This window comes from Phalacrocorax aristotelis, chromosome 18 (genome assembly GCF_949628215.1).
Source record: "Phalacrocorax aristotelis chromosome 18, bGulAri2.1, whole genome shotgun sequence".
Lineage (NCBI taxonomy): Eukaryota > Metazoa > Chordata > Aves > Suliformes > Phalacrocoracidae > Phalacrocorax > Phalacrocorax aristotelis.
In genome coordinates this window covers 6,583,680-6,655,029 of record NC_134293.1, presented here as the reverse complement: position 1 = coordinate 6,655,029, position 71,350 = coordinate 6,583,680, and the positions used below count along the sequence as shown (strand labels likewise).

Below are 71,350 nucleotides of genomic sequence, written 5' to 3'. Positions count from 1 at the left end.
CCCTCCACTGCTCTTCTCTCTCTTACTGCCTGACTGGGGCTGGGAGTGAAACTCTTGCTGAGCACTTCTGCCTCAAAGGTTGCCTGTCTCTGACAATTATGGTGACCTTCCCGCTTGTCACCAGTGATTTGGCATGAGTTTCCTGAAGGAGCCCTGCAGATGGTGACGGTGGGTGTGTGCAGCGTGGGGTGCACCCTGCCAGCTGCTGCGGTGGCCCTGTGCCCTGGCCCCCTGCTTTGGGAGCAGCACTCAGTCCTCTGCTCTGTGCAGGGATGAGAGGGCCTGGTGTCCTTGCAGGCAACGCGGGGGAGCAGACACCCTCTGTTACCCCTTGCCATCTATCCTGTGTGGTGCCCTTTGTGGGTGCTCATCTGGTGGGAACTGAGCTCCTGGGAGCACTGCTGGGAAGAGGGCAGAAATGGGCAAGAAGGGAGCAACAACGGCCCCCTCAGGCCTAGGGACTGCACAGGGGGCATCCAGTGTCCACAGAGCAGTCAGGACTGTTTGTAAATCCTTATATTGTAGGTGAAAAGACTGCCCTTATTTCATTGATTGCAAAGTTAAGGGGCTGGCTTTCTAAACCACTGCCAGCTTGGTGGATCCCAGAGCCTCTGATTGCTCCTGGTCTTGTCCTGCAGCATCTTGCTGCCAGGCAGGTGTTCATAAGCTGGGGGCAGGGGGGTTGGAGCCAGTGACCCCAGTGATCCCAGCCTGTGTGGCATCCTTTGAAAGTGTAGCATCCTGAGGAAGGTTTTGTCCCTCTTGCCCATAGACTTGCAGGGCAACACTCCATGCCAGGGAGCTTTTTGTTTAAAATCAAATTCAGAGGAAACCAGAAAGACCATTTTCAGTCCCAGGAAGGTCAGGCTGTGTCATTGCTTCTTTGATGTTGCTTCCTAATGGCTGTTAGGTTAGTTTAGTTCCATTAATGTCTCAGTGCAGCTCTCCAGCTGGAGACATTTTTTCTCAGGAGCATTCCTCAAATGTTTTTCCAAATGCCCCATTTACCCTCTAACTATCATTGGCTGCACCCTTTCACATAAGTAGGTGAATATCGAGTATACAGTTACCTTCAGACTAATGGAGTCATCCTTTTGTAAGCTTTCTGGCTTCTTCCCAAAGTCTATTTGCAGACCACAGGATGCTCAAAGTGCACGTACCTGACTCTTAGGGAATCCAGCCTGATCGACTCCTGTGTTTGGAGTCTTTCCATGGTTATAACAAGCTTGTTTTATCAATTGCTGGAGACATGCTCATGACTTTTAAAAACAGTTTATGGCTTTTATTAAAAGTTATTTGATTCAGGGGTTGACAGGATGGATCCTGGCAGTATTACCCCCAGTCTAAGCACTGTACAGAGAGGGAATAACAGACACTTTGGTAAAGACAAGCATCCTCCAAAGGTTTCCATGTGTAACTCGTGCACTGTGACCAGTCTATGCGCTTCCGTGTGGATATTTAGTGGGAAAGTGAAGGAAAGAGAAATCTCCCAACTTTTAGCAGGAGAGACACTGCCACCCTATGAGAAGAAACCCTGCCAGCACTACCAGGTACAGCACGTCCTGGCAGCCATCTGTGGCAGCAGCTTGTGGTGGTGACAGCCCTTCCTGCAGCAAGTGCCTGCACGGGTTTGGTCCCAGTTCTTACCAAAAGAAAATGCCAAATAGTCCTAAAACTGGTAACTGATGGGGAGAAAAGTCATCCTCTTTTTCAAATTGACATTAAAAAATAAGAGGTATAAAAATAAAGATTTCACAATGGAAGAATATAATTTCTTTAAAGTGGGTTTCTCGACTATGTCGTTAATTATGGTTTCAAGATAAAAAGAAACACTATTATTTTTGAAGCTGAAGAGGATGTTCATGGCCTTTTTTGTACAGTTTTGTTTTCTTTATTTCAGTCAATAAACAGACACTTGGAAGATACAAAGCACTACTTTATGTGGAAAACAGCAGGGAAGAAATCTGAATGGGGTGCAGATATAGGGGATGAATGAATTAGTCACACAAAGGAGAAATGCAAAGCATGTACCAATTCTGGAAAGGGCCTGAACAGTCCCTTATCTCTACGCTTGTCAGATAGCAATGCAGTTATTTCTAGACTGACTTCTTAGAAAGAAAAGACTGTTCAGTGACAAAAAAATCAAAAGGCTGTTTTTAAGTTGGGAGAAAATGAGGCCATAGTAGAAAGCTCTGCTTGGCCTAATTAACTAAAAAGATATGTTTCTTTTCCTGAGGTTGGGGCTCTATTTTGTTTACGTTGCTGTTAAAAACAGGCTGAAACTGAAAGTTGTAATTCAGGGTCAGTCCCTAGGTCAGCATGGTTGTGGTGATTTTCATCTGTGCCTGAGCTCCTACGCCAGCATGGAGCCACTCGTCCCTCTCTTCCCTGGGCAGACCCTTGCCACAGAACCCTGTGGCTCTGGCTCCCCCCATGGTTCCCTGCCCTGCCAGCATTATGGATGTGCCCCATCCCTTGGGCATCAAGGCATCATCTCCATGCCCCTTGGAAGGGCACATCATGGCTATGGAGATAGAATGAGAAAACAAAGTGGAGTGATAAAAGTGCTTGAGCTACAAACACCATGAGAGGCTGCGGAATCACCCTTGCACTGACATTACCAGGGTTTGGTTTCCTGCTGAAACACTAACAGACTGGGTTGCGGTGCTTTATTCAGGGGAGCTTCCTCTAGCCACAGGTTTACCTTCAGCCCCGGGGCTCACAGTCCTCAGGACTAAGCTTGGTGTTAGATCCTTCCAAAAAGGGCCACACAGCCTTAACAAAGCACAGTATTAGCAAGAGTTACTCTTAGCAACACCATGCCAAAAAGTTCCCACTCCTGCCTCCAATCAGTCGTCATGGGGAAGAGAAAGGGAAGTGCTCCCTCCCTATCAGGATTAAGTGACTTACTCACTTTAGAAATGCTTCACCTGTCTTCTGGGGCACCAGCTGTTTTTCAGAGGTCAGAATAAGGCCAGAGGTCTTCACAGCTGAGGCAGTTTCTCTTCCTCTAAAGAAGGTGCTAACTCTGCCCTGCTGCTTAGGGGCTGGGCTGGTGCCCAGGTTCCAGGAGGGTGGCAGTGCTGATGGGGTGGAAGCAGATCATGGTGGGACCATGGGTGGCTCAGACCGCCCCAGCTCCTGTGCCCAGGGTGAGCAGGGACTCTGCTTGCAGCCGAATGGGTCATTTCACTGCTGTTGGTGGACTTTGCCGTGGTGTGGGGATGCTGCTGTGGCAGCTGCTGGTGTCTGCCTTTCTGCGGGCAGGGGCTCCTATCTGTGGTTTTGCTGTGTCCCGAGGCTTGGCTTGCCTGGGCTGAGACAGAGAGTGGGCGCTTTGGTGAAGGAAACTCCTGATGAACTGGGAAATGCTGAAGAACTGCAGGACTGCTGGCTCTTGAGGGTTCGTCAAGCCTCTGCTTGGTTCCGTAAGTAAAACATTGCCTTTTTTTTCATGTTCAGATCTAGGAAAGCTTTCAGCCAGGCCAAAGGCTCAGATTCACTAGAGCAGCATAACAAACCTTTCAATGACTTTGTCAAAAAATAATTAGTGCTTAGAAATTCAGCTGTCTTTAGGGCCAGCTGTTACTGTTGTGTTGGACGATTTCTTGGCTGTTGACTCTAGGTTGGTAGGACACTGGTCCTTGCTAATGGCATTGATGAGCTCAGTGTCGCTGGTTTTGGGGAAGCAGAGGGGTCCCTCGGAGCTGGGTCCCAGTGGCCCCTCCTGCACACCCATTCCTTGGGAGCTGCTCTGGCGTTATTGACTCATCCTGTCTTGATGTAGGAACACATGTAGCGGCTCTGCTTAAACATATAACAGCTGTCGCTTTTGCAGAAAGATATGTGCTTTCCATGTGTGCTTTGGTGTTCGTTCTGTTAATGATGCTGTGGTGAAAGAACATGAAGTGTATTTGGTTAATATGGTATGTTCTCCTTTAAAATGATGAACCAAACAAGAACAAGACACTGTGCAGCTGGGGCGTTATATAAATCTGTTTGGAAACCTCATGCTAATATTTAAATTGCTTCTCATTTTAATTGAAATATTTACTTCTGGGAAGGTGGAAGGTAGAGGCGTTGCTTGCAAACCTTCATGGCATTGACATAGCCATGGTGGGTGATAAATACGAACTTGCAGGAAAAAATAAATATGTAGAAGCATTTTCTCTAGAGGCTCAGCAATAAGAAAATAGTGAGTTAAAATGTTTTAGTTATGTGTTGGAAAAATTAGCCTGCATTAATTGAAATTCAGTTCTTTATGTATATCAGTTCCTTATCCTTCTGGGATTCTTAGCAATAAGAAAGACAGAGCAACAGATTAAGCTAAATGTTGTCAATGACAGAGATAAATTAAGGGTTTAAAGCCTGTGTTGAGACAAATTACTACTAAAAACCTGCTTGCTCTTTTCTTCTTGACTTCTTGTAAGACCAAATACTGAGTAATACAACAGAACTGCTGTTTGTAAACTGGGAGTTTAAGCTTTGTGGATGCAATTGCGTTAATGCTTTCTTCCATGACTGGAAAGTAGAAGCTGTGGCACCCTTCTGCTGTCTCTTTTCAATGCCTTTCCTCAAATTTGCTGTTATCTTCTACAAACCAAGACCTGATAGTGTGGAGGGAACCAGCAGGCAGAGACTGCTGCAGGTGCTGAGCCGCTGCCTGTCCCAGCCAGCCCTTCCAGCCTCGGTGGTGGCTGCCGGTGCAGAGCCCATCCTCTCATTGCCCGTGCGGCAGAGCGGGGCTCCGGTGCCGCTCTCGTGTCCAGATTTAGCAGCTAGGTTGAAGTCAGGAGAAAGCTTTTTCTCTACTACTTTTGTCTACTGGTCAAAAAGAAGCCAGTCTTAAGTCTTTGTGTTTAAAACAAAATGTGTCTTTTATGTGTAGCTCATGTAGAATAAGCCAGTTTGGTGTTTTGTGGTATTGTTCTCTTAATTACCATCACCTTCTACTTTGCAAGTACTTTTTAAATTTAAAAGTATGCAATTAAGCTTGGTAATATTAGTAAATTTTAAATCAGCATAAATATTGCAGAAATTAAAACCTAAGAAAGCAGGAATGATTTGAACATGGGCATTATCAGAGGTTTTAGCTGCCTCCTAAGACTTCTGCCTATTGCTGACACATTGAAGATTATTTATAGAGCGTTTATGTGCTATTGTTTCGAATTTAAATATGTGCACTGCCTGTTTTATGACCTGGGGCCAGCCCCACTGGAAGCAGGAAGGCTGTTCTGTGCTGCTAGTAATACTGATCAAAGCAGACGTGTAGACCAAATCATGCTGTTGTGACAAAGGACACTTCTCCAGGGTCAAGACAGAAATGTTTCGTGTCGCACACTGAGAAGCAAGGCGAACTTTTTGTCTTGCTGTGTTATTTCTGATTTTTTTTAAAAAAATAATTTCAGCAAGCTGGTTGAAAAGTGTTTTATTGAATTAGGATAATTAAACGTTTGTAGCCTTGAGACCTCAGCGCTGATTATGTTGTAGCTGTGGAATCCAGAAATTTTAGTCCAAGGTGCAGTGGATTCAATAGGCACAAATGGAGGGTAACTAATCTCTGGACGTTGTAATTATTTCTGTATGTATGTTTGTTACTGGCTCGGCATCATCGCAGTTCTTGGTAGATCAGCATTTGTGCCTAGCAAGCTGTTAGTGAATCTCTTGTTAAATACATGACAAAGCAAAGGGCAAGGTCTGGGACTGCTTTGGTCTCTGTGCTCAGCTGCCTGGGTGCTGAGGAGGAGAAGGACCCTGGCAGAGACCCCCCAAGAGATGCTGGCAAGCAGCACGGTGGGGCCAGGTACCCCGGAGGGGGTGATGCCGTGCCCTGGATGCCAGCCCTGCTTTTCAGCACGCTTGACTCCACGGGGCTGACTAATCGACTAAAATACTACCCAGTAGAACGTGGGTTCAGATGGTGTGTTTTGGGAAAGGCTGGACTAAGTCATGATTTTGCACATGGAAAAAACTGCCTGGGATTAATTGATCACAGGTCTTACCACTTAGACCTGTGTTGTACTGGGGCCTCTTTTCCAGCACCTAGAACTTGCCTATAGACTCATTTCAAATTAAACAATAAGCATCTGTTTTTGTAAGCAAACAGTTGTTAAATTTGCTCAAATATTCAATTTGTTCCATCCCAAGGACTTCCAATCAATATTGCATTCTAGCAGAAAAATAACCTAATAAGCCATTATTAGAATAATGTTGTGTTCATTTGTTGATGCTTGCAACTAACATCAAATCTTTATTTTAATTAATTCTTAGATTATTTAAATAAAAGCCATTCTCATATTTCCTTCTGCTACTTTTTAAGTTTTACTATGTTCCTAGCACAGGTAAATTGGCAGGATCGACCAGAATTTTATGTTCTGATACTATGTAATTTTTATTTCTCAACGCTGTGTATGCAGGCCTATTTTTATTTTTGGAAGTTAGTTGAGTACAAATAGCAATATCAGTTTTCATAAAATGCTGTGGAAACAAGTTGTTTTGGAAGTTCCACTCTGCATGGTTCTGATTAAAAGTACTTTGCATATATGCTAATGCTTCAGCAATTTCCAACTTGGCTATATTTACGCTTAGTATATATCTTGCTGGGTGTGATAAAATTAAGCATTTTAGCTTTTCTAACTGAAAGAAATGCACCAGGTTATGATTATCCTATAAACTAAGAGTCTTTCTCGCACAACTCCAGAGAACATTGGTGCGTGGTTTGCGCCTTCTGTTCCAGTTATGACTGGCCATATATTTACAGCAATAGCAAATAAAACATCGTTAATAATCCTTGGTCAAATAATGCAAAAAGTACACTGAAAATAATTTTGTTGTGCCTACTGTACCTGGAGAGTAGATCGAGGTTGTATAAGCTTTTGTAATAAACCTCTATGTTTAAAAAAAGCTCAGAACTTCATTTTAATGCTGCTGGAGGTATGAGCAGAAGATTTTGTTTCCTGTCCCAGAAGAAATGTGAGATTTCAATTTATTTACCTCCTTTACTCTCTCACATTGCTGCTGCTTTAAATGAGAGAAGAAAGGACAATTTATGTGTGCACAAACGTAATTAGTCTGCGGAAGAAAACAGGCCTGGAAAGGATGCTGCTTCACCTTCGATAGCTTAAAAACCAAACCATCATAAACTGAAATTGTAAAGCTAGTGTACTTTGAACTAAACCAAATCTCTTTCAATGGAAGTTGCAATTTTTTCCCCCAAGTCTATTTCCTTAATTTGGGCACTTTGAACAGCTTTTTCCGCAAGAAGTTTTTGACAGAACAGGAAAAGGGTGTAGGATGTTCTTGTCAGCATCTAGTATTTGGTACCTTACCCCTCCCCTAGTGCGCCTAAGTGACCTGAATTGGAGAACCGAAGAGTCCATGAAATTTATTGGTCTTTCTTAACAATTACCTTGAGTTTTGCGTTGATGCCCATAACCAGTACCCAAGCAGGTCTCAAAGACAGACTAAACAAAGCACTAGATAATAACCTAGAAGCCCGGGGGAATATCCTGTGCTATCAAGTTTCTGGGCTCGATAGCCTAACAGGATTTCTGTCCCTGGTAATTAGGATTAATCCTGTTCACAGCTGGTAAAGAGTTGTCAGAGACAGAAGTTCTTGTCTCTCTCCTTTCTGAATGAACATTAGAAGAAATGAATGCATGCTTAAAGCTTAGGCCTGTTTCACCCGTCAATAAGGAAATTTAATCATGACAGCGGTGGGTGAAATGATATCTTTGACATTGCCTAAAGAGCACAGAATTTGCAGAGGTATTTTGGGTTTAGAATAGTTTTTATCTGGTATCTCAAGGCATGAAATGGACTGATTTACCCTGAGGAGTTTTTCTTTTTCTGGTTGGTTTGTTACAATCACACTTGAGAGTGCAATTTATTTTAGTTTCCATGAAATTTTAATGACTTTTTCCCCACTGTATATGTATTTAGCATGGGGAATTGCTCCATCCGCATCCACACCAGGGTCTTCAGGGACTCAGCAAGTTGTGAAGCCTGTCATTATCAGTTTGTTCTTCTCTCTATCTCCTGGCTTGCTTGGGTATAGCAGAAAACATGGACTCTCACATTCATCACTTCTATACGCATTCGCCCTTGCAGACCACAAAGGTTTTAAAAGCAAGCTGCTACTGTCTCTTTTGCATGCTTTGCATGCTTTTCTTGTACATGTGTTGGAGACAGCCAGATGAGAACCAACTTGCTATAGACAAAATAAGTTAGAATATGCCCATTAAATTTCATCCTGGAACTTGAAAATTAGTCATGCTTAATTTTAATCCCACAGTAAGCTCTCCTAGCTGAGGCGATTACAAGTGAGTACCTTCACAGAAACCCCCTCCTCCTCCTGTGCCTGTCACACTACTAATGCTCCAAGACTTTTTCTGCTGCATGAGTTACTGCAGGGTCCTCTGGCTTAACTGTGAGGGGCTGAATGGAGATGAGCTGACACTGGGTTAAGTAAATCCGGGGTTAAGTAAATCCAGGTAGGGTTAGGTGGGCTGTCCTGATGATTGTATGAGTGCATGCAGCAAACCTGCCCGGTCTGTACACATTAGTGCTGATCTGCTCTGATGGGCTGGGTGATACAGGAGGGTGCTGTGAGCGGCGCTGTGCAGCTCAAATGCTGCAGAACAGGAGAATCTTGCTCTTGCAGCCTCCAGGTGAAAGCAAGAGACTGAGGCTACTCTGAAAAGTACAGGATTTGCCTTGCTACCTTACCATCTCACTCCCTTGAATACTGAGGCTGGGGTGGGAAAGTAGGCGTGCAGTTACGTCAGACCTCTCCTGCCCCTTCCTTTCAGGAGCTGTTTTACTTGCAAATTTGAAGTGTTGTGCAGACTAAACTCCACTAGTGATGGTTGTTCCTCCTCCTCTTCCCTAAAGCAGTAGGCATGGACAGTTTGAGCTGTTGTTGAAATATCTCTTGCAGCTGAGATTCTGTGAAAGAAGATCTCTTGTGCTGAGGGTCCTGACGTCATGGGAGAAACTGTCTTGCAAATGGAACTTTATTTGCCTTCTGAACTAATACAGCTCAATTTAAACATTCAAAATTGACCTTAGCAGACTGGAAAAATGAAAGGGCTGGTCCTACCATTTGGTCTGAAAGTGAATTTCATCCTTTAAAGTTAACTTTTGCAGTACTTTGAATAGGAAAGACATTTTCTTCTTATTTATAGGAGGTTGACCTTCTCGATAGCAAATGTGCTGTAAGAAAAGTAATGGTCTGTCTACAATCCATACATCTTTTTCAGGAATAATATACCTGACTATAGTATAAATGCCCTGGGTGGATTCAAAATACGATGCAAGTATCACTAACAGTTATTGTCCCCTGATGTAGAACCTGTTAAGCTTTGTACAGAGTGGGTCTCCTGCGGTTTCGCTGAGGTCTTTGGTGTTCTGCTGAGAGTGCTTCCTCACTCTTCTCCAGTCTCAGAAAGGATGATTAAATGACATGCTCGTTTGAGAGGGCCTGTCGAAAGGTGAGACCTCTCACTTTCTTTATGCGGGTTACTCAGCTGACTTCTGCAGTTTTTCTGGTTTATGCAAGCGTGAGCAGACAGAATCAGGTCCTAGCTTTTATGATGCCTCACAAACCAGAGAAGTCGGCATGATCCAACAGCTGTTAAAGCGGATAATTAAGACCATGCCTTTTTTAGAGAGGTCCTTCATACACAGGAAATTTTTGTGCTTGCCACATCTCTCTGTGCTTGTAGCATAATGCATTTCCAATAAATAATGTACGCTGCTGCTCTATCAGTTTCTGTGCTTGCCGCAAAGAGCGGGGATGCTAACCCAGCACCTGTGCCTCCAGCCACCGCTGCTGGAGCACGATTTTCAACGCTATATCCAGCAAGACATAGCATTTCAAGGGATAAAGACTCTGACCTCAGCCGCGTTCTTTGCCATGCAGAAGCCGTTCACCAGCGTGGTATCAGGATACCCACGCAGCATCGTGACTGCTCTCACGTGCTCTCATGCTCTGCGTGACTGCTCACAGTGGCCCTGGAAAACAGATAGGTGTGCAGGGGCAGCAGGCCATGGCTTTGGGCTGCTGTGCTGGTGGTCTGTGAGCCCCCGTGGGTGTGTGGGCAGGCTGGCGTCCCACCAGCCCTGCCCGTCCTCACTGCTCCCACCCTCCAGTCTGGCACCAGGGGACGCATGGACCAGGGAGCATCCCCCTGGTCCTCCTACTCCTCCTCGCACTTTGCTGGGGTCATGGGCTGAGCTGGACTGGAGTAGAAGAAAAATATAAAACCACCAAAATGTGTGGGTCTTATTATAAAAGACCCAATAAAAATTAAAAGATTCCTCCATCAGCTGATCTGCTCCTTGAGGCAAGTATTTTGTCTAAACTTCACAGCATCTCCATACATAGTTGAATGCAAGTTCTGCAGTATAGGAGGGGACAGGCTTAAATTAGTCCAGACTTGTGTGTACTAGGTACACTCCAGGTGCATCCTATTTATTGTTGTAGTAATCAAATACAAACCCTTAATTTAGCTTCTAACTGGGATTAAATTGACATTATTATTCCTCAAAACTGAAATAATACTATGACTTGATCTCCTAAGACTATTACTATGCCAGGAAAATCCTTGCAAATAGACATTTTGACAGACTACGTACTTAGTCAACAGCAAACTGGCAGCTGCACAGTTTTATGCAAAACTAAAATGCTCAATTCTTCCCTCCTTTTTGGAAAACCTTATGCACATTTGTAGTCTGCCAGTTTTCTGAGCAATGTGTAGATGTTCCGTACCGAGGAGAAAAGTACGTGCTTGTTTTAGGTCACTTTTTTCCCCATCTGCTGTTTAATATTAATAATGTAAGTTGCTGTGTCAAAATATTAAATAATTGTAACCTGTATAGGAAAGGACTCTTATTTTAACCTTTGAAAACTATATTTACATTTTTTAGTATATATGAATAATGCATAAACTTAGGCGCTAAGGTTATTTTCAAAGTCAGTCATTTCAGGATCAAGCTGTAGAAAACAATAAAAGAGTGGTTTCTTTTCTCTTGCTCTCCCTCTTTCTTTAATTTCCCAAGATTCAGGAAATAGCATTGAAGTCTTATGCCTTTGGGATTTCTCACTAAACTTCAAAGCTTAATTTAGTCTCTGCTGGAATGAAGAGAGGCATAAAACAGGCAGTGGATTCCATTTAAATGAGTGACTGTAAAAGAAATAGTTTCTAAGAAAACAAATGTTTTGCAGAGTCTTTAAAAAAAAAAAAACTCCATTGGAGCACGGTGGCTGAAATGCAGCCGTTCCCCATCCTCTGTGGCGGTGGGTGCTCCGCATGGCACTGCCTGAGCTGCGCCCTCCCCCGCACAGGGATGGCAGAGCCCGGTGGGGGACATGGGGTGGGGGTCCTGGCTTTGCGCACCCCAAGGCAGCGCGGCAGCTCCAGGGGACTCGAGGCAGGGACAAGCCTCCTGGTCCCTTTGCAAAGGACGTGGGACCGACTGCTCGTGTGGTCACATGTGCACGTACTCACATGCATTTGACAATTTCCAGAACATCATTTTAATAGGGTAAGGCAGTATGGAAGATTTGGTTTATTTTCCAGCATATTTGATGCTTCATGAAGGATGCAGTTTTACTTCAGACCGCTCCTTTATAACCCTACTCGTCAAAGAAATGTTCTTGTCATTAACAAGGTGTTTCCTTTAAATCATTTCCCTATCTGTATTTTTTATCCATCGTGACATGCATTTTCTTCTACGAAATGAGCTGTATAATTTTGCAAAGACAGTAGTAAGTGCTTTATTTTAGAAGCATTATAGGCTAATGCAGACTTTCGACATATCTTGAAAAACCAAAGGCTATGATCATTTGTTCTGCCTCTGCAGTGGTTTTATGATAATTGCTTGTAATCCAGTCAATGCGTATCTGCAGGAACTGCTCCAGCTACACAGTATTTCTTCTGACCCGCCCCACTGATGCAGAACTGACCTTGAAAGATCTCTCCACTAAGGTCCACACAAGAAAGTTATTCTCCTTTTCAATAATTGTAAGAGCTTGCAATTACATAGCATCTCCTGTCTGCAAACCTCAGTGCTTTATGTTTGGTGCTGCTGAAAGGCAACAGCAGTAACCAGGTGGGCAACCAGATGTTCATTGCACTGGGGAAGGACCTGAAGAAGCTCTAGCTAAGGCTTTGGTGAGCCTTGAACCTCAGAAAAATCCTGCCTGGTGTCCCCAGGATGGGCAGGAGCCAAACTGGTGGCTGCAGACTACCCTCCCCTGGGCAGGGAGGGAGGAGTAGGCTCCAAAAATAGGGGAGAGACACAGCTCTGCGGTAAGGGGTGGGGTGGGGAGAGACCAGCTGGATGTGATGAGATTGCATTAATTAAAATTGATATAACTTTAAAATCTTTGGGCCTATCACACCACCTTAACTATTGCATAAAACTTTCCATTTTAATAATGCACTTTAGTCATGTCTCTCTTCATTTATGGGAGTGCTTGACACAGTTACACATGACCGAAGGCAGTCATTCTTCTCTTTGCTCTCACAGATAGCTTGGTCAAAAATACGCATCCATTAATGATGACATGCTCCACGTGGAGAAATTATATCCCTTCTGATATGTTACTTGCATTTTCTTGGACAGATACGTGAGTTGCTGTATTTGTAAGAAAAACAGCATCACGGTTCCACTTGAGAGGCCTGCAGGTTGAAACTGGCCCATGGTGTTTGGATGGTAGGCTGAGTACTGCGATAGGAAAAACTTCTGACCTGAGCACCATTAATTGAAGATAAATAGATGCTGTAAGGAACAAGAACAAATGCTGCGAGAGAGATATGTTTGCTTGTCTGAGTATGATGAAAGCTAAAAAAGTCTTCCTATGAAACACTGTGGTTCAAAGGGCAAGAACTGATTTACAGTCCATTATAATTTGTACATTTGGAAATTTGTTAGAGTAATTAAATGCTAATACAAAAAGGACATTCAAAGGGATAGCTTCCTTAAAGATTACTCTCAACTACCCAGGGTCAAAAGTAGATTATAAGTAATGCAGTTGAGAAGTTGGGTCTTTCTGGCTGAATAAATGTCACAACTGCGAAAAGTGGTAACTCAACTTTCTATATTTGAACATCTCATTATATTCTAGGCCATTGAAAGACACATTAGGTTCCAGAGAGGTGGCACGTAAGGTCTCATGCTGATAATCCATCCTTTAATTATTTTATGGAGGTTAATGTTGCTGTAGTAGATAGTAGCTTGGTCTTAGAAGTGAATAATAGGTTTTAGTAGAAATGAGTTTAATGGAAAATTAATAAAGCAGTGCAGAAGGGCTGAATTGCAAAGGAAGGCTGGTGATGACGTCCACGCTTTTTTTTAGTATTGCTTTAAAGGCTTTATTTTGCATTTGGCTTCCAGGAAGCAAAACCTTTTCCTCTCCTATTATGTTCTCTGTTTCTAGTAAGGTTTGCCTCCTTTCTTCCCCCACCCCCAGAAGAGTGCAAATGCACTTGAGGTGTAAGTAGATATCTGAGATACTGACCCAGTCTCTCTCTAGACATAGGTTGTCTCCCACCTACACGTAAAAGTTTTCCAGGACCTCAGCTTTGACAGGGAACAGCTTTGTTCCTGTCTTCAAACCAAGTCTGGTGAAACTTGGTTTTGGCTTTGTGCCGTTGCAGGGTGTGTCTGTAGTAAGCTTGTGTGCATGCAGCAGCTTCATATCTGGCTTGGTTTGTAGGGAATGTGTACACCTGCATTGTTCCTGCCTGTCATCTGTGGGGATGGTAGCTTGAGCGACCAGGGGAACGTGCTTATTGACAAGACGGACGTTGCAGGGTGGTGGGGAGGGCGTCTGCAGATGTTTTGTCCTGTACGTCCCGGCAGTGGCTATTGTGGAAGGAGAGGAGAAAGGCAAAGTGTGAGCAACTTCTTTCTTTAAGAGAAAAGCTGGTTGAACTTGGTGGTGTGGCTGGAGGTTGGCTTTGAGATCTTGAGCCAACAGGAGGGAGGCTGGGATCAGACAGGAGCGGTCAGTGTAACACGAATCCAGATGTGCAGCAAGACAAAATGTAGATGCAATGTAATGGAGAATCTCGATTCCAACTTGTTTATTGTGACAGTTGTTCACTTTGAAAAATTCAAATGTTTAAACTTTTCTTCTTTTCAAATGTAGCATCTCTGCTTTGTTCTAGCTGCCTGCTTATGACTCATCATAGCCTTAACTTCCTGAAGAAAACTGAAAGCTTGAGGGAATTGCGTGCATGTTTCCGTTTCTAATATGCTACTATTGAATATGAAATAAGAAGGAAAATGTGCATGGAGTGAACATCAACATGGCTTTTAATGGCATGATAGCTTTTTTCTTTTCTTGGCTAAAACATCCTGGTTAATTAAACCTCAGCGTGATAAGTGTAGAGCTTAGTGAGTGTAGGAAAACCTGCCTTGCAGGGAAATTGCTTGGGTTTTTTTAGTAGTTTTCTTCATCTACCCCTATGTTCCATTAAAATGGATGCAGGGGGAGAAATAATTCAATGAAACCTAATATTCACCAATCGGCTTCTACAGCGTGACAGTCCCAAATGCAACTTAATTTGACTGATTTTAGTAGATTTAATGCTAGTGTCACTCCCTGACCTGGCACGAAGCAGGGGAGTCTCAGTAAAATTTGGTCCAAAATCTGTACTGGATATAGCAATCTGCTTCAGAGTCTTCTGTCCTCTTGATCCTGGTGATGGGTTTTGGACTCTGACCATGGCTTCACCTGCTCAGATACAGGGAGAGGTTTACCTGGGCAGGTTGCAATGTATGAGGATCTAAAATGTTATCTTACTTTGGGATAGTGTCTATTTAGAGATAACCCGATAGAGTGTCAAGGATGTGCAGTCTCTAAACCAAGTTCTGGGGAAAATGGGACAAATATAGCTACTTGAGTCAAGTTCTATGGGACTTAATCTGCCAGACGTCCTCTATGGTCAGAGGGAGGTGGCCTTCCAGGAGACGAGTGCAGACACAAGCTTTCCTCTCTGACCTGGACAGCAGTAGCTGCACGCGGTGGTTCATTTTTCCTTCTCTGGCATGTCTGACAAGACTGTGTGCACCCAGCGGTGACATAAGTGCAACTTACCTGCTGTTTTTTGTAAGAAATGCATATTTTCATATTCCACGAATGGGTATAATGTCTGTGCAAAATTCGTGCAGTGCAGCATGCCAGCATCAGCATCAGCTGTGCAAACCTACTGCAGTGCTTAGGTCAGCTGTGGTTGAGAGCTTTGTCTTTCCAAATGCTGTTGAATTGCTGACTTACAATACAAGGCTAAAGCAAGACAGATTATTTGCCCTTGAGAGAAGAAACAATTAAGGTCTGTGAGCGCATCTGGAGGCAAATAAGATGGGCTACTTAACCTAAAAGACAATGCTGCCCCCAATCCTCCAAAAAAAAAAATACCCCAAAACAAAAAAAAAACCCCAAAGGGCAGTGTGAACTACATGTATGTTCAGGCTGTTGGTTTGGAGATGGTTCCTAACCATTACAGGAAAAAGATTCTGCAACCCTCTTCCTAGGAGAGTGAGGGGTAAAAATATTGCAAATATTTTAAAGATAGAAGTCAATGTATTTATGTGAATAACTTGCATGCGGCAATGCAGGTGGTAGCAGGGATTGTGTGCAATGGCCCAAGAAGTCCTTGCCTATTCCTACAGTGTTAAATGAACACTTGCAGAATATATAGCAAGCTGATACGTATGTATGTGTGCGTATACGTAGATATGTATAATATACATGAAGTGTGTATATATTTTATATTAGATATAAAGAGGCAGTCCCTGTACCTCATCTATTAAGAACTGGTTATCTACAATTTTTTTTAAATGCGCTGACTTTTGGCATTCACAGAGCTGACGAATACTCACAATTTTTGCCAGTTCTAATTTTAGCCACCTAGAGCCTTCATTACAGGACATGCACGCAATTAAATAGCCTTCTTGAGAGTTTGCAAACTGTCCTTTCTCTCCACACTTACAGGCTTGAAATGATCAAAATAATTTTTTAATGATCCTGTAAAGCTATACCAGGCTAGAAAAGCAATATAATAAAATGTCATTCTCCTAATCTTAAGGTTTTGTGGTGGGCCCAGATTCTGGCCTGTGGTCTATGCGTGTGATTCGGTGAGGCTGAGAGCAACTTCTTTCTGTGAAATAGTTGTGCACCTTGTACAGGCTGGGCTCAAACTCCATGGGGCATGACCCATATCTGTCAACAGCAACTGGTGCCCAAATGGACCTTTGAAGCATTTCAATGCCTTGTTTCAAAAAATCTGCTCTTTACTAAGTCACAGTAAAGATGATGATAGTCCTGTTTTGTGGCATCCTAATTTATCGACTTCATGCATATGTTTTTTATCTGTGTGTTTATATACTCTCTGTGGTGTTTGCTACATCTGTCTAGCAAAATATGGTTTGTTTTTGAGGCTAGTAGGGGACCTGTGGAGACAATATTAAAAACAGACTAATGTGCACAGCAAGGTAGCGGTCCCAGGCAGAGCAAGCCCGGGTGTCTGGCATCTCCTCCCCAGCAGGCGCTCTAATGGCTGTATTTGCACCCTGATTCCCTGGATCCCCAGCCCAGGCTGCCGGGAAGCCCTGCTCCCGCAGGATGCATGCCTGTGTGTGAGCCACGCTCCTGCATAGGAGCCGCACGGTGCCCTGGGAAGGGGTGCACCCTGTGCCGGTGCCGCAGTGTCTGTTGCACACAGCCTTGTGCACGCTGTGCCCTGATGCCTGCCCACCACCCTGCAAGCACGCACAAACGGGCCTACGGCAAGGGCAGGGAAGGCTCCAGCTCACTGAAATCAGGATTTGCGGATTTGAAGGCAATGTACAGTGTACTGCATCTATAGTTTTAGAAATATGACCAGCTTTGCTATTTAAAGCAAGTACTTTTTAAAAATTCCCCCCACTTGCCTTTATCTGGACTTGCAGCATCCTAACTTAGTGGCTTTTCTTCAAGCTGTGCTGCTTGGGTGAACAAAAGGAGACTTTGGCTTTCCTTGTGAACCAACTCAGTTGACCGCAATCCCGCTCTGCTTCCCTGCAGCCCCTGGGGCCTTTGCTTCCAGGGAGGAACTGGGGATTGGAGACAGGGCCACGATACCCCGCAGTGAGGCCCATGCCAGCCGGGTGTCCTGAACACAAAGACCAGCCATGCGAGGAGAGCAAACAGGGAGGCACTCAGGTCAAAATGTGCTCCATGTCCTGTTTTGTTTTGTTTTTTTTTTTTAAAGCACCAATGATACACACGCAGAGGAAGTCCAGCTCCCTTTATATAAACCTCTTGTTTTATTAAAACTAGTATTTTCACTCAAGTTTTTAAGGAATCCTTTATTTGACATGAACAAAAGCATCTTGCAGCAGGGCAGCCCCTTGGGCTGTGCGCTTTAGCCCTCTCCGAGCTGCTCCGGCAACTCCTGCCCATGGGCAGGACCACGAGGCCGGCTGCCCCTGCATCGCACCACGCTCCTTCCGCACAGCACACGTGGCCCAGCGCGGGATGAAACAAACCGCAGGGAACTGCAGTGAGTTAGAAATAAAACACGCATTGCAGCTGGGGTGGCTCCGGAGAGCTGCGATAAGCAGCTTAATGTTTTTCAGGTTGGACTGCCCAGGTCTTCCTCCAGGGATGGGAGGAGAGGTGGGATCTTGTCTGTGCTGGAGCCGGCAGGGCTGGGGCTCATGTCAGTGCTGCCTGGCTGTGGCCACCTCTAGCACCAAGCGCACTCAGTGCAGTGACATTTGGTCCCAGCGTCTCCCAGGACCCACAGTGACTCTTCAGAAACCTGTGCAGAGCCCCTCACATAGGTGGCAGCCCCTCCTCTCCCACCCCTCTTTGCCCCTGGGGCCAGGTCTTGGGTTGGTTTGGGTCTGGTGACACCCAGGCATTTCCACCTCCAGCCATGCTGAATTTCTGCTTTCTCCTACATGTCCCCAGCCATGTACCTCATCATGGGGGGATGCTACGGAGCTCACATGGCCCTGGCCCATGCCTTCCTGCAGGGGAGCCTGGGTACCTCTGCCCAGTATCAGGACTCCTTTGCCCACTGGTGCTTTTCTCCCCCTGCACCTCTGACACTGTTGTGGTAGATGACCTAACCAGCAAATTAAGAAAGCAACTGATTCTCTTAAATGCCCAGATGAAAATTGTTGATCAGTGTTAAGGTGTTTTTTTTGTTCCTTTCCCTTTTTACGTATGTGCATTTCCAACACAGTTGCTGTGAAGGCCCAAGCAGCCCCTGGCAGGTCTGTGATGGCTGTGAGGGCGAGAAGGCAGGATGCCCGCTGCAGAAGCAGGGGTGCTCTGCTGTGAAGTTCTGAGCCACTTGTGCAGGGAGGGGCACACGCAGGTGGACGCTAATAGCCTTTGCCTTGGTTTATAACCCAATTTCCATCCTTCATTACTTGCCTTCTGGAGCATTTAGTGCCCTGAAGAACACCCAAGAGTGGAGAGAATTTGCACTGCTCAGCAGACTCCACAGTATCTTTGCTTTAACTGCTATAAAGCTCTGGTCTTTTTTTTCTTTTTTCTTTTTTTTCCCCTCTTTTTTTTTTTTTTTAGAAAAAAATATTTTTTTAACACAGCAGAGTGTTACCAGGCTATCATCTTGGCACATACTCTCTGGGCAGCCCTGTGAAGTTTCTTCCCCTCAGGGCTTCATCCACTGTCAGGATGTATCTGTTGATAAGATCTTTCATTTCCTGGGTGAATGGCTCAAAATCCTTTTGCTTAGCACCAGACCGCTTGAAATTCCCATCCCTGTTGTTCTCGACGCAGAGCAGTCGGTCCTCTGTCACTGTCATATTCAGAAACTCCACCATTTCCTTCAGCTTGGGGATGAGGCTCTGCTTCAGGTCCTCGTAGTGGATGACGAGCAGGCGCTTCCCGTACTTCAGCCAGTCCAGGACGTGGGAGGCCCACCAGGAGGCATAGCTGTTCACGAAATCAGGCCACTCTAGAGGACCAGAAACCAGGAAAATGACACCATGTTAGACGTGCTGCTTTTCAACAGTTTTCCAAGTCTTACCTTGCGCAGCAAGACTGGAGCTGCTGGGCATGGTCTGATGTCGCTGGATGGGCATGTGCTGGGGGAATGCAGCGTGGCCAGCGGCTGGGGCACAGCAACAGGGCTTTGCAGCTTCTGGCATGGAGACAGATGGTGCTTAAACCTGCTGCCCCCCAGTCACCTGAACCGTGTAGGATTTGTGGCTCTTAACAGGGCTCGGAGGTCATGGAGCTGCCAGGAGGCCCCAGGGGAGGGACAGGGCATGGCAGTGGCCAAGTGAGCAAAGCTGCAACTTTGCATCTTTACTGTGCCGTATCTGTAGGAGCTGAGCTCTCTGCACACCAGCAGCGTGTGCACCAGGCAGGCGGCTCCGTGCAGGGGCTTGGGGAGGGCAGAACGCCCCAGGGGAAGAGTTTGGCTGAAAGGTGGTGAAGGGGTATGAGCAGGGAGGGCAGCGGGTCCCGCTTGGATAGTGCCTTAAGGAGTTCTTTGCTATGTAACTTCAAGAAGCTTCTTTTACTTCTGTGGTTTTCCTACCCTTCTACCTCCATTTCAAGTGTAGACTGAGAAAGAGACAGGTTAATTTTTTAATATATATGTAAACAAATAATATATAGCAATTTTATAGTAATATATTAACTTTTTATTAAGTAAATGCAGCATTAAGGCACTGATCTTGGCTGGGGCCCAAGGTGTTCCTGACTTCCAAATCTGTTGAATAACATATCTTTCTGCAAGCTTACCGGCCTGTTTCTGGGGAGAGTGGGTAAGGAAATAGGATTAATAGGGAAGATTCTTCTGTTTCTGGCACGTGGGAGGGCTTTAAGGTCACTTGCCAGGATCACTGGGACAAAATTTACTGAATTATTTTCCCACTTTTGCCTTGGGCGTTAATGACACCTCAATCTCTATTTACTGTCTGGGATAATTTAATTTTCTGAGGGTCAAGATAGTCTTAGCTAAAGCTTTTGGGCTGGACAAAGAACATTTGTGGCTGAAATGTAACGGTTTGTAGTTTGCAGTACAGGAAAGCCATTCCCTCCAGACTTTTTCCTTTTTCTAAGGGCTATTTTGTCTGTTTTTGAATAGGTTTTGAGCTGTGACTGATGAAAGGTGATACAGGAACCTGGGAAAGAAATATGCTGTGACAGAGGACACTTCCCCTAACCCTCCACATCCACGTGCTGCGTAGTTTGTCAAGCTACAGCTGTAATACCTAAAATATACATGAGGAGAAATGCAAGCCCAATCTCTTCTCTGCTGCAGAGTCTGAAAGCAGCAGTGTGTTCAGTGGGGAAATTGTAGGCACACCATCCAGCTTGCCAGTCAAATGCATGAAGCATGGCAGGCATATTCTGAAGCCTTTTCATGTGGTCAAGGAACACTGACTCTCAAGCCCCCTTATTGCTATTGTCTGTATTTATCTGCAGTGCAGTAGCACCTGTGCAGTGCTGTAAAGTTTCCTTCAGGGAATGTCATGTTCCATTGAATCCTCCAAATCTTAAATTAGATTTCTCACAGTTATTAAATGCTGCAGGGGCAAATTTTCTTCACCTCACATAGCTTGGCAAATGGGCTCTACACAGGGGGGTTGTACCTGGATGTGTTTTCTCTGCCAAACTGTATGATGCCAGCAATATTGCTGAATGCCTGTGGCCGCAACATCGGCGCTGCGCTACCCTCCTCTCTGTGGTGGTGGGTGTATGGCAAGACCACAACCATTCCCAAAGTGCAGGTCTGAGTGCTTTTGGGACTCATGTCCCACTGAATTTATTTGCAGCGCTCGCTCAGGTCCCAGTGCGTTATCCCCTTCCCAGCATGCCGAGAAGACAAGCTACAAACTGCCCAAAGCTGGCCCGGGCACCCCCAGCCCACGCCAGGCCAGTGGGTTACCTTTGCTCTTCCAGTTGCGGTCGGTGGCGTAGCCCAGGTGCCCGGCGTATTTCCTGTTGAACTCTGCCATCAGCGACTTGTACGGGTTCCTTATCAACAGGATCGCCGAGTCAAACATTTCAATCTCTGTCTTGCCGCTTTCATGTGTTTTCACACAGATGGTCCTTCTACTTCTCCAGTGGTCTTTTTCTCCTTTAAAACCTGTTTTGCAAAACAGGATTTTTCACCTGATTATTTGTCTGTGCATTTTCACACTCCAAAATGTTCTCTACAGTGGTGTGAATCTGTTGTGAAAGTACCAGTCAACTAAACCCATCACCCAGGGCCTGGCACCAGGGCTGAATTTTATTCTTGACCTCCCACTGACCTTGCAAGGCTTATTGACTTTATTGGATTTGGAACCATCTTCCTGTGTGCTTCTCCAAGCCTGCTGTAAGGAGGAGCCTGTCCCTGGCTGGAGCCCTGGCCGCTGAGTGGGGCATACGCAGGGAGGCAGGCTTTCCTCCACTGGGAGAACTTTGTCAGCACCTTGCTGCAAAAGGGCTGTTTTTCACAGGTCCAGTGCTTGGCACTTGCTAAATACTGTGCCCCATCAGGATACAGTCCTCCCAGAATAATTAGTAACATTCAAAAAATCCAACCCTTGTGTTTCATGTCATACTGAAGTGTCTCACCCTTGGGGTTTAGTCAACTTTTTTAGTCATCTGGTCTTTTGGACCAGGCTTTTAGATGGGAGCTGCGTGCACACACGTGCACAGCAGCACCGATGCAGACAACACACAGATTTTGCAAATTGAGAGCCTGGCTGTTTGTGAAAGTAGCTGCCTGTCAGGCTTAGCGTGCTGCCGGAGCAGTCCCTGCTGCCGGAGCAGTCCCCGCTGCTGTCTGCACCATGTGAGACTGCTCGTTCCAGGCACGCGTTTGAGTTTTACCGAACGTGCTGACAGTGCCGGCCTTTGCTGGCTCCAAGGAGAAGGGTGCCAGAGAGGGTGAATAAAGCTTTGTGCCTTGGAAGGGCTTTGTGTGTCCCATCCCTCCGGATACAGTACCTTTGTTGTAGAGAGCTCCATCAAAGTAATAGCTTCCTGTGTAGTATCCTGTAGCATGCTCTATCAAATGGCGAGCCCATGTATTCCCAGCCCCAGGAAAGCTCGACAAAGCAACGAACCCTTTGGATTTGGTGGTCAAGAATTTCCTGTCCGTGCAGCGGGTGTCTGTGAGTACAGAAGATATTTTATTGTTAGCACTGTGGCTTTTTAATAATTCCACTGACAGCTCTTGATTACAGGGTTTATTGCTTCTTTCTTCTCTCTCTTACGAATATAGGATATCAATTTAAGTCCAGTTGTGAGTCAGCTACTTCCCAAAATTAATTCAGCCATAAGAGGCCAAAGAGATTATTCTCAGAAGAGGTTTTCGCTGGTTTTGTGTTAGGCAACGCTTTTTTGATAGAGCTGCGGCAAACCATTGTACTTGCCAGCAAGATGTGATAAAAGCCCCTTGATGCCTGTTTGTTAATGGCTATTTGCCTGGCAGGTTGGCTCTTCAATGAAACCCGAAATGTGCCATTACATGTGGAAACTGTGAGTTTTATAACGCAGGAAAACGCCCCCCTACTGAAAGGAGCTGGAGGTCAGTTAAACCTCTAGGCTGGCGTTCCTCTCTGACAGGGCCAAGGCAGTGACAAGCCTGCATTTTGTTAGTCTCTCATGAGGGCTAGACACCTGGTTTCCATACACGCTTTTGTAAATCCTAAGCTTATTTCTTAGTGCGCCAATAAAAGCAAGGATAGGATGACAACCAGTCTTGACCCTCTGTGACAATTCAATGAGAAGCCAGAAAATAAATTAGAAATTACTCTCTCCGTTCTTCAAAGCAACCTCTAGATGAAGCCTTGGCTAGAAAGTGCCAGCACAGTCCAGATGAGGCTGTCTTCTGCTACCACTGATCCACACAGATGTGGAAAGTATTAGCAATTTCATGAAAGCAAGCCTTTTTCTTGATCTTTTCATGTGCTGGTGTCCACAGTTTACCTCTGACTGGGAGATGGAAAAAATAATTAAAAAAAAAAAGGTGTCGGGTTAAAAAAAGGTCAGCACCAATTCAGAAAAGCATGTAATTTGTTTAATTTTAGGCCTGTGAGAAATTTCACTGAACTCAATGCAACTCGTTGCATGGGTAAAGTTGCCAGTGCAACACAAATGCTTTACTGGATTGGAGCCTTACTCTCTGCTTTATTTTCTGGCTTTCAAACATGTAGGCAGATGAATATTTTAGTGGAAGATGGGTAGAACAAAATTAGAGTCTGCAGAGCTGCCTTGGTGGCTGCATAGCATGGGGTCTGGGCGTGCATTTAATGATTGTGGCTGGAATCAGAGTATGGGGTCCTCGGCCCTGGCTGTCCGGGATGCTGCATGGCTTGGGGTCTGCCTTCCCAGGGTCTGCCTTGTCCTCTCCATCTGCAAAATAATTCTGTTTTTCCAGGGTTGGGGGAGGCTGTGCTGCTTAATGAGAGAATGGAAAGCTGCATATTTACAAGTGTGATTGCAAGGGGGGGATTTCTCTAAGGGCTGTTACATAAATTCCTGCCTGTCTTGTGGTACCAACCATTGCGGTTAAGACTGCGGTAAACTCGGTCACTTCTACCCACTGCAGAAGGGGCACAGGGGCTATTTCCAGCAGTGGTGGGTCTGGCCCTGGCACAACAAGGCTGGAGCTCGTACCTTGCACCGGCGTCTGATAGACAAGGCAGTATTTTCCGTCGGCGGTGCTGCTGGCATTGTGCATCCCGTTGCAGAGCAGCCCGTCTGCGCTGTCATGCAGCGAGAAGCGCCCGGTGGGGTAGCCGCAGTAGCACTCCCGCCCTCGGATGACTGCCAAGGGAAACTCCTACGAAAGGGCGAAAATAGATCAGTGCGTAAATGCCGTGGCATCAACAGCCTGTGGGGAATGCTGCTGCTATACAAAGAAAAATAAATCTTCACAAGGCCACTGTCAAGATCAAAGCAGTGTTTGATATATCATGGTAAAGCTCATGCTTCTTATACTACTACTGTCTTTCATACGGCAATTGGTTAAAAATTGGTTTCTAGACACAAGCCTTGTAAAGCTTGAATATTCACAATATTCTGGTTTTTTTTTCATTATTCATACAAATAACTTTATAATATTCCTGCAGCACCTAGTACCTAATTCCACCTGCAAAACATCAGTATGGGAAAAGTTGTTCTTATTTACCCCCCAAAATGAGCATTTTGAGTTGTATCATCTTTTAAACTTCCATTTATATTCCCCCAAACTGAGGAGTCAGATGTTAAAAGGTTTGCCTTATTGAGTTGATTTTACCAGTTTGTGTGGAGGAAACTTGCCCTTAAAGAATTTAAGTGAAGAAGGAAATTTGGACCTGCTAACTGCTGCAATGGTGTTTAAAAATAGAAAGAAAAAAGTCAAACCATAAAAAAAAGTATGTGCCTCAGCCTGACTTCTTCACAGTTTGCAAAAAATGAATGTGCATAGGAGGGCTGCTATAGAATTTGAGAGCTGCTCTGTATATTTTTGGAAAAGCTATTTAGAAATACGATACCCAGTAATTTTTGGTACATCTACTCAGAGGGACTGAGCTGGCGTGAACATGGGGCTGCACCAGGAAAGGCGGGGGCACCTGCGGTGCCTGAGCGCAGCCGTAGCTGTACCCGGTGCCGGGAGTGAGCTAAGGGCATGCACGGCTCTGCCTGCTGGTGCACGCAGGGTTAGCTCAGCTGGCGCCTGAGCTCTGTCTTCAGGCACAGGCGCTTCTTGTTCTATGTTACTTTGCTTCTAGGTAGGAAAACCACGTATAAAATCCAGACTGACCGCTGCAAATGACAGGTATCTCAGCAGGGTGTAAAATATGCAACTACAGGAAAATTATAGGTAGCATTCATTGCAAGGAAACAATTCCCAAGGAAGTTTTCTGCCTGTAAGAAATTTCTTTGCAATGGATTTGATGAAAAGTAATTCAGGTTTTTGTATACAAGTCTTACCCAAAGCAGGCAACAGGCTGCAAAGCAGTGTTGCTGGGTGGCAGACCAGTGAGGCTGGGCTAATACTGATGAGAATTAAGAGAAGTTTGAGGGAATCGTGTCCTAATTATTTGCTGAAGAAATTAGCAGTTTCTTATGTGGTCTATAGGAAAAACACACTCACTACTTTGCTGAATCTGGCCCTATAATTCAGTCTTTTTTCTCTTTACTGGGACGACTGGGGTTGTTTTTCCTTGAGTTTCCAACCCCACCCCCCCCCCCACCCCCCCTGACGGACTGCTCAGCGGCGCAGGGGTGCATCGGCATGCAGAGATGGGCTTGGTGCAGCCACAGAATGGCTGGAGGAAGCTCAGGGGTTATTTGAGCACAGAGCGTTCAGTTCCGCCTATTTCATATCAACACTTTTTGCCTTTTAAAAGTCTTTTGGAGTCTGGGACTGCATGACAGGACTGCTGAGCAGCTTATCTCTCACTCTTCCCCACGTGTTCATCCTCTGATAAGGAGTCAAATACAACACATGTGCCATCTGTGCCCAAACAGCCAACGTTTGCTTAGCGAATGAGATATGACATTGTCAAAAACTATTTACAGATTTGATCCAAGGGCAAAGTAGTTCTGTTTCTGCCTGCAAACAGAAATTTTTCCTTTACAACGAAGCAGTGTTTCTCAGTTTGAGAAATTAAGTGTCCCCGCCATTAAACACAGCCTAGAATAAAAATGTTCCTTGTACCTCATGCCAAGTGGCACCTGCAAGCGATCGACTTTTCTGGGAGGCTGGAGATTTTGTGGAGACCTAAGCAAACGCTTCCCCGGACTTGTGTGTCTGCGGAAGCACGGGTCAATACGGAGCTGTTCTGCAGCCGCCCTGCCTGGGGCTCGGGGCAACGGGGGTGTGAGGTGCCCGGCCCTTCGGGACGCGGGGTGGTCGGGCTGCCCCCCACCTGCGCAGCCATTCCGCCGCTCGGGCAGCGAGTGGTTGGAGGTAAGGGGAGAAAGGGAGCAGGCTTCACAAGGGAAAGTTTCAAAGTTTCAGTGGTGGCAGCACAGACAGGGAAAGCAGCACGAGAGTAGTTCTGGGGATCACACCAGGATCCGCAGCGCCGGCGCAAAGTGCTGTAATCAGCTGGCTGATTATTTGGACTGTGCATCTACCTGACGCGGTGCACAAAGTGATTGCAAAGTAATGTATTCAGTCTTGACTTTCCAACAGTATTTAATCAAAACTACCAGCCATCCACTCTGCTCACCTCTGCGTTTATGTAAGCCCCAAGGCATGGTTATGGCTTTAAGCAACCATGTAGCTGTTAAGTTCAGGGCTAGTCCTTAAGCTGAGCAGGCGTTCAAATCTGCGATGCTTCAGTTAAACACAGGCGGACCACCAGAGAAATCTGCAGGTCTGCAGATAAGCATTTTTCTGGATTGAGCATGCGTTGACAGGCTCAGGTGTCCCATCCTGCAAGCTCTCATTCAGTGAGAGTTGATGTCAGTGGAATGATTTACATAAGAATTAGATGAAGCCTCAACAGGTAGTTTAAGCGCTGTAAGGAAAGTAATTGTTCTCCAGTAACAACACAGATGATGTGATGATACATGATCAACACACATGACAACAATCACTGTTTTTTATTAGATCGTATCCAAATTAAGAATTATGGATAGATTAAAAATACACTTATCTGTTTCTACTCTAATCGCTCTGCTGAATTCCTTTCTTTTCCAACTCCTGTACTATCTCTCCTATCTGATGCAGTTAAAATTTTTCTCTGAATCTACCAAAAAGAATGAGAGATGGGGGGGCTAATCATGGAAGGAGATCTGTCTCCCAAGTAAACACAATGGGTTTGGTTTATTTAAAAGTGGGCGCGTTCATTGTGCAACAAAGCTGGAAGACATTCTTGAAGGTTACATTGAACTGCTTATTCTAAGAGCAAAGAATAAATCCCACAAAGGCAATCACATCCTTGTCTTATGCTGTGATCTGCTGAGGTCAGGGGACAATTCCTCAGTGCACTGTTGCACCCAGTGTGACCTTCATCTGAAATACTCCTCTCTCACTGCTGCCATAAAGCTGTGGCTATCTGTGCCAGCTGAGGTTCTGGCCTACTTACCTTTGTTTTATTGTGTTTTAAAAAATAAAAAATCAAAATGAATGTATGGAAACACTCTGTATGAATTCTACAATGGGATATGGATCAAAATCTAAGGAGTCTTTCGTTTATGGGTAAATAATGGCATGTAGTTGCATCTGGAATCCAAAACAGCAGGTCTGTTTTTGAAATTAGAAGGTTGCTGTATTCTGTATCTTGCAGTATGAAGAAAAGAAAAAGCACTTTAGAGCTAGTAGTGTTCAGGTATGCAAACCTGCTGGCATGGCTTTTGGATGCTTTGAGATACTGGGGTTCTCTCCTCAGCAGTGTTCTCCAGGATTGTGTTCTTATCGTCACCAATGGCATATGGCAGCTGAGTCGTAAAAGGACTGTTTATTTAAAAATACAAACTCAAATGGAGACAGCTCATTTAGTATGCAGGTTGGCTTATAAAAAAGCATATATGAAAATTATGGTTTCTGGCCAAGGGACCTAGCACAGAAACACATTCCTGGATCTGTGTTGTGGTGTGATAATGGGTTGCTATTAAGCCATGTCATCACTCTGTTAATTAAGAAAGAAATTGATAATTAAGGTTTCATCTGAAGTTGTTACCTCAAATTCATATCTCAAATGCTTCCAGGGGCTGGCCCTACCATTTTGTATGCACAAAGCAATTTGCAGGGCTAACAAATGAATATGGTGTGCCTCAATCTGCTTTTCTTCTAAGTCCCAAAGAGCAAAAGACTTATTCATGTGTTTAAGCATCCAACTAGTTCCTTTTAAAAAGCCCACTGGCTTTGTCAGACTACATAGAATTTGGTGGGATAATTCTCTTCAGGAGGGCTGAGTATGTTGCTATCGGCTAGGAAGCTGTCCATCTTATATTTGAAAGGAAAGGAACCAAAGTTGGGGAAAACATTTGTAGTGTCATAACAGGACTTGTCTTGGTATCTAGAGTTAAAGCGCAATCGGTGTGTAACAATTGGACTTGCGGATACACCGTTGCTGCTGCTTAAGTGGAGGGAGACCTTGCCAGTCTGTTTGTAGGAAAATATTCTCTAATAGTCATATTCCAAAATTTTTGGAGACTACTATTTCCCAAAGGGTAGCAATGGTGCCTAGCAGAGCTAAAGTGGGGGTGGGGGAGGATAAGAGAGGGGTTACCTGCACCGTTTTAGGGAAGGAATGAGGGCAGTACCAAACCTTTTCTTCACTTGCTTTCAGTACCTTTTCCTCTTAACATTAACATTTCTGCAGCCCTCTCCATGCCCTCTGTGCAGAATGTCATGCTAATGTGGCACATTTCGGTTGTGGTCCTGTTCCTGACCTTCTCAGTCACCAGTAATTTGAGATGCTTCCACGTTTTGGCTCCATGACCAGAAATCCTTGAAGGAACTACATTTCTGAAAAACCTACATATTTAAAAAAGTCATGTCCCAAAACCAGAATGGCATGACTGTGCTTAAAAACATCAACCACATGTTAGAGCACGTCTGAAAACAACTTCTCCAGATATTTCATACTATTCTCCCAGATAGAGAAACAATAAATAATTGCACTTCTTCAGTAACTATTAATACAATGATGTTACATGTGGGTAAACTGACACAGAAAGATCAAGATACTTTTTTCAACCATTAAACAATAGATTAATGGCAGAACTTGGGAAGAATTGCTCATTAATTCCTGCTTTACTGAGCACTTACATGCATAGAGGGTGTGAGGGTGTGTTTGTATGCATGTCTGTAAGGTACCATACACAGGGTATATGGGTGATTCACTGCAATTCGCTGCACAAAGTTAATTCCGTGATGCATTCTTAAAACACTGATGAGCTGATATAGAGGACATGTTGACTGGGAAAATTTTCCCCACTCTGCCTAGTAATTAAGAAGATTTGTTGTTCATGCCTTAATAGTTTTAATCAATTTTGTGATGTTAGAAGACAAAGTAATTGAAGGTTCTGTTTAGTGTATGAGGCTGAATGTGGCTGCAGGCTAAATCTGACCACACAGTGAACCCTTCTCCGTACAAAAGAAAATAAGCCTCATCGGAATGGGGAGGAAGGGAAGGGAGCCAAACACAGCAACAGCCACTAAAGCAGAGGGTGCCCTGGGCCAAACGTTCCTGCCTGTGAGGATACCTGAGTCTGTCAGAGTCAAACTCCTTCAGTTTTCAAATCTGTGGTCTTACTCTGCGATAAGTGTGGAGGATGAGCCAAGGTGATGCTTCAGGCCAAGAGTGTGCGCAAGGACAACAGATGTTGGTATGTCCTTTCTTGCCTTCTGTCCAAAAGGCAGTAAGCACACAACTGACTTCATTCATTGTTTTCTTCTAGTCTTATGTATCCATGTGAAGTTCTACAATAATTTCATTTTAATTTAGAATAAATTAGATTTGAATTACATAGGTTCCAGTGAAAGTTGTATAAATCTGTCCAGTGTGGAAAGAGACACATTGGTATAAAAGTACCAGGAAAGTCCACCTGATTTCAGTGTGCTTATCTGCTAAAATTTTTCTCTGGCAGGTTTTTTTTTTTATATTTAAGATTGTATCGTGTTCCTAGCGGTGTAAAAATTGTGTGTAGATACCTCAGCATTAAATCCCCATTTGCTATGGCAGTGCCTGCTGCTGCACTGTCAAGGAGCCTGAGGCCACAACACCCACCCTGGAAGCGAGCATGCAGGGCTGCACACATGGAGGGTGCTGGGGATCGCTTCTCCCTGCAGCACCCTCGAGTGGCTCCCTGAGAGCTGAACGGGTACCAGCTCCCGAGGGGGCACTGGAGCCACGTTTTGGGTACTGCCAGCCCACATCCACCCTCCAGCAGCGTGTTTCCCCATGAGCTTCATCCACCCAGGTCTCCCCCGGGGTCAAATATGGCTCTGGGCTCAGATTGAATGTGACACAGAAATGGTATCGATTTTTCTCATGGTTGATACTCGTCACTTGGAATGGCTTTTCTGTGCATTATGTTTAGTGGCATCACTCTGATGGCTTTCCCTCCCACCTTCCCCACTCGAGAGAGCAGTTGGACCAGACAGATGCATCACTGGGTATTTACTCTGATGGGTTTTGTCCTTTAGAAATTCATTTACAAATTCAAAGCTCTAAGGCACTAATCTCTGTTATTCCCTTGGTAGATTAAAATTTAAAATAACAAAAAAGAAGAAAGGATGCGAAATGAGAACTGTTCTTACTTTCTTGGAGCAAAATTCAGAGCACATCTCCACCGTCAAATTGGGCTGTATCAAAGAGGCTGGAAAGGTGTCTGTTAAATTTTCTGGAGCTCTAAAACATCCTCGATAGATAACATTCCTCCCTGCAGGGATATGAAATAGGTTTCTCTTGAGAAAACAATGTCCGTAGTATCCTGCCTCTTTCACAAAGAACAATATTAGGTTCAGAAGATAAAAATAATAAAATAAATTTTATATTCCAAATGCTGTAGAAATAAGAGAAACCACGATATACACTAGAAAAATGTGTACCAAATCTTGTGGTATTGAAAGGAGCACATGCCTTTAGCTTTGTACTAACCACTGAAAGCAGGGCTGCAGCAGAGAGTTTAAATTAAATTCCACCAGTGGAGGGCATTGCTATTGTTCGCAAGTCCAAGTTTTCTTTTGAAGACGTGCTTTCCCCTGAAAGACTTAAAAGCCCTGATAAAAATCTACAAAGCTTCCCATGATCTGCACCGGAAAAGGAAAAGAATTTAAATGAATCCTGAAAGCCCCCACAGGGACCCACCTTCCTGCACATCTGCTCAGTTGCTGAGCTATCCCTCTCCTCTTCCCACTCTTTCTTTTCAGGGCAAGGGAGTTTGCTGGAGCCTTCAAAATCTAAACTAGGCTTCCGTAAGCTGTTCAGGGAGAACAGCTTTCTTCAAGTCTTTAGCATCAGCCTCTGATCTCACCTGCCTCTGTATAAATGCTAGTGAGCTTGGCAGAATTGCTCCATTTTTTGCATCACTGTGATTGAAGTCAGGATTTGGCCCAATTACTTGTTACAAGCAGCAATACAATTTTCCCTCCTGCTTAAGAGAGAAATGTCCCCTGAAAGAACCAAACAAAACCTCAAAGCTCACATGGAAACTCACTGCTCCAAATAAGGCCATGTATTTGCAAGGACGAACTAATGGTAATGAAGAAAATGGCATTGTGTGGGGTTACAAAAAGAAAAAAGTCTGCTTGTTCTATGACACTTTTGTAATTCTTGGGATTTTGTGGGCTCCACAAAGGTGGAAAATGTTTACTTCATTGCCGTGTGCTCTCTATTGACAGAATTTGGCTAGCATGATTCAATAGGGAGAAAGGTAGATTTGGGAATGAGTTGGGTTGTCTGAGTCCAGATCCACACCCAGTGGCTACCTTAATACTCACCAGAACTGATGTGGGAAATGTGTTAGATGACAGGAGAGATGCAGTGCAGTTTTGAAGGAAAAATTTGGTTCTGCATGAATTTCCTGGTAGAAGCGCCCAGATTCTCCAGTGTAAGCCAAGAGCAAAATCTAAGGAGAAGCTGCTTAAAAAATGTTCTAATAACTCTTCAGACCAGTTACTAGAAGCAATGCTGTATCTTTGGGATCACTCAGGAGATGAGAAAATAAAATAACTTGATGCAAGCTGGGGGGAAACAGGAGTCTCCCTGGGACAAGATCACTGCAAGCATGGCACTAAAGGATAAAGGAACAAGTTTTTTGGCTTCTCAGGGTTCTCTTGAAAGACTTCCTACTAAATCTCACACTAGTATTTAATTCCTGAAACAAAATGTTTATGAACATGTTCAGAGTTGTCTCAGCAGGTCAGGAATAAAGCTTGAACTGACCACACCAGCCCTTGGGAGGGAGCAGGGTTTGCAGAGAACCCACAGACCACGCTGGAAATGTGCTGTATTTATGCTGTTTGCCTGCTTTCTGGGGAAGGGTGGCTGAATCCTGCTCCAAGGAAAACAGCACTCTGTGCCACAATGGTCCCCGGGCTGCAAAAGCTGCAGACTGGAGCTTATTTGGATTGACTGGGACATGGGGGCACAAGCCCCACAGCACAGGAGCTGAACAGCACAGGAGTTGTACACCTCATGGCACCCAGGGAGCCAAGGTGGGAACAGAGGGGAGCCGGCAAACCCCATGTCTAGGAAGGTTTAAATAGAGATGCCTCTGGATCTGCTTTGCATAAGGAGGAGCCTTATGCAAGGTCTGTTCTCTATATTACATAGCGTAAATCATGGATGCCATTACAGTTTCAGAGTTACTTTCCAATATACTTGTTCATCGTGATTAATGCTTCTGTTGGTCCCTCAGATAGCTTGTGTCTGTGGGATTCTTCAAACAGTCAAATATCAGGTATTACTAAGGGCAAACAAAATACAAATCTAGCTCCAGGCTAGACTAATTTGGTGACTAATTCATTAATACTTAGGAAAAGGTGGCATTAATTTTTTTCTTCTGAAATATGTATATATATTTTATGCTGAAGATTTAAACAGTGATGCATGTCCCGGGAAACCTGCCAATGTGCCTGTCAGCCTGACACTAGCAATTTAGGTCTGTGTTCCTTTGATATATAATTTATATGTAGCTGGGTGGATTATTGTACAAACCTTGACTTGTCTTTAAGAAGAAATGAAGTAGCATCAATACTGGCTCAGCCTAAGGTCTTGGTGCTTCTTCTCAGCAAATAACATCCGTTGAGGTTGTGTGAGCTTGCCAAAAGTAAAGACTGCTCAGCTGTTTAGATATTATATGTGCTTTGTGTTGGCCCAAAGGTCAACGCAAAACACATATCTCCCATGGCAGCTAATTGAATGACAAGTAGAGTAAGTGTTGTCATCTAAAGATGAAACAAAAACCCCAACCACTGCTAGAACAGAAGTCCTTGGAAGAGCAAAACTCTGTGGTCTCATTTCTCTCACTTAGGAGACAGACTGGTGTGCCTCTCTCTCTGGCCTCTACTTATTCTCCTGCTTCAGTCACACAGCACTTTGTTTAGGATAATTTCTGAGCTTAGGGTGGAATTGATACGAGTGCTTTTCTGCCCTTCCTTTTATGGCACCCACTTCAAGGGCATTTCTTAAACACACGTGGGCTTGTTCCCCCACAATGGATGTGGAAGGGAGTAGTTTTTCAGCTGAAATTCTGCTGTGGTTGCAATCGCTCTGCATTGTATTTTATTTCTTCCCTGGTGACACTAACTTTCTATCTGGCAGCCCAGAGGCAGCTGCACCAGGCACGCCTCGCCACTCCAAGGCAGTGAGCAGCACTGCTCTTTCGGGGAGGGAGCCAGGACCCAGCAGCAAATGGACACCATGCCCCATGGGCATCTTTGGCCTTTGCCGTTTCAAACTCTGGTAACAAACGGAGTGAGATGAGCAGCAAGGGCAGCCCACATGCTCAGACCAGCCATGGCATCTCTCCCTGTGGGGCAAGCGTCACTCCTGGGGAGAGCAGCCTCCTCTCTCCAGTCGCACACCCACTTACGTCGTCTCGCTCCTGCTCGCAGCTCCTCCACCCTGTAGACAGACAGCCGGTTCACCCCTCCACAGACAGAGCCCTTTTCCCCCTTGCACTCGCTGTTGCACTCCTCAGGCTTCGAGGCGGTCGCTGGGAGCTTGTTCCCACAGTAGCACTCTGCTCCGTACGCCAGGCCCGCGTAGGTGTAAGCCCTGCAGGGAACAAAACCGGGCGCTGTCAGTGCTGGCACCCTGCCTATTCCTAAGTTTATACCTAACGAAGGGAGAGGCCTGTCCTCACGCACGGTGTACACTTCTGCCCTGCTCTGGAGGTGCAGCTAGCCCGGGGGCCAGCACAGCCTCTTCGAGGCAGGCAGCCACCTTGTACCACAGGCAACGGCACGGAGTGGTGGTGGTCGGAGTCTGCCCAGCGCAGCCTGCCCGGGGCAGTCCTCGGGAGGGGAGGTGGGCTTTGCCTCCCGATGTGGGTATCTGAGAAACAACCCCACCTCTGGCTGCGTGGATGTGCTCGTGCCATTCCCACTGGAGCCACAGCTCCTACCTGGCACCACAGATGTGATGGCCTTACTGATGGGGGAGATGCCACCCCCACCCAGAGCTACCACTTGAGGTTTTGGTCAGAAATATTTAAGATGGTTTAGAGTGACAGAGATGAAAGCCCATTGCAAAGGTTCTGTTAACTGGCATTTAGAACTGGGCATTTTAGATCCAGTCAGGCAATTTTCAAATGCTCGACCAAGGCGACACTGTTGCTCAAACAACAGACCCAGGGCTTCCTGCCTGTCCTGAGGTGCCCAAGCCATGGCCCGCTTCCCACCACCACGCTGGCTCCAGGATCCATCGCTGCAGGCCACGAACGCCTCCTACACCGCGTGAAACCGCCGCCCGGCCTGGGTGGGCTCGCAGTGCGGGAGGCGGCAGCCTGCGGTCATGGTGTGCAGACACTTGAGTCCCCTTTGCAGGGCAAAGCGCTCCCTTGGGCCTCTCACACCAAAGGCAAGCATGCATCGTACCTGCGTGGGGTGCGTGAGGGTCCCTCCAGCCAGACCCCACAGCTGACCCCTCTGCCAGCCACACCACGCCAGCTGTGTCCTTCAAAAAGTGTCTGACGAGGCCTGACGGCCTGTCCACCTGAGAGGAGAGTACTGCCCCTTCACCCAAGGGACAGCTCTGTCTGGGTCGTCTTTGTGTGGCTGCAGGGGACTGGGCTGGAATGGGGGGCTCTGAAAGCCGGTGACATGGGGTTAAGCTGCAATTCAGGCACCCCTAAAGCAAAGGGCTCCATCGGTACTGTGTTGCCCTGCAGACCAAAGGGAGCAAATTTCTCAGGAATAGTTCTAAATTGCATTGTTTCTTCTGCTTTCTCTTGTGTTTCGGAGCAACAGGAAGTCTTTTCCATAAATATTTCCTTACAGTCCTGCCCCAGTAACTAAAGATTGTCCCCAGCCCGCACCCTGCCTTGGCTGACCAGGGCGGGCAGAGCAGCGGCAGCAGCTGTGCCTGCCTGTTCCCCGATAGCCAGCAGCTGCTGGGGCTGTGCTGGGAACAGCCCGGCTCCCTACCACGCACCCGGTCGTCGTCTCTCTCCTGGTTCTGGGAGTGCTAGTTTATTCATAGGTTGGGTTTTTTTTTTAATATTTTAGATCAAAGGCTTGTGCTAGAGGGCAACATCTAACAAATATCTAATGGAGATTATCTAACAAAACAGTGATTTTTGACCAGGACAAGAGAAAATATATTGCAAGTAGTCATGCTACAATAAAGAGGATAGGGTAGGCAGCAGTGAAATAGTCTACTTTAAGCAAGGTAGCAGAGATACGCCATGCCTGAAGGTATGAGATAATCACAGTTTTCAGAGATGCTACATGTTTAACATATGGATGCTTTTCCCATTTCAAATTCAGTTCCACTTACTGTCAGAAAAGAGAAAACTTGCCGTGAAAAAAATACCACTCACCTCTCAGCGCAAGCTTCCTGACAGTGAGATACTGTCATTTTTCTTAAGTCATAAAACACAGCTCCCTTCAGTGTCTTCTCCCTGGAATCATCGCTGAAGCATCCCATGTAGGTGCCTGTGTGCATGCAAGACCATAGTTAGGCGGCACGCACGGGATGGAGACAGGGGAAGGGGGGAAAAAAAAATATCCAGTGGCAATTCACTGCCATAAATTGCAAGCGGGGCTGTATTCGATCAAGTCACAGTCTGTCTGGGGTCCTGCCTGCTCTGAAGACCTGTCTGCTGGCACTGAATCTTTGTAGGTGCTATGGAAGGGGTACGCTCAAACGTCCAATGGAAATGAACAGAAGGGGAAGGAGACTTTTCCCTTACCCAGGTTGCTTTAAGCAGGTCTGTCTTTGCAGACTCGGAGTCTGCAGCCGCCCAGGAGCCATGGTTTGGGCGGGCAGCTGCCGCCTGCTCGACTCCCTTCAGTGACAAAGCAGGGCGGATTTCTAAATAAAGGAGAAGGTAGTCTTCAAAATGGTATAAACTTTGAGAAATTTTGTTGGATTTCTCCCAAGTTCTCTTGAAAATCTCCAGTTGAGAATAAGATGGTGCGAGAGAAATATTAAGAAAATCAATTTTCTTTGGGTACATAGAGTTATATGAAAGCTATAATGGAAAGATAACTTCAGTCTTAACTAGGCAGCACTGTCTAGCTATCGTGTTGAACTATCTCTTTTTCTGCAGCACAAATGAATCTTTTAGACTGTCTTGCTTTACTTAGCATATGAAAGATAAATATTTCTCTTAGACTGCATCCTATGTTAAGCCTCTCTTTTGTTGCCACGAACAAAATACTATAAAAATCCAGCCCGTGTTTTAATATATGATTGGAAGGATGATGTAGAGACCCACTATTAAACAACAATTGTCTGTATATAAGTACATTTTATCATTAAAATATGAAGGAAAAAAGGAAAATTTATTTTAGAAGTAGCAGTATTGAGATAATAACACAGGGAAATTAAATAACATGAACTGTGGATGGGAAGAGAATATATGATGAAAAATGAAACTAAAAAGCATTATATTAACAATAAAATAATCCACAAGAAAAAGAAGGTTCAGGCTACTCTAACAGATTTTTTGATCTAGGAATAATAAATCAAACACTTAAATATTACAACCACGACAGCAGATTCAAAGACCTGCACATTGGCAATTTGCAAACACGCAATTAGAAAATTCACAAGCTGTGAATGTACACCCACAGCACGCTGTTAACAAGATGGGAGTCACACACCCGCAATGAGGATGTTCTACATTCTACTGGAGACTTTCAATTTGGGTTCTTTGATTCAAACCAGGAGCAGAAGAAAACTCCACGTGTGGGGCCAAAGAGCCCGAGTCGGGAGGCACGGGTAGGCCAGCCGACACAGGCGGCATCTCCCCTTCCTCCCTGCGTCCCTGCCTTGCTGCCGCCGCCCTGGCATCAATAGCTCATTCACGTCCTCCTGTGAATGAGTCATGGAGAGACTCCGTGGTCTTAGAGCTGAACACCATGCCAGCGGTCCAGCCTCCGCCACCTCTGCGTCCTGTGCAATGGCATAACCAGGCCAGGGGAAACAGTATGGAACACCCCATCCACTGGAAGCCTTCGTAACAGAACTTTTTAATATTTTCCCTAATGAATTCCTGTTTTTATTTGTTGCTCTAATAGTATTTGCCAGTCTTCCTGGCAGGATTAGACGTGGTCCCTGCCCTGAGCCACTTGCAATGTAAGCAGGCAAGATAGCTTGATGTGGAGATGAAAAGAAAAAGGACATGAATTTTCCCACCCAAGGCTGCGTGATCCTGGGTGGACAGAGAGCAAGGCAAAGAGAGCCGGGAGGTGTTCACATATGCCGGAGCAGATGCCATCGCTCTCCTCTCAGGTTAAGGGTCTGCCCCGGGAAGCCCGCCGAGGGGTGGCCTGCAGTCCCCGTGCGCGAGCAGGGGCGGAGCAGCCATGCTGCGTCGGGAAGCCCGGCCGCTGTTAGGATGGCACTGATGAGGAAAGCGCAGGTACAGCCTCCGTGGTAAGGCAATGTCCCGCTTTACTGAGCGGGAACCACGGGGCAGCGCTGAAACTTTCACATGCATTATAACCACGGGGTTGTTCGTTATATCTTGGAAGGGATCCCTAATGAAATAACGAGCCTGTAAGCTTACTAGAAGTGTGGGTGTGGGAAGACAACATGCTCTATGTAGGTAGTTAAGTTTTTAATTTATATTAATTTTCAAAGGCATTCCAATGCTTGTTAACAATACTGTTGTTAATAAGGTTGCTTCATGTTCAGTCAGATATTCAAATGACACATATTTGAATCAACATAATTCAGTGGGATGTAGCAATAAATAGTCCTTCTGGCTCCTCTCAGTCAGCAGTTAGAACTTGAGCAAGGCACTAGCTTAATGGCTGATACAGTCACTAGCCTCAACTAACTTTATGGGTAATTTTCAAAATTAATATTTTTTGTTTTCTTTGAAGTTTTTAAAGAACAGGTTCATACTCTGCCTGGTATTAGAGCAGCTCATAAAGACTCACCATGTTTCTCTCCTTCTTATCTACTCTTTCTTTCGCTGGGGGGGGGAATCACCAAACACGAAGTGGACTAGAGCAGCCCAAGCAGCTGCAGTCTGTGAAGGGAGGACCTGGCGTGCTGTCTTTACAGGTCTGGACTGGGGAAGAGGCAAAGCCAAAGGGCTCGTGGGCACTCACTGAGTTCAGTGAGCCATATTTACTTCTTTACTACTTTACATGGAACCCACCAAAACTATCCATGCTGCCAGAGCATGTGCAGCGTGGAAGTATAAATCACAGGGCATCCGGAGCAAGGGAACGTAATGTGCCCTATTTTATTGTGTTGCTTTCTCTCCTCCCTGCCCCCTCAAATCTCCCAGCATGGAAGAGCAAGCCTGCCCAGGCAGCACCCCGCCTGAGCCCCTCCTGGTTAAGCTGTCAGCTTCTACTGAGCAGCTGAGACCAGGGTGTCTGCTGCTCGTAAAAGAGTGAAAAAAGAATACTTTGGGAATATTAAATGCTGTTTTTATGAGGCACAGGTACAAAAGCGGTAGCCTGGAGGGTTCATGTGATTCTTTTCTGCAACTGCCTATGAAGAGCTTATTAAAGTAGGTAGCATTGGCCAAAGATGTATTTGCTGAAGGTGCGCCCTCCTGCAGAGAGCTGGCAGTGTCTGCATCCAGCCCTTCCCGGCAGGAACAGGGCCCCTCCCCAAAGCTCTCCACTCCCCTGTGCCAGGCTTGGGCGCTGGCGTGCAGGATGGAGGAGCTCCAACCTCATGTTTCATGCTAGCACGGGGGCTGTTCTTTGGCTCTGAGCATGCAGGTCGTGCTCGGACCAAGTCACGAAATGCAGTGGGGTTCTCTTGGGGACATCTGTGCTTTGCAGCCTCTCTTGTTTGCCACCAAAACCTGCTAGCAATGGGGTGTTATGAAGCGCCTGTGGAGCACTCTCGGAAGCTCCAGCGGTTACGGTTTGCCTGACTCATGCTGTGACTCATCTCCCATACACCATCGCTATCACCTTCTTGTTCCTATTTCTAACAATTCTCTCAGTAGGAGTCATGAGGTGGCACCCATTTTGTGGGATTTTTGCAGAAGGTGCCCCTTTGTTTGGGTAAATTTATGTAATAAACTAAAGAGCGGCTTAGTGATGTGGTGTCTAGTCATCCAGCTCCCATTCCTTTTTTTATTATCAGTAAAATATCTCCACGAACAGCTAGTTCTTCTAAAAGGCAGTGGATCAAAGATGGCAAAGTTGTAATTTGATGCTGCAGCCTCAAGGGCATGGACAGTCACCTAGCTTGAATCCTGATGCTTTCTGCATTGGGCTCCTTAAGGAGCTTGTCTGCTCCCTGGGGCTGCTCAGCCTGCGGAGGTGACTGCAGAGTTGGGACTCCAGCTCCCCGCGGCGCAGTGAGCAGCTCAGCTGTATAAAGCCCAACACCGTGGGTGCCCAGCTTTGTGCACCTCCCCGGAGCGTGTCCTGGGCCCAGCGAGGGGGTGCCATCCCAAACTAGCCCGGGATGATGCAGCTCTCTGTGCTGGGTCGTAAGGGTATAAACCCATGTGGGAAATGTGAACATCTACAGATTCCTGTTCTGATTCTTTGCTTGGTCTAGAAAATAGTTTCTTAAAAGCTTTTCTACTGAACGAACCAAAGCACGTGTCCATGCACGTATTTATGGGCAGCAGAAGCAGGCTCACAGTGAAGTGAACGCAGATTTCTGTCAAACCCGAATGGCTTTCCATTTGAATTGGAAAATGTACGGTTTTGTACCCTCTGATGGGCTGCACCCGTGCAGCAGAGTGAACTCCCCTCGCGTCCCCCTTGGCCTCTTGCAAATTTCCAGCAATTTCGCCAAACACCAGGAGTTTGTCTTTGCTCCAGGAGTCCTTGTTTCGTTGTGGTGCAGGTTTGGCCCTCGGTAAGGGAAGAAGGGTTGTATGGCCCACATCTTGTCCCCTTAACAACAGTGTGTTTGCAGAGATGGTCACAGAATGCAGGTCAGGAACAGCGAATGCGTTTACCATAGCAGAATTTAGTACATACTAGAATGCTGTAGCAGCGAGGAGGGACTCATAGACTTAAAGGGTTGTGTGGTTTTGGATAGTTAATTTAATAAAACCCACATTTAAAGTGTTCCCTGTTCTAAGAAAGAAAATCAATTACACAGTGTTCATCTCTGCCTGCTTGAAGAGAAAATAATTTTAATTAGGGAAGCATATTTCACTGTCTGGGCTTCCATTCAATCAATAAAAATACATTTTTGGAGGAAGTTACAGCTCAGCACGACCAGGGATGTCAGGATTGTACTTTGGCCTATGCATACGCTTAAGGACTGGTTAGAAAGTACTGATGAGCCAGGAGGAAGGCATTTCTGCTGGCAGACTTTTTGTGGTGCTCGCCAGTCGCTGCCTGGGACAGTCCTAGGAGGAGATGCAGTTTATGTGGGTGCCAGAGAATGGGTCTGGGGTATGTCCCTTACCTTTGTGTTCAGCAGTGTGCTTCATTGCTTTAAATCCCACTCTTTGCACGGGCTCCTGATCACTGATGAACCTGTGAAACCACCTTCTTCTCAACTGCCTGAGCTCGGAGTTGCGGGACACGAGCCACCGCGGGCTGTGCCGCTGGTCCAGGGCCGGCTCCTGCAGCGCGTCCATGCCCACCAACATCCTGGGACCGGGGTGGGGGTTTTGCAGCATCCTGGGGTCTATGATCCCAACCCCAGCCATCCCATCCAGCACTGGCAGGGCCTGATTAACAGAGGTCCCACGTGAACCTTGCTGGATAACCAAGCGTGTCCGCTGTAGCAGCAGGAGGCTGCCAGCCATCAGGTAAGCTGCTGTGAGGAAGAATAGCAGAAACTGGGTCCGACGGAGAAACTTCTGTAGCCTGAAGAAAGCTTTGGCCATGCCCTTACTGAAACCGGGCCCTTCACGCCTCCCAGCGGGCCCCTGAATCTCCACCTGGCCGGGTGCTGGTTCCTCCCATAAGTTCAGCCCATCACTTCGGTGCCTTCTGCCAAAGAAAAGCCTTCTCCCGGGTTGGCTGTGGCAGAGAGAGCAGCCTGGGGCGGCACAGCCGCCAGCCTCAGGCGCCCGGCTGGCCGAGGGGCTCCGCAAGCACCCGGGGCGACGCCATCCCTGTGCTCTGCCGAGCTGCCTAACAGCCGATGCTGAAACCTGAAATACCAAGGGGGGAGGGTTGGTTTACATCCAAAGAGAAAATACCCATCATCAGGGTGACTTTCCCCCACCCACTGCTTTTTTTTTCAGCTGAGTGTTTCTCCATCTGTTGTTTATAATTATGCACTTTAAAAACTATAATCCATGAGAATGATTGATTAAGCAGAAGCTAGTTTCAGATCTTCAGCCTTACTTTTGTTTTTTTTCTTTCTTTTAACTTGGAATGCACAAGAAATACCTTTTTGATGAGGTTATTTCTCTTGGGATGTTTGGAAAAAAGAGAGTTCTTTATTTTCTTTTGTCAACAGCCGACATCTCCATTCTTTGTCACTGGCTGGAACAGGCAGCCACAGTATAGGCATCTTTTTAGGAAGGTTTTATCAAATTCCTTCCTTTCAGTGAAACAGTAGCTAAGCTACAAAAGCAGATCAGAAGGAAACAGCAGTGTGGGTGTGGTGGGGGGGGAAAAAAGAAGAAATTACATCAACTCACAATAGATAAGATAATAATTATTAATCTCTTTGCAGCACAATAAAGTCAGGCTTTATGCTGGAAGGATATCTGGGGGTTCTATAGTTACAGAGCTGTGTGAGTTGCTGTGCATGTCACTTTAAAAGAAACTAGAGATCCTGCTATTTTTTTTAATAGATTTCTATTGCCAAATATTGACGTGTAGATGCATGGACAAAAACTAGCGAATGTTTGAAAAAAATTAATTTCAAGTTTCACCAGATCTCTCTTGATTGCTTCTGAGCTTTGCAGGCTTCAGTTGTGCTGTTGTACACCAAGATGGGATTGTCTGGGCAGTAAAAGCTCCTTTGTGCTCTAAGGAACCTTTAACCTCCCGTAGCAAATAAAAGCTGGCATCTCCCCATAAGTTCCTGTTTTCCCAGTCAATCACTTCTCTGTGGAGCCAGGCAAGTGTTGAGAAAAGATGCAGTGTTTTCCAGAAAAGAAAATATTATGGCTTTTGCTTCACTTGCATTGTGGGCACACTCTTGAAATCCACAGTCATGGCAAAGAAACATCCGTTCACTATATCTCTTGATTCAGCATCTGATTTAAAGTCTCATGGGTATTCACTTATGCCTCTTCTAAAATAGATGCTACCAGTTAAGTCTCCATTCATTCCCTTTCTCATGTAGTTGTGCAACTTCTTTCTATCTTAGGCAGCAATCAAAAACAAAGCCCAAAAATTTCTGGGCCGAAAATATATTAAAGCTCAGTGGAATCTTTTGTCAATTGAGCCTGAATTCCTTTTGTGTGACCTTTCAGCCTGGATTGCTAAATGGGGTTGGCATAAGGCAGGAGTCACTATCTTCTAATCTTATAAATCAGGTGGTCTTGAGGACCTGATTTAGATGCTTTTTCTTTTTTGATAGGTTCGTGTATGCTGGTCTGAACTGTACAGGGTTGAGAAATATCCAAAAATATTCTATGTGTTTATCTCGACAGTTTCTCCAAGACCTCATTCTGACAAGGACTTACTACTCTCTTTCCACCAGGACCTGTGGGCCTGTTAGCAGCCAGTGACCTCAAGAGAGCGAGTAGGTGCAAAGGGCTATGAGGCTATAGCATGCTGTAGTAAATTAAGACCACTGTCTTCACTGTAAAAGTTATCACAACTCCCTCCTGGTAGGCTCCAAAGCCAAAGAAAATGCATTGATTTACACCTGCTGAAGAGCTGACCTTAAAGTTAAATTATTGAAAATCTCTGATCAACGTTGTGAGTGCTCAAGAATTACAGTAAAAGGGTCAGAAGTACCCAGACAGATGAACAGGAAATTAGCCATAATTAGATACTGCAGATTGTTACTGCACTAATTTTTCTGAAGAAATATTGTCTATCAGCATAGGTATGATTTGATTCACTAGTTGTTCCTAAAATGGGGCTACTGGAAAGTTGAGCTATTCCCAAAAGAGGCTGTCTAATCTAAAAGAAAGACACATGCATGTGTTAACCATTTGAGATTCTGATGGGGAAATTACCATGCTCCTTACCCCATACAGTTTTTTGAGGCAAGGCTTGGCCAGCGGAGGAGGCAGCGCACGCCATGGCGGCTGGTGGCTGAGCAGACAGCACACTGTTTGAGTTGCCATCTATAACGCAAAGGGATGGCCCTTCTTAATAAAATGCTGCCGCAAAGCCTCATCAGTGAGATGATAATGGATGCAATCACATAGGTATTCAAAAGGTTTAAGACTTATTTTTTCCCCCTAGCAGCAAGATGAAGCTAGATAAATTTATCAGACTTGCAATCATTTTTGCCCAACTCTAATTCAGGATTTCACAGCTCTTTTGGTTTACTCACAAGTTACAATATCAAGAAATGCTTCGAGCCAAAGTTCTCAAGTGTGTCCAAGTCATTTGCATTGGAAAGGCAGCGCTGCGGCAGCTGGGAACCTTTAGGCGTTGCTAATAAGCGATGCCGAGAGTGGCAGCTCAGCTGGAGAAGGGCCATCGAAGCTGTGTAGCAGAGGTCGAGCACGTTATGCTTGAAACTGCATCAGCGGCCCAAATTAGTCCCTTTTAAAACCACCGTGTACTTGAGTCTTTCAGCGGGTTTCAGGTGAGCTTCTTTCAGGTTTGCAGTGATGTAAAGTGGAGCAGCTGGAAGCTGCATCGTCCCCATGACGAGAGGACCTGCCTTCTGTCTGGGCAGCATGCGGCGATGCCCCCTCATGCCAGGGGAGACAGGAGGCAGGCCACCGCTTGCCCAAGCAATGCCTGTGTGGGGTGCAATCGCTGCCTCCCACGTTAGCAGGATGAAAAGCCTACTATGCATCAGCAGAACTAGGGTAAACCGCCCAAGATATCGACCTAATTTAAGTATGCAGCAAGCTCTGCCTCTGAACACCAAGAAACATTTGGCATTGCTCCTGTTGCTCTGTCTAGTTTATTTATTTATTTACTAAGGGGAAGCTGCTTCTGGATCTCAAAAGGCTAACTTTGCCTTTGCCCAGTGGTTGACAAAGTTTAAATTGTACAAGCCAATTTTACTGCAGTCAATATGACATATATAAATTACCTCCAGATGCATTCGCCCTCAGTACAGTTGCCATGACAGTACATTGTAGTAAAAACCAACCAAATAAATAAGCAGACTCTCCGCCCACAGCAACTGCTGCAAATGTGCAACTCAAAAATTAAATCTTGCGTTTTAGTGGGGAAATAGCAGAGAGTGCTGCTGAGATAAAAAAATGTCATTTGATTTTTCCATAAACTGCATATTGCAGTATCATCAAAGTATGCCTAAAAGAATTGAAGTGCATCACTTTCGATGATGATATTAAAAAGGAAAGAGTAAGGAAGATACGAACTAGTATCTGGTAATAGAAAATGTATCATTTGTCTTTTTCATACATTTTTCACTTAAAATGAATGAAGTGAAATAGAAGAAAAGTAGAATCTTCTGTTCCTATTTATCTGTTCTCACAGCCAAAGGGGTTTTAGGAACCTATTAATTGAGAGTTGAGTTAGTAAAATTATAACATTATATTTGAAAGGACTTTGAGATGGGCAGTGAGAACTGCTAAACAGCGGAGGAGAACTCTAGATGAAGAGAACAATGAAAGGGTTAATGCTGCAACAGAAAAAAAAGAAAATAATTAGCACTGGTAAGGGTCAGCTTTGGAGATGGTCAATGGTAGTAGAGATCTGCTGGGTGCTGTGCCTTCAGCAAGGAAAGGATCCCTTGTACCACTAAAAGGGTCATGTGTCTGGTGGCTGTGTTTTTATAAAATGGATAACTGTCTGGTTATTGAGGGCAAGAATATGACAGGGTTCAGAAAAACATTGAGTGATCTTATTTTGTAAAATATGTATTTATTCAGTTTATTAGTGACAGGTGAACTTTTAACTGTTCAGAAGTCGGATAACCCATCAGTTGTTTGAACAGCATTTTTAGCTGTTTGGCCTGAAATTTTTTGTCTGGAAATATCATTAGAAAAAATAGTTTGAGGATTTTTTTTCTGTAAGACCTTTATATACCAGCAGGACTGAAAGCAGAGCTGAAAAACGCATGTTACCTGAAATCCTAGAATCCCAAAATATTCACCTTTTCCAATCTGTTTCCTAAAATGGGCAATGATGCGATTCTTCTCAGTGTCTCTGGGAAAGCCAACATCTTAAAAGAAAGGTTCCTCTAAATCTGGCATGACTTGATCACCAGTGGATTTGCTGGCTGGTAGCCAAGTTTTCGGACCACGGTACAAGTGCTGGGGAATCCTCCCGAGCGCTGTTGCAGGTGGGCTTTTTGTTTATTCAGGTATTGTCAGGCTTCAGTGTGTGTGGTGCTGGGTGCCAGCTGTAAGAGATGCGCTCCCAGTGTTTTTGCATGGATCTGCAATGCTTGGACAAGGCATGGCCTTACGAGCACCCACGGAAAAGCTGCTTTTCTTTCCTGCAACTTTCCTGCAGGCCACATCGCCCAGAGCCTGCTCCCGTGGGGACTTGCCCAGAAGATTGGGGTGGCGGAGGCAGCAATCTCTGAGGGGACTTTAGTGGTATCCTCAGAAATGAGCTCTGGCGGCCATGTAATGCCCAGCTCCTCTGACCATGTCTGTCAGCAGGCAGTTTTCGAGGGGATGTGAGCCCCCAGGTTGAACTCACTGCAGATGCTAGGAACAGCAGTTATGCCTGGTTAAGGATATTGTATCTTTGTAGAGCTCTGTTAATATTTCATAGAAACGATGCGGTTAACAGGCAGGGAACACCTGCACCACTGATGTGACTGTAGGAAGCTCTTTTTGGAAGGAGGCAGAGAAGGGACTTGTCCTACTCTACATGTGCTACTCATTTCAGACCACTCTAGAAATGTACCACTCCCTTGGTGTCTTTGCAATGCTGCGAGGTTATGTACAGCACTGAGAAATGCCAGAGCATGGATTGTGAGCTCAGCACGTTGTGTCTCAGAGAGCACTGACAGAACTAAGCACCAGACCCAAGGCATTTCCAATTTAAACTGCTAGTTTTCTTTTAATCCTTATTTTTCTTTCATTATATATATAACACCAGATTTATAACTGCCATTAAAAAGTTGCTATAAGGAAAAGCAGGTCAGTACCTTGCTTCCAAAAGATCTCGCAAAGTGTGGCAGAAGATGTCACACTAGGCAGCTGCATTCATGTATTTGTAAAGAGAAGTAGAAGAAAAATTGTAAAGTTCTTAGCAATTCTACTCCCATAGCTAAAGGAGTAGTTACAAAATCTTTAAGAGAAGACCGAATACTTTCAGTGATGTTATGAAAGCTGGTAAAGGCTGAAGACACTAAAGAATAGTCCCAGACTTGCAGGAGAAGGGTTGCCCAGTTGAGGACTGTCCCTTAATAGGTTGCTCAGTGCAGAAACTTAGGCCAATACCGCATTGATGGTTGCAGCTCATCAATAGTTGATCTTGTCTAAAGACCAGCAGGATTTTGCAAATTCAGAGTTCTTGGCACAGAAGCAAGACTACTTTTTCTATTGTAAACTGAAGGGAATTGGACTCATGAACACTATTTTTAGAAAAATCCATCCCTCTTCCACATTTCTTCTCTCTTTTGTCATCTTTCTTGGAGGACGAATGTAGTCAGGACCCAGCTGAAGGGTTCTGGCTCACAGCCTTTCTTTGGTATACACACTGCCATTTTCTTGAGGCTGTTTGGAAGGTCAAGGCCAACATCATACTGTGTGAATGCACGTAGGAAGAAAAACTCTTGAGAAGCTGTAAATTTAATGTTGGGCTCCTGTCAAATATTTGCAGTTCCCTTTATTCTGACAGCTAAAAGCACCCTGAGTAGCCCTGAGTATCTGCCAGTGTCAGTCCCGAGACAGCTGACAGCAAGTGCTTCTCGCAGCCATACTTTCATATGTGGCCAGAGCCATCTCTTGAGTTTTGAGAAAAGGGTTGAAAAGACAACAAAGGTGAGCTGTCTGAACTCTCCCCTCATACCTCGAGTGGAATCAACAGAGAAATTCCTGATTATCCCAGTTTCCAAATCATAGCATAAGAAAGAATAATGAAACCGTGGATCACATTTGTGTGGAAAGTAGCACATGCTAAAAATAAAGCTTAAAAGAAGTATCCTGGTGCTCTACTGTCTTAAGCCAAAATCTACTCAGATCAAGACATAGGTTCACGCTGATGGATTTTGGCTCTGGTCCATTGTTACTTCTTCTATCTTCTTAAGAAAGTGTCATCTGGAACTGTCTCACTAACTTAACAATGTAATTCAGGGATTTATGCAAAGGGAAGAAAAAGAGGTGATTTCATAATTCCGTCACCTTTCCTAGGATATTCTTTCAGCAGAAAGAATATTTTCAATGAAGAATTACTCATTTCCTTCACCAACTTAAACATGTACTTTTCTGTGAGACAAGTCTAAGGAATATAACCTGACCATTGACCTTTCTGGCAGTTACAATGCAATGCTCAGACAAGACTCGTCTAGAATCCAACAGCCTGGCCTTCCCAGAGCATTTGGCTTCAGATGAAGAGGCACAAACACTCTCCAGCTCTGGCCCTGGGCAGACATTCACCCTGGGCTCTTCCAACAACCCTGCAGGCAAGGCTTTTATCGCAGGCCCTGGAGTACCGCAGCCACTGTCCCAGCAGCGCGAGCTGTCCTGCATGGAGCACGGCCAGGAGACAGCACTGGCGCGGCTCAAGCCTCGCATGGCGAGGTACCGCATGGCTCCAGCAGCTGCTGCAGCTTGTGCCGGTTCTGTTGCTCTCCTGTTTTCTCATCCCTGCCCTTCCTGCAGGGCAAGAGGAAAACTCAGGTTGCTTTTCTTCTTTGGTCCAAGGCAGGATGTCTAGCTCAGGCACATGAGCTGAGGGTGAGATAGTGCCCATGCTTTGGTCGTACGCATCCTGCATCACCCTCCATGTGAAACACATCACATCATTCAGTTCCTCTGCTGCAGAAGTTGCTGAGGGTTTGGTTTTAAATATTAAAAAAGGGTTTCTTCCCCATCTCTTTCCAAGTCACTTCCAATCGTTTGATTTAGAGAATTATTTGGCTTTTAACTAGAAACTAGCTCTTCCACCCCTTTACTGTCAAAATGAAGCTTATAATCTAGATATTTTCAGTAATGAGGTGCCCAATGAGACATAAGTGAAGGGACCTTCAGCCTGTCCTGACCACTGAAGCTCCAACGTGTCATGCCAGCTTCCCTACCAAAAGATCTGGCCTTACTCTCTGGGCTTTCAGAAGCAATAAGCACTTCTTCCAACTTACAAACTTTTACTTGCTAGAGGATGGACCTTTGCTGACTCTACGCACATGCTTTCCTCATGGGCAACTCTTTCCTGACACTGTGCTGCTTTGAGTGTTACTTTAAGCACAACATAAGGTCTGTCAACGAACTAGAAGTGAGGTAAAAGCACCACAGTTTTTCCACATGCTGTAGCGGCAAACATTGCAGCTTGAGAGTGCTTTCTAGCCAGTTTAGCATTTTCTCCCTCACCTGCCCTCCCTTCCCACACTGTGTTGAAAGTGTACCTGCTGCAAGACGTAATCAGATTGCAAAGTTATCTTTGATGCTGATATCATGTTAAAACTCTTAAATAACGATTAACTGTGGTAAATAAAGCAGAAAAAAGTCTTTATGCAGGGATAGCAGGAAGCTGGAGAAAATCTACGTAGCTGGTAAACTAGTCAAATCAAGTTGAAAATGCACAAGGTAAAAACATACATGATATCCACTGTATACAATATGGGAGGTGTTTTGCAGTTAACAGATAATTCAGCTTTTGAAGTGAAAGGTGATGGCATAGAACAGAGCTACAGCCTGAGGCTGGAGAGTTAGCGCTAACTTGTGCAAATTCAGTCACAGCAGCTCTTTTGCTAGATATTCCACTTTTTTGAGACCAATTTTCTAGCATAGGTAGGTGCAAATCTAGGCAATAATTTTTTTGGTGAATGCAATAGCCTATGCTGAGGGATGCAGAAGAGCCTGCAGGAGGCAGCTGGTCCAGGAAGGCTTGTTGTGAGAGAGAGTGCTGACTTGGAAAGTGTTCCGGTGACAGCTTGTAACAGAAAGCATACCATGGCAATATGGTATTTTTTCCATCAATCCAATACTTTTTACCTAGCTTAGCAATAAAGTAATAATCAGGAGGGCTGATTCCATGCCAGTATCGAAAAGATGCTGACATATACATGCCTACATTTTGTATGTGTACATACAGCCACGTATATATGTATATGTGTATGCATTCTGCACAGAGGGATGCGTACTCAAAAGAAAACATACAATCTGCTGTCACCGTTCAGTGATAAACTGAGACCTATCAGCAAACAGTATTCTTGAACCTAGAAAGTATTTTGATCAATAATAAACCATTCATGCATAATGTACATTGATATTGAGAACTCAAGCACCCAGCAAATGATGCTTTATCTGCAATTTCCAGAAAACCCAATACAGTTCTGTGGCTATAGGCTGAAGTTTTGTGAGAGATTATAGTAAAAATATGTGGCATGTATTGATTTTTGCCTCAGCCCACAGTAGCTAGAGATGAGATCTTTTCCTGGGTGCAAGGAAATATACTGGAATGAAAATAACATTCAGACCTGTAACTAAATCATAGGTATTTAAGAAGTGTCTTTCATAAACCCCTCAGCATCCAAATTCCTGCAACATCCACCTACCAAAAATAGTTAGAGCCTATTTATTTAGCACGATGATGCTTCAGAAACTGTTTAGAGAAGCCGAGCATTCTCGTCTGCCTCACCAGGCTGTGTGACACAAACACACTCACATCATCTGTGCCTACTTTTCAAGTATAATGTTTCGTGGGTGCTCAGAGAAGGGCGTCTCGAGAGCAAACTGCAATCTTTATAAATAATGCAGCTAAGCCTTGTGTACTTTGATGCCACGGATAAATTTAATACATCAAACAGCCATTCAGGCTGCAATGAATGTTAATACCTCAGCCTCTGCAAAAAGTTGTCTGGTTATTACTTGTCTCAAGGCCAGCTGACAAACAGCTTGCAGAAGCAGATAATGCAACTGTATAAGAAAAAGAGGAAAAAACTCACCTTTCTTTTATGGTCGAGGAACTGCTGTTGTAGCCAGGCAAAGTCCTAGACAATCCAGTGAAATATTATAAAAAAGCTGTAATGCATCTCTGAAAAGCTGATAAATCCTGCTCCCTCTGCCCTTTCCCACTAATCCTGCTCCTGGCTCCCGCTTCCAGCGCGCAGAGCCGTAATCCTCCTGAGCACCCCTCTGTGCTCTGCCTGTGTCTGCTGGCGCTCCGGTCCCTCCAGCTGTTTATATCAGTAACTAACCCAGCCGCCACGCAGCCCCGCACATGCTCCCTGCTCACCGTCGCGGTCCCTCGCCGGCGTCCCTGCGGCTCACCGGGCCGGGGCACCGGCGTCCTGCACCGTGCAGGGGCTGGCGGGAGAGAAACGCTCCATGGCCTCCTGCGCCAACAGAAGGATGGAAGCAGCCTCAGCGCTGCGCTGCCAAAATCCTCAGCCACAGTCGGTACACTCGTGTTTCGTAACGCTCCCCCTCTTCGGGGAAACAGAGCCTCTCCTTTACATCTGCTTCGCGGGAGAGCTCTGCAGCCTTCCGCAGCTACAGACGTTTCCAGACCTACCCGTACGTTCTATCTGTCTATATATTTGTCTGAACGCACGGATGGCTGCATAGGCAGATATCTAAGTGGCGGCAGCAGCGGCGTGAAGACCTAATGCGATCAGCTGAACGGATGCTCCTGTGTTTGTTTCTCAGTGCCTCTTCCCACTAGGGGCAGATCCCTCTGGAGCTGCTCCTCTGGAGACCCAGACCCCTTCCCAACAGGTCCAGAGGGTCCCGGGAAAGCGAGTCCCTGGCAGCCTCCCGACACCAGCTCGGAGATTTCAGGCAGCAAATTGTTATTCTGGGCACAGGTGGATGGAAGTAAATTATTTATAAATGTGAGAGCTGAAAGGCAGTTTGCTCGGTGTCCTTAGGACTGCCTGCCCTGCTGTCTTCACTGCACATACAGACTCCTTTCTGCTAATGGTTCACAAGGAGATTGATCAATTTATAATTATTCTGAAAGCATCTGCATTTAAATGGGAGTAGGCTGCACACTTGTAACTGTCTGTGGTTTTGAAGCACCCCGTGGTCTTTGCATATTTAAATCAAACCTGTGGAGATTTGTCCCTTGGAGCCAAAATTGGATGCGGTTATGGGGACCCTCGTTTACTCCCTGTGCTGAGGAGTGTGGGCCAGTGATGTCAGACCAAGCACCTGCCTGGCTGTGAGAAAGCAGCACTTGGGGGTTTTCTGGGATCTGAGGGGAAAGAGGGAATTGGGATGTCACATGGGGACTGATCCCGTTTCACTTCTGTATGCTGCACAGTACTTAGCCTCACGGGTTTCAGTGATGCTGTGTGTGTGGATCTCTCTCCACACAGCGTGTCCCGTGAGTGGCATCTGAACTGCCGACGCGACGCTAACACTACTGAAGTTACTCTTAGCTTTCCCATCCCCACACAGTTTAGGAGAAGAGGGACCTGGCTGTTCATTTGAGATCTCTGCACACGTGCTAGCTAATTTCAAAATACTCTAGTTGTGAAGCAGACCTGGATTAGAAACGCACACAGAGACGGGAGCATTAGACTAATCTCACTTGTTCACCACCTTGCAAAAAATAGCGCAGCGGTGCTGGAAAGGTCCGATCTTTAGTTGGCACCAACATCAAAGGATGAATTTTACCACTTTTGTGTTTGCATTGCCTTAGTTACGTCTGTGTTTCTTGTCTTAGACCTATGGAAGCAAACTGTGCTGTGCCTGGCTACTGCAGTTGGTCAGTTTACTACTTCTTTCCTTTTTTGAAGGCTGTTTTGTCTTGTTGTGTTTTGCCTTAAAAGCAAACAAATGCAGGAACTTCTGTTTCTGGCTACAGAACATGGGAAATAATTTGCAGTCACGGCAGACCAAAAAGGAAGGACTTTGCATTTCTGCTCATTACCTTCCGAGGGCCAGATCCTTGACCTCCCCAAAATCCCTTTGCAAGCAGCTTTGCCCAGGCGGCAGTCGGGAAGCGGCGGCTGGGTGGGCAGCAGAGCCCCCTCAGCCCGGCAGCAAGCCCGTGCGGGCACTGTGCAGCGGAGGCAGAGCCCAGGCTGCTGCCACCGGCACCCAGCACCTGGCAGCGCCTCTTCAAACAGTGACCACGGCGCTTTGTGCCTGGCCCCTTCGCATGCGGCATTTCCAGTCCTCTGCGTTTCCAGGGGGCGAGGGGAGCGGGTGAGGCAGTCACCAGCACTGGGCGGGGGTCGCTGGGGCCTGGGGCTCTCCCTCCAGCTCTGCCCCAAGGTCCTGGTGCCCGTGGGCAAGCGGCGTGCCTCCCAGCACCACGCGCCTCGCCCTGCTCGTCACGTCCCTCGCTGCGTCCGGCTGCGTGCCGCAGTGCTGTGAGCACGTACTCTGGGCCGTGTGATAGAATTAAAAATATAAAATCATAATGGCAATTGCAAATCCTTTTAGCCACAAGATATGCCTATCTTTGTCTATGAGAAAAGAATTGCAGTTTCTGGCAGAAGATCCCGCTATGAACAAGTTTGCAATAGTTGCAAATAGTTTTCATATACAGAAATCCAGGAAGGATTTCAAGCTGTTACAGCATTCACATAAATCTGACAATCCTTCAGACCCAGTAAGATGTGAAAATGAACTGCTAAAATGCTTTTGCTCTTAACAAATCTTTTTCTCGGACGCAATGTATTGATAGGGCTGCAATTGTACAATGATTTTGTGAATTTAGATTAATGGAGAACCCTGAGACTTAGGAATGTAACATTAAAATTTTCAAATACTGGTGGCTGGAGATGTGTTCTCACCCCGAGAAGTTGTGCATCCGTTAGATTGCAGCCCATCCAATCTTTTTGTGTGCGTACAGCTTTAAGGCTGTAAAAGTCTGAAATTAATATAATTTTACTGAAATCTAATTAATCAAATGTTTAATGTAATGACATTTTTAAATGTTATGCTGGGTTGGGGCCTAAATCAATAGAATTACAGGAATCTGCCCAGGTGAAGCAGTGGCAGGAAATGAAGTTCAGCATTATCAGCGAGAAAAATGATGCTGAAAATATACTAAACTCCGGGTTCGCACTAGAGCGTATCAGCAGCACGAGACACGCGCCCATGATGTGGCATTGTTCAGCATCGTAGCCATGAAGGCGAACCTCCCCCCCCCAACACCTGCACCAGCAAAGCAGCCCTTTCCCTGATGTAGCAGGTATGAACTGAGGGGCTGCCTGAGCCCTGCCAGGAGCGAGCCGGTGCCGGCAGGAGCCGAGGTTGCGCTGGAGCAGGCACACCTTGGGAGCACGGGTCTCTGGAGGTGCGTGCGGGCGGGAGCGGCCGCTCGGGACCTTTGCTGCAAGAGTGAGCAGCAGCTCGGGTCTGCACACGCCTGGCAGGCTTCTGCAGGCGGCGGCCAGACCTGCTTGGCATTACGGGCGTCTCCCAGGGACATGCTATCGCTTTGACTTACGATCTGTTTTCACAGACTTGACGTGAAAACAACCACTGTCGTTTGGGGGTCTTGCAGCTGCTCTGCCTCAATTCCTGAATTTGGGCGAAGCCCAGACAAACTGCCAGGTTTTATAAAACATCAGCCCTGCTGCACTGAGCACACTCTAACGCCAGCTGGTTTCCAGGACTTTGCGTACAAAATACCACGTGGGGACTGGATTTGGTGCAGCCACGGGCAAGACCCCTGCCCGCACGAGGTGACCCAGCCGAGGGGGTTACAGACTGCAAACAGCAGTGTCATATCGCTTCGTTCCAGACTTGGATCAGCACCATTTGAAGGGGTATAAGCAAAGCAAATAAAGGAAGGGTAGGGTTGTATCCCCAGGGAGTTGGCAACACTTCTTTCTCCTGAAGTTATTGCAGGGGGGTATTTCGGGGTGGGGGTAGGAGATGCTCTGTGTCCCCTGCAGATGCTGCATCCCACCGTACGCAGCAATCGAGGAGCGTGCGGTTGTGGGGGCGCAGCTGCCCTGGCCCCTCGGCGCGGGCACGGGCAGCGGCAGCGTGCGTAGTGCTCTGCTCCGCCCGCGCAGAGCACCTGTGTGGCTGGGCATCTAGAGGTTTTCTGCACGCAAAGTTTCATTGATTTAATTTAACTTGGTTAAAATATACAAAAGACGGTTTTAAAGCTTGCTTTATTATTTCAGTTTAGCTTGTCTAGCGAGACTGTGTAAGAAATTGCTGAACCCTTTGGACAGGGTAATGTTAATAATCATGGGGAGCCTTGAAATCTCAGTTTTGTGAAGATGGGAATTATAACATAGTTTCAGTAAACAAAACAAGGCAATCATAAATTGAAGTAAGGTTGTCCACATAAGGTTTGCAAAGGCTTAATTAAGCCAGCTGAATTAAACTGATGTATACTTTTATGAGGCCACCAGATTAGATGCCATAGTGAAGTGCTTTCCTGTCACCAGGCTCAGCACTGGTGAGACCTGCATCACGCTGAACAGTTATTTAAAAAAAAAAAAAGAGTTACTATTCTGTGATTAGATAATTGACAAATCGCTAGTAGTACCATCTGGCAGGTGACATTAATTTTGCTCTTCTTACCCAAGGGTAACAAATAGGGATTAAATCCATGGTAGCTTTGGGGAGGCCATTTTAGCAAGTATGCTTTGCATCTTTTACAAAATATTTATATATCAAATATACAAGGTCTCCTCTACCTTTTGGTGTGCTGGTACTTCTTTTTTTTCTGTATGTTGCAATTATCTTTCATTCCACATTGCTCACATCGGCTCGGTTTTGTTACTAACATGCTATGACATGGAAAAAATAATAATAGAGTGTTCCAGTTGAGAAAATAGGAGGCCAAGCTCTGCTTTTTCTGTGCCCTGATGTAAATCTGAAGTGACTCCCATAAAGGTAGTGGGAACCACTCTGTAAACGAGAGCAGGACCCTGCCTGGTGAACCCAGGAACATGGAGCTGGATGATGTTGTTAAAAAAAAAAAATAAATCGGGTTATATGTAATGAAAACTTCTGTGAAAATGCTGTATTTTTTGGTAAATGCAAAGGCAGCTGAGATAATCAGCCTTTATATGGAAACTGATGTGAAAACTAGGGCTGGTGATAGGAATCTGAAGTTGTTTTGCAAAAGTTCACCAACAGCACTTTGGTTTTTCTAAGCCAAGAATATGCAGGATACCAGTTCACCAACATCTGGATTTCAGTTAAGTCCTAGGAGGCAGTACTGTTCGTAGCATCTTATCCTGCCTGCGCATCTAGCTGAATACTTTATTTCGCAAGGCTTCAATAAAGAGTAAAAGAGGACTTTCTAGGTCTGAGAATAGACTCTGACCAGAGGAAATTAACTGCAGAAACCATCTGAACCAGGAAAAGCATTTGAATTTTGTTGAGGCAGGTGACTTGGGTGGGGGGGGCGTTTCAGCTGTTATGCAAATAATGCGGTTATGCCAAATTCTGCTCTCAAATATAGATGAAAAAGAGAAACCTGGCATTTTGTCTAAGGCAGTTACCATTAACCTGGGGGTCCTGGGCTTACTTCACAGCTTTGCCACACACTCATCATGTGGTCTTAAGATACGGGACCTAAAAGATTTGATAGGGAGACTTCTCGTGCCTTTTACAGATTTCAGAGAGAGATGGAAGCCTAAATACCCATCAGAGTCCTGGCCATAATCTCTTCACTCCCCCGTTTCCTGTCTGGTTAATAATACTGTTTTTCTCCCATTCCCTGGGGAATTTTTCCATCCCTCACAAGGAGCAGGGGTTGATCGTACAGTGCACGCTCTGCCTCAAAGCTGCAAGATGATCACCTCTGTTTAATCCAACCCGACGGGGGGGTGGGGGTGGGGGGCAATCGTTTTAATATTTTGTTCACAGTTGCAGTTTAAATGCCTTGAAGAGAAATATCTCATCCGCGTTTGAAGTGCTAACACAGTCTTGAGTATGGCAAAGCAGAGTCATCACTCTAAAGGGTGAGCAGTGGAAAGCCTACCTGAAAAGCTTTAAGGTGATTGTGAATAATGGGCCTTCAGCATCCATCTGCATTAGCTCTTGTGCCACCACCTTCTGCTCCCTCAAATGGGACTGCTGGGGATACCTGCTGTCCAGAAGGCGAGGTTAAAAATATGATGCGCTCTATGGGAAGAGGCATGAGTGGTGTTTATTATGAAGAATGATGTGTGAGATTGTTTCACGTGTTTTTAGACTCAGACCTACAGGACATTATTCTTGTTTTACTCACACTATTTTCTTGTCTGTGTCATTGAATTGTCTACAGAGAAGTTGTATCTTGGTAAGACCCACGTAAGTGCCTGTTGCAGCTCCTATTAAATTGAGAGGGAAATGTAAATTCAAAGAGTAATCTGGTGTTTTATATGGCAAAGAAGTATAAGAATGAGCAAAGAAAAGAAAAACTAGGTAAAAAGCTGAGCAGGATGCAGACATGTAAAAATGATATCTAATGACACTAAGAGAAAAAGGGGCAAAACTAGGAAAATAAAGCATGTATGCATTACGGTCATGTTGTAAAATCAGTCATTTGATGGAAGGAGTGGCAGCTGGAGGCATTCTGCATCTGAGTAAAATCATAAGCACTTTCTTTCTCTGCTTGATGGTTCTGCTTGGTTGTTGCACAAAATACCGTGCAGAAATTACAAAATGAGTGGCATTACTTTCTGAATCCTGTGGTGGGAGCAGTTCTTGTGCTAAATGACTCAAACTTTCAGTCACTTCAGAAAATAGGCTCAATTGTAAAAGTAAGGATCGGTTGAGGAAAGTGACAGTTTTTGCTAGTGTGGTTTCAAGAAGAAACATCCAAAAGACTGTGTGGTTTCATAAATAAATGTAATGAAGCAAATGGTTTTCTGGTCCTTTTTATTTAATAATCCTAAATACTCAGGGATTAGGCATTCCATGTAATGCCTACCTACAATTTTCAGTTATATCATGAAATGACTGAGCAAAACAGCTTTTCAGTGCAGTGGCTGACAACGTCATTCTTTTTCCAGAATGACCGGTTTCATAACATAAATGCCATATTATGCATAACGCAGGGAAAACTCTCAGGTCTAATACGATCATCGGCAAAACTCCCAAAGTTTTTGGAGCACCCAATATGTCAAATGGCATGCACAGAGCATTTGTTGAAGATTGTGCAGATCAGCAAAGAATCTTACGTTCCTGAGACATCTCTCCGAATTTGCGTCAGCCATGGAAGGAAAGGCAGATGCTAAAATGGTGCTAATCCGTATAGCGGTACTGCGTGATTCCTAACAAGTGTTGCATCTGATTCAGGTAATGATGGAGTGTGGTTCAAAATGGTGGGAAGAGGTGCTGGAAGGTGCAGCGCAAGTCAGCCCGTCTGGGTCTGCAGCCTCCAGCTACAGTTTCCTCCTTCCTACTACCATTGCTGCTAGGGTGGGTTGTAGCTTTGGAAGCAGCTGATATCACTTTGCACTTTTGGGGGGTCTGAAAGAACAGATGCTGTTCCCAATAAGAGTACTAGAAGGAACAATCCCTGAAAAGATAAATGAACAAAGCAAAAAGGATAACATAGTAAGGGTCTCGAACATATTCCTAGTGTCTAAGTAGAGGTGAAATAACATTCAAAAATATAAGAGATGTAAGAAAGGAAAGCCAAGTTAACTTCCAAATTCAGGAGGTATTTGAAAGGTGAAAGTTGAGCTGTGGAACAAACTTCACAACTCCAAGAGTTATAAAGCAGGAATGTTTATTTCGGCGTGGGGGATCGCTCCTCCAAAGGCACGCACACCCCTTGTTTCAGTGTTCATCCTCTTATACTGTTTCTGCTACTGATTACATCGTTATGGTAATGGTTTCCCAGAATTAATTTACATTTCTCCTGCCCTTAATTCTTCTGCCTGTGCACCCGTGGAATCTTCGGGTGGTCTCTTTGGTGGTCGTGGTGATGAAGGCTCGGAGTCTTCCTCCCCTTGCCCTTTTCACCTTTCATAGACTTAACCTGCAAAGCCGGTTCCGTCTGGTTTCACAGGTGGCCTCATAACATGTTTTTCCTTTTTGCTTCCTCTTATCTCTTGTGGACACCAGGGGATTCCTTCATTGTTCCGGGTTTCTGATTCCTATCTAACCTTAGCACATTCGTGGGCGTTGTATAAATAACTTACTCTTGCTGGCATGTTTCTAAGTCACATCAAATTACAATTAGAGGGCTATGTTATCTTAAACTACAAAGCGCATTATACACCTATGTTCCTGAACACTCTGACTCAAGGTAGACTTTCGGCATAAATAAGGATTGCTGTAACTACAGCTCTTCCTATTGCTCAACTTCCAGTTTATTAGAGACTGAAATATGCTGTGAAAAGGAACAGGTAAATATGATGAGGTTCAGTCAGGATGTTGCTGGCCTAAATGTCGTTAAGACTTTGTTTCTCACCTTTAACATAGCATTAGATAAAATGGTGAGAGGAAGCTTCAAATAACAAAAAGTGGCAGCAGTTCTTTGCGCTGTGTGTAATTAAGCTGTGCGGCTCCTTACTGCTTCAGTAATCACCACCTAGCACTGGCACAGAAACGTGGGACTGGTTGGATTCAACTGAAAATGGAAAGGGTTTGTGGAAAGCAGCTACTGTGCGCACGATTTGGGAGCAGGCTTGCTTTGAAGCAAGCGGGCGTGGAGGGAGTTCTAGCAAACTGGTGGGAGAGGGGGATTGTGTAGCACGTGTGCGGGGTTTTTTTCCCATTTCAAACATTGCGAACTGGTTGATGTTCCCTTACTTCAGGCATACATTATGTTGTGTTATGGTTTTTGTCATGTTTCATTTACACTCTTATAAGTTCCAAAGATATTTAAATATTTTTGGAGAAGCGCCAACTACACAGATGGCAATTGCACATACTGCTGCACAAGAGAGTATTGGTGGCGTGGTTGGCATCCCTGGGAAAAGAAATTCAACTGGTGGAACAAAAATGAGATGATGACATGGCTTCTCTGTACTGATGACGAGGATCAAGACAGCTAGGTGCTGCCAGTGGACAGGAGGAGATTCAAGGGAGTCAGCTGCAGGCACTGAGCAGAGTAGACAGGCACGTGGACATGAGTTCTGCTGTAGAATTTATTTTTAGTTTTGCAGTAAAAATCAACATTTTGCTGATCTCTGACGGTCTTTGTGCTTCAGCTTCATGCAGAAGCAGCTAAATTGAGGGTATCATTTGACCTGACCGTTAAGAGATGATGGTGATGCAAAGGAATTGTTTCTAAGTGGCTGCTAAAGGTAAATTTGCTAAAAGAACCACTCAAAGATTTGGACCCAAAGAGCATAGTAACGCTTCTGGTCGGTCATGTATTAGGCTATTGCAATATGTGTGCAGAAGCAGCTTTACATATGTGTAATCTTTGAGGTGATTTGATTATGATTTGGGGAGTAACAACCTTAGTCATAAGAGATGATCTCTGGTATAGCATGACTGCAGGACACAGCTATGATGCAAGTTACTGGGCAGTTAATGGTCTGTATTCTATAGGAAGATGGACTAAATGGTCTTCATTCTTTTTGACCTCAAAATATGTGTAATGCTAGTGGTCACATCTCCTGTAGTCCCCTCTGTTCTGCCTATGTGTTTCTGCTGGCTCATCACATCCACCTTCTGTCTCCGTAGAAGTACTTTGGCCTACTGGGGTGGCCACATGTCAGGGGAGCTGGGGTCCAGACAAGCTGCAAATCCCACCCTATTTGTTCAGCAGGGCCTCTCCACCAGGGCCAGCAGTGCCGGCCATGCCCAAGCCTGGCAGGACCCGCCACTGCTCCATGGTGTGTGTCCGGGCCCCAGCCATGCCGTATCTCTATGCTCAGCCCACCGGTCCCACCATAGCCCAAGGAATGGAGCCAGGGAGCAATGGCAAAATGCGGAGCTTGACTCTTCGAGCGTCCTGGTCTTGAGTGCGTAAACACTAAGGCTCGTGAAGGTACACAGACTAGAAGAAAACAACATGTTTGCAATCACACTGCATGAAGCAGAGCGCTTCCTGCTATTCAAGTGCCTTCAAATGTAACTCAAATATATATTCCTTCCTGGTATTGTGTGTCTAACTGTGGGATCCCTTTGTGCTGAGCTCAAGGGAGATGGACAGTCCTAGGCCAAATCAGCTTACGATCTTTGTCCTTCCTATTTGAGTGCTTTTCAGCCTCAGAAAACACATTTAGCTTAAAGTACTGGTATTTTTCTGAGTAGTGCCTTTTGATGTTCTTGACTGGTATTATCTCTTAAATGCAGCTGTGTGTTGAAGAGAAGAAAGCCCAATGTACCCCCAGTTTCACCAGCACCTTGCATCACTGCTGTCTTGATTAGGTATGCAATAGGTCCTGCATAAGACCAAGTTCTTGAGATGTTGCCTCCCCCCTCCCAGTCAGACCCAGAGCTGGATTTCAAGGGGTGCTTTACTGGTGCTCCTCAGCCAGACCATGTGAAGGAATAATGAGGCTGATAAGACCTTACGTTGCAGTAATTACAAAGGGACACCAGCTAAAGTCTTCAACCAAATAAGTCTGCTTTTGTTTTCTCCTTGAAGGCTTGGTCTTTTGACAAGTGTAAATAATGTCTTGTTCTTTAGTTTTAGTGGACGATAATAAACCTGAGTAGACAGAAAGTCACCTGAGCCATAAACATTTGAATTTCTTCAATGGCTGCCCACTTCATAAAATAACAGCGCCAGTGCCTCTCAGAAAGCTTCATAGCCTCCCTTCCAGGTTCTGTAGAGAAAAGTGAAGTTGTTAGAGCATTAGATCAGGGGGTTTGTCCCATGCTGGCTCAGTCATTTGTTAGCAGGAACTGACAGCAACGATTAGCGAGCCCTGAACACCCATCACAACAAAGATCGCACTGATTCAGAGATTAAATGAGAGTCAGGATACCTTACGGTGCTCTTTGCAAGCTGGCCTTGCAGTTAACACTTTACTACCTTTTCCCAGCTTTGAGTGGAGTCATGGCAATTAGTCTGCTGTCTTTGGTGCCCATGAATTTGGTTATTGTCTGGCAGCGCTATTGAGTTGGCCAGTTAAGTTTTCTGTGGCAAAAGCTGCCCCCTCCCTCCAGTTTTAAGTACATCACAAACAACGAACATGGCAAACCATCAGGTGAAACCAGGAGTCAGGGATCACAAAGGAAGGACAAGGGCAACATCGGAACAAGCAAGTGTTCAGCAACACTTAAATGAGTTTCAAGACTTAAAAGACTGCACATTTGCCTGGTGGCATGCAAAGAGTGTGAAATATATCTATGTAAGAAAATAATAACAGTCCCATTAGTGACAGTAAACAGAATTAAATAGCAGAGTACAACAAAACCTTTCTTTTCTCAGTTATCTACAACACAATTTTCCTGGGCACTCAGAAAGTCTGTGCAAGTAGTTAGCATCAGTGACGTGACACCAAATTGTGCAGACAACTGGTTTATGTCCCCAGTCCTAATGTTTTATGTGATGAACAGGGCAGATGTAGATGGGCATTTTTGGTATTGATGTCCTTAGCAGTCCTTTAATCACTTTAAACATTTAATCACTGTTTTTCTGCTAATGCTTCAAGCCAAGACTTCTGAATCCCGAAGTTCAAACTCAGGGGGTTTGGGGATGCACGCTGCCAGGGAATTGTCTGGGGCAGTGTGAGGTTGTGAAGTTTTGGGGCCAGTTCTATTCACCAAGTGGGTAGAAATAAACCCCCTCATCTCTCTGTACAGCTTAGATATAAGCTTAGATTTTTGCCTGCTCAACTCAGAGCCTAAATTAAGCAAATTGTGCCTAATTCTCATTTAGAACAGAAATGGAGGTAACAAAACAGCTCCTGGATTAGATAAGTGTAATGATATGCTTGTCTGCAGTTACTGGGATGAAACGCTGTGGAGCTCCGGACCCAGCTGGAGTTGTGGGTTTTCAGCTGCGCACAGAACAGCCTCGAAACGTTAGGTCCCAGAAGGATTTCTTTTCTTCTTTCCATTGTTAGATCCCTGAGCTATACAAAATCCCGCAAAACTCTTCAGGATGTCCAACGCATGTGAGAACGGTTAACTTTAGAGTTTTGTTTGCTGTTTCCCTTAGTTTTTGTAATATACATCAAATTATGCTCATAGTTACACCCAATTAAAACTAGACCTCTTCTGCTGCAGTTACTGGCTTTATTTCAGATTTTCCTCTTCTCCCTGTACCTCCATCAGACTCTGCCAAGTGAAACGCATCCGTTGGTTTTCCATCCTCATTACTTTCAAAGCTCCAGTTTGCTCCCGGAGCAGGGGCTGGGCTGTGGCCGCTCCCTGCGGAGGATCCTCAGCTCCGCACACCGCAGGGTGTGCCTGCCCCCGCGCTGCCCCGCTGCACGCCCTCCCCTGGGGCCATTTCCAGTGCTGGGGGGTATAGCTGCGGGGTTTGATCCCCGCTCTTCCCTCCCCGAATTCAGAGGCGCTGCTGGCAGTGGAGCAGGGGCTCAGCTGTTGCTTGGTAACCGCAGCCACATTTCAAAAATGTACCCTTTTACAGCCAGCTTCCCAAACTAATGGCTTTGAAAGGAGCAGTTGTTCTTTCAGGATCATTTTCATTTTGTTCTTTCTTTCTTTTTTTTTAAAAAAAAAAAAAAAAAAGCGCCTTTCAGCTCCAGCTTTGCTTTTCTTCTCCGCTCGCTTTCCTCGCATCTGGTCCCACAAAGGGGAGTAGTGTCACATGCCCGGGAGTGAAGCCCTTTCATCCTCCTCTCCTTCGGTTTAGCCATTATCATTTCTGAATTTCAGTCTGAGCGGAAGGAAACTGCCAGCGCTTCTCATAACATCTGTATTTGCCTTATCTCTACTCCTCACTGAGCATAGTGTTCTTCTAAGAGTTATACATTTCACCCCCTTCAGGGAGGATGGGTTGGCATGGTAGGTAGGACTTCTGCCACAGAAATGTTCAGTGTCTCTTCTCAGCTCTTGCTGTGGTTTTCTGGACGAGTCACTTGCTCCTTCACGACTTGCTCTACTGTCCGCAGACCGGACTCGGCGATCCTCACGCAGAGCCCAGTGCTCTGCGGGCCAAGCTCTGGGCAGCTCAGCCGTGGTGTTTCAGTCACAAACGTGGGGTGAGGTTGTCAGGTCCTGCTGGGGCTGTACCTGGAAGAGTTGCCTCAGCTGCAGACCACAGGCAAACAAAAAGCTTAACTGCCCTGAAGCTAAACTGCTGCTGTTCACATAACGGCAGCTTCTGTTCATCTTCAGCCTAATGGACAGCCAACTCGGCTCTGCAGGAGCCGCCTGTGCAAGCCGCTGCATCATTGACTGAGGTCAGCAGAACTACAGGTGATCCTCCATAGGTATGATCAGTCATCTTGGCTTTAGTCTTCATGTTCCTGCCAATGTAGCACCTCAGTCGTGGATGATGCAAGGGCTTTGATCTAGTGGGAAGCTGAACAGCCATTGTATGTCACTCACATTGCAATTATTCCCAAAGACACAGTACAGAACTGTTGTTAGTAATTAATTTCTATCCAATCTTATGTTTTTGTATGCCATCAATATCGGGACATCTTCCACATAATTACCTTTACAATGCTGCTAATAAATACCAGGAAGATGATTGTTCTATCCCGATCCCTTGATTAGCAAATTAGAAACTTTCTAAATTGTACACACAAGGGCACAAATTCTCACCCCATTAAATTGCTAGGGATGGAGAAGTGGCTCTGCAAAGTAATCAGAGTTCATTGGTGTAATGAAATATAAACCTTTATCATCAGAGCAGTGAGAAGGTCTGCTTGATATTTTGATGCCAAGGTAGGTTTTTCAGGTTTTAATGATAGTTCTGCAAGCTGTAGTGTTCCTTGGCAGTCCAAATGGCACTCTTCCTACCTCTGAAAACATCAAAGGCTGTTGCTGTTGCTTTGAATTTCAGTCTAGCCTTTAGAACAGGATGTCACAGAGCAGCAGATGAGAAGGCCAGCCACATTACCAGCAACAGAAAGTAGTAGTGAGGTATCTTTCTATGCTGCTAGCAGAATAACATCTAATTGTCTTGGCCAAACTCAAAGAGAGACATAGCAGGTTGTAAGCATCCTGATGACCTGCAAGTTGCTGCAGTACTCTGTGATGAAGGTGTTAGCCATGCAGTCATATCGTAAAGGATACCAAGACAATTTTGTCTTGGTCCCTGTTGCTGTAGACTCCCAAACATCAGTGGGTGAGACCACGTAGGGATGGGGATGGGCCAGGTTCCTCATGCAGATTCAGCGCTGGCTGACTGGTGGTCTGAGGAGGCTGGTGGAAGAGCCCAAGGTCATTCCTTGTGTATGGGACCATGCACCTTGCCAAGAAGTACGAGTAGTAGCGGTTCAGTGTCAGTGCTGTGCATCTGAGAGGGCTCCTGAGCGCGGATGCATGTCCCTTTCCCAGCGGTACCCAGATCACTGACTGACTAGCAGCAGTGGCGGTATGAAATGTTAGGTCATCCCTTGTGTTTTTAACAGTACTTCATTTTGGGCTCAGAGGTCAGTTCCGCCAATTATGCTAAAGCCATTTAGTGCATCTGAAGAGCTGCATTCAATTTGTGCCAACTTCATCTGTTTAAAAATTGAAACGACAACATCTTAACAACACTGGACAGGGACTGTCTCTTTTTATTTCACCACTGCTGTCCCATCACCTAGAAGCACACATGAAACACACACCGCTGCAAGAGAAGAGATGTCTAACAGTGCAGAGAACATGCCTCTGAGCCATACCCTAAATTTGTAATGTCCAAGCAAATGCAACAAGCCAGGCACCAAGATTAATTTGGTGCTGGAGCCAGGGATGCCTACCTTCACGAGTTCAGCCCACTGCTGGAACCGGAGATAAGGCTGACTTCGGATGTCTTTGTGCCTTCTGAATCCGAGCACCAAGGCAGGTCTTGAAGGATGTCCATCGTGGCTCAGGACTACCTGTGAGCTCTTTGAAGTGCCTGGAACTATCTTGGTTCTTTAGGGACCATTTCAGGGATGAGACGTGAGAGAGCACATCATGCCCCAGCTGTCCTGCAGGATGGTGGCCCCTCTTTGGAAACGCTAGGCTCAATGTGCTGGTATTTGACTGAATCATGGTGGATCAGGTTTCTGTAGTATTAGTGGGCCACAGAGCTTATTTTCTGTTTATTGCCTCTCCTTTGCCCTATTCCTCTCTTAGGAGATACTCTGCTAATGTGTTTGCTTGTGAAATCTGCCTGAAACTCTCAAAGAAGGTGAAGTGGGATGAGGGAAAAGAGATTTTTCTAGAATAAATTGTAGGAGAAGAAACGTTTCTTTAGTAGTTTCCTTCCTTTTTTTTTTTTTTTGGGGGGGTGGGGGTGGGGTGGGGGAGGGACTTCTATTGTGATGAAGAACAAATCTATAAAAAGTCTCCATGCATCAAGAAAATGCCAATACATAAAACAAGAACGCTGTTCCATAACACAATTAAAAACAGGTATAATTTGAGCAACGTCAATATTTTTTTGGAAGGTAGTGCTGCATTACAGAAGTAAGCACTACTCACACATTTATAAACATCTGTCAGAATTATTTCCTGAGGCAAGGGAAAGTGACATCCAGCACAATCCCTTAACTGAATGTATTCTAATTTTCAGAGCTGTGTATGTAAAAAACCAAATGCTTACAGCAAACAATATCTCATGCTGTAGTGCTTTGGTGGGAATTGGGCTGGAGAAAGGAGTACTCACTTGGTCTTCACCTGTGCCAGGAGCTGTGATTAGCACAAGAACCACATCCTCAATGTATCTTTCTCCATCCATGTCTGTTTTCTTGTGTCTCCCTTCAGCTCCCATTGAGGTCCCCAAGCTCCTTCTGCACTGGCCCTCTGCGGTTCTCCATCAGAGCTAGCTGGGGTATGATTCTGGAGGAGAGGTGGTCTTTATTTATGCCCCAAGCAGCACCACACCCATTCCTGAGATTATTATTCTTGTTAATAATCATAATTATTATCATCATTTAGGTACCCCCACTTGGCTTTACATTACAGGTTGGGACAAAAGAATTGAAGATCTCTGAACCCTTGGCAGCGTTACTGAGTCATATTTCCACACCAGTTAACATCTCTTCCAGAGGAGGCATTCAGGGCATCTGCTCATATTCCACACTTCATAGCTACCTTTTCTTCACATAAATATTAACCATGGTCAGTTGATTGTGGAAAGAAAAATCTTAGTCTGTATTACTTGTGGATTGCTGATGTCCTCAGTCAAGCCAACCAAATATTCAGAGTGTCCCTGGAATATGTAAGAAGAATGAGTCAAGAAAATTGCCCATCTAATTTTTAGATTAGCAATTATAAACATACAGAGAAACAGGCTGTTTACACAAGGCGAGCTTATGACACAGAAAGATCCATAGAAGAAATGTAGCTGGACAAGCTGGGCAGTATATGGGCACTGTGATAGCTGGGTACAGAAGCTGAAAAGCTGTGATGATGAGCACGGTGTGAAAACAGAGCTGGCGGAAATCACAAGGAGAGGAGCCAGTCCTAATAAATATTGCATTAATAACAAAAAAGGATCACTCACATCTCAAACTGAATGCATGCTTACGTGCTCTTTTTACAGCAAGTTCAGAACCAAGTGTTCGTTATTGGGTTTTGTTCTGCCTGTTTGCTTTTAATTTCTGATTCTCTGTTCTGGACGGTTGCAGCCATCTGAACCTTTGGATGCATTAATATTTTAGCAAGATGGGCAACAAGAGGCTGTGAAATGTCAGTCATCTTTGAAAAGCAAAAAGGATTTGGAAGTAGATGATGGGCAGGTGGTTGTCTTAATTCAGCATTATACAGCAGAGATAACACTGACTCCCTCCTCTGTCTCCTCCCCCTCCCACACACACACTGAAAGAAAAAAAGACATTTGCATTCATTGGCAAGCCGGTGATGTGCTCAAAGGGATCTTTATCCAGCCCGTAAACAGAGTCACATTCTCTCCCCTACCCTTCCCCAAATTCTGGGTTGATGACTGGTTTCCCTTTGCTTCTCGGATGGATAAGGCTCTTTAAAATATAAGCATCGATGTAATAAATCAGAGAAAGAAAAAAAAGTGCACGCCTGTATCTCAAAAGGCTTGCTCAAGGCAAGCAAAAATGAAGTCAAATGGCACACTACTCAAAGCTGGCATTTTCAGAAAACCAGAGTCAGACCTTCCAAGTCCACACTTAGTGTCCTTTTAGGAACTATTCATTCATCAGAGTATTTCATATAATCTGACAGGAAATTATATTTACGATGCTTTTAGCTCCATTTGAGACATTTTTTTTTAATACTACTTCTGGAATGTAAATTATTTAAAAATCATCAATTTAGTTCTTTACATGAAGAGATGAAAGCTTAACCAAAAAGCTTTCCTTTTCATGGCAGTCTTAAATTCTGTGGGAGATCTATGTATTTTTGCTTAATTGAACACCTAAAGAAAAAAGAGCTTGGCCTCATAACATTTTTAGTAGAAGTAAATGGTAGATTTATTTAGCCCCATTGACTTTTGAAATACAACCACTAATAGCATCTGTTTAAATATTGTCCTCCAGAATGGATAAAACGTTTTATCACTAGGCATTAAATTCACTAACGGAGCATTTTATATACCTCTCTTTCCCTTGTACAGCTTTTCTGGTGGCTCCAACCATGTATTCCCAAGTGATGAGTAAAGACAGGCTCCCCCACGGAAAAGCCATTTGTGGTGCGGCCGTCCGGCTTTGGAAGGGAGGCAGCCCCGAGACCCCCTTCCCCGCAGCAAGGGAGGAGCAGGCAGAGGGGGTACCTCCACCCTCGGGGAAGCCTGGGTGGCCAGAGGAGGGCTGGGGCTCAGGGCAGGGCCTGGGAGCCCTCCTGCTCCACCTCGCCGGTCCAGAGCCGGGGAGGTGCCCACAGCTTGTTCTGTCCCAGCAGGTGACACCTTGGCACTTGCTGCTGGCAGAGCAGAGGCTCCAGGACATCGGGGGGAGAGGCTCCTGATCCCCTGTGTTAGCCAGCTGGGCACGCCTGGCCTCATGTGCCGTGAATCACACTTTCAGCTGTGGCACAGGGCAGTGCTTCGTGCTAGCTCTGTGAGCGTTTCTTCCCCACAGCCAACCTGGTCTGGATGCCAGCAGGGCTCGTCCTGTGGTGTAACCTTCTGGTGACAGAAACTGATGTTCTTTCTTAGGTGACATTCTTGGTTACATATGATTCTTTTGTCTGGGTAACTCTTTTAAAGAAATAATGGGAGCAGCGTTTAAGACGTACTTGAACTCCTGGCAGATATATAGCAGATGTAAACAACCAAAGATAAATGTAATTGAAATGACTCATGTTTGTGTGGGTTCCATTTTCCTCTCTGAACAGTTCCAACCCCAAACTAATTCTCATGAAGTGGGTTTGGGATGGAACCACAAAACTGACTGCTCCTAGATAAGGGACTGCTCTAATTGCACAAGAGAATTGCAGTGAATGGTTTTGACATTCTTTTAAATCCAAAATACATCTGTCATGAATGAGAGTGTGAGAACTTGCTAAATATTCATGAATCTGGGTTTTCTTTTGTTCCAGTTATACATAGGGAGTATGGGATGTTTCCCCCCCTACCAATTATAGGCTGTCTGATCCTGTCAGTGCAAATCTGAGGGCAGAAGGACACATTTCACATCAAGGTGCTGTGTCTGATGCTAACCTTAAAATCAATATGTGAAAAGTTGGTAGTTGCAGGTGAGTGTCACTACGGATGCAGTAGAGACACTGGGATTCCCCGTCATAATTAACATTGATTCCCCTTTCATTTGGGGTCTTTGTTGTCTGTGAACTCATTAAATTGTGACCTGCATGTAAGAATTGCGTTTATGCTCTGAAAAAGTCCGTGTTTTTGCTATAGGTTATTATATTCCTGAGGCTGGAGTTGTTTAAATGCATGTGATGAGAGGACTGTTTAGAAATATTTCAAGTAAGAACTATAAAAACAGGTTCCAAGGGTACTTTTTTACAGCCAGAATCTGTTCTCTTGCCTAAATGTGACATACTGAAAAGGCAACTCTCTGTTTATAAAACCAGCGTGGAATCTCAATGCTTGCACTCATTGTTCCTGATGAATAGGGGGTGGCAACAGCACTGATGGAGCTTACTTGGAGGTTGATTTGGCTCCGTTATTGCTTTCTTTAGGAGGACTTGACTCTTTTTTTTTTGTGCTGCATTAACTTCCAAGTGATGCTGGAAAACCCAGATCCAGCACAAGGCACAATATATCCAGCGGGGCTCTGCAGAATCCCAAAGGAGTCTCTGACTGAGTGCGTCCAGTATGTACTCCTCCTTGGCATAGGCTCTCCTCAGACTAAGATCCTATAATCAGGTATTTGGGAAGTAGCACTGCTTGACGAAAATATACATCTTTGTCCAAAATGAGTGAGAAAGAAAGGTAATCTTCATCCAAGAATGGAGGTAAATAAACTCAGTTTAAGACAAGAATCAACACACCACAAATCAACAAATCTTGGTTTCAGTGTACATTTAGACTGACCTATGATACAAAAAATAGCGTGCTTTCTGTAACATGGAAGTCACAAGTTATATCTGGCAAATGCTTTCATGCAACTAATCTTCTGGGTTGGACCCCTATACGGCTGTGAGACTTCTCTGTCAGCTGATGATTACCTGCAAGGTTGAGATGGCTTGAATTTAGTTTGGTTTGACATGCTTGAAGTATTTAGCAGGGCACTGAGAACCAATGAACTGTTTGCTCTTCTTTGCCGGAATAAAATAGTACTGGTGTACCAGCCAGCAGGAATTCATAATAAGTAACTCGTTGCAAGATTGCTGGAAAGAACAGTTCCATGAGTGGTTGGCTACATTCACCTGTAAACAGCCCGCCTAACAAACTAAAAAGACATCAATTTAGGACTAATCTTAAAAAAATAATGCATTGTTTGGAGACCTGTAAGCATGATTTTCCAAGGTAGAAATCCCCAAGGCATGGGGATATGGAACAATTCCCTGAGGCCATGTATATATCTGAAACCCCCTGTTTAGGGATGAAATGGATTTTAAGGGGCGATGAGATCTCCTGTTGGCTCTCTGCAAGGAGATAAATGTGTCCCCTATGTGCTGCCCAAAATTTAGAAGCTCTCCCACACTGTAAGAGACAAAGGGAAATATGTTTATTTTTAGACCACACTCTGCCTGGAAAGATACCCTCAAGTGCATGCTGTAAATAAATACATGAACTGAAAACACGCCTGAATACATCTAGAGATAGAATTGCACATATTGGCATTGTGACAAGAAATTTATGGTCCTCCCTGAGTATTTTAAATGATGCAATGGACAGTGATAACCCTGAGAGTAGCTATGGTAACACAAAAAAAATTCCTTTGTAGACAAAAATATTTCAGCATTTTTATTGCCATCAGACCACTAATTAAAAGAAGGGATCACAACAGAGACGTCATGAGAATTTAACAGTTTTCAGCTCTGGGTGAGGTTTGCTTCCACGTTTGAAATGTGAAGGATTTGTGCAGTGGCTCTAGGACCAGTTTGTGCAAAAGTGATGGAAAGTATCTCCCCCGTGGTGTGATGCGGGGCAGGTCACTTCACCTCTCTGCTCTTCACCATCAGAGCCTTCACGTTTGCCTGCTGGTTATTCCCCTGGGACTCTGACCCTGACCAGGGCCACCCACAGTGGTAGCAGAAGTTTGCAGTTCATCATTTCTAGAGCATGGTTTGCCGGGCAGGCGTGGGGGTATGTATGGTCAAAGCACCTAACAGGTGGTTGACCTGAGATTCTGTGGAGGCGAGGTATGAGGCTGGGCCCATCTCAGTGGGCATCTCTCCAGAGCCATATCTGGTTGTGAGATTAAAGTGCTGAGCATAGCAATGCAGGTGTTAACTAAAACTCTAAATCGAACAGTGCTGGATGGAACAAGGACACATGCATCCTTGTACTTTTCTTTAAGACAAAATTATTTCAGAATTCAGGGGATTTTAAAACACCCAGGATTTTGTTCTGTGTGTTTAAGGGGAGCAGGGAATTAAAAAAGAATTAAAATGGAGAAAAAGATAGAAAGCACAACAGGATCATCTTAGAGCAGCAAGATGGTGATTAGGAAGTTGAAAAGTCTCCCCCGAAAATTAATATGGTGTGGAAGTATAAGTGACTTATGCAGAATCATTTCCTAATCC

The 71,350-nt window shown here is 45.2% G+C and overlaps 1 protein-coding gene across 2 annotated transcripts; it reads right to left on the bottom strand.

Annotated features, from left to right (window-relative positions):
- Nucleotides 1-17,290: 17,290 nt before the first annotated feature.
- On the bottom strand, nt 17,291-50,906 carry WSCD1 (WSC domain containing 1). Of its 2 annotated transcripts, XM_075113051.1 has the most exons (10): nt 50,523-50,906; nt 50,233-50,277; nt 40,507-41,203; nt 35,471-35,585; nt 33,521-33,705; nt 30,243-30,364; nt 23,654-23,819; nt 21,980-22,144; nt 20,931-21,131; nt 17,291-18,986 (listed from the first exon to the last, which is right to left on the bottom strand). In XM_075113051.1, exons 3-10 carry the CDS (start codon nt 40,931-40,933, stop codon nt 18,634-18,636), a joined length of 1,734 nt encoding a protein of 577 aa, XP_074969152.1. In that variant the 5' UTR covers nt 40,934-41,203; nt 50,233-50,277; nt 50,523-50,906; the 3' UTR covers nt 17,291-18,633. The 2 variants fall into 2 exon arrangements, with proteins under 2 accessions (XP_074969152.1, XP_074969153.1); XM_075113052.1 differs by lacking the exon at nt 50,233-50,277 and having other exon boundaries at nt 50,523-50,809.
- Between the last annotated feature and the right edge of the window lie 20,444 nt (nt 50,907-71,350).

Coding starts and splice junctions, on each gene's coding strand:
- WSCD1 (XM_075113051.1), bottom strand. CDS start 40,933: ATGGCCAAAGCTTTCTTCAGGCTACAGAAGTTTCTCCGTCGGACCCAG. Junction 21,132..21,979: donor TGGAGCTCTCTACAACAAAG/GTACTGTATCCG, acceptor TTTGCAAAACAG/GTTTTAAAGGAGAAAAAGAC. Junction 18,987..20,930: donor CCGCAACTGGAAGAGCAAAG/GTAACCCACTGG, acceptor CTGGTCCTCTAG/AGTGGCCTGATTTCGTGAAC.